Source organism: Nicotiana tabacum, chromosome 17 (assembly GCF_000715075.1).
Source record: "Nicotiana tabacum cultivar K326 chromosome 17, ASM71507v2, whole genome shotgun sequence".
NCBI classification, from domain to species: domain Eukaryota; kingdom Viridiplantae; phylum Streptophyta; class Magnoliopsida; order Solanales; family Solanaceae; genus Nicotiana; species Nicotiana tabacum.
Window position 1 is genome coordinate 90,849,790 of NC_134096.1, and position 72,089 is coordinate 90,921,878.

The 72,089-nt window shown below is 37.4% G+C and overlaps 4 protein-coding genes across 4 annotated transcripts; 2 read left to right on the forward strand and 2 right to left on the reverse strand.

Annotated features, from left to right (window-relative positions):
• Positions 1–14,814: 14,814 nt before the first annotated feature.
• Positions 14,815–15,652, reverse strand: LOC107814730 (uncharacterized). Its single transcript, XM_075235703.1, has 2 exons — positions 15,350–15,652; positions 14,815–15,159 (listed from the first exon to the last, which is right to left on the reverse strand). The coding sequence occupies exons 1-2, from the start codon at positions 15,650–15,652 to the stop codon at positions 14,815–14,817; spliced, it is 648 nt and encodes a 215-aa protein (XP_075091804.1).
• Positions 15,653–21,428: 5,776 nt separating this feature from the next.
• LOC142171970 (uncharacterized) lies at positions 21,429–24,539 on the forward strand. Its single transcript, XM_075235704.1, has 7 exons — positions 21,429–22,034; positions 22,210–22,463; positions 22,707–22,842; positions 23,504–23,638; positions 23,699–23,819; positions 23,953–24,204; positions 24,307–24,539. Exons 1-7 carry the CDS (start codon positions 21,429–21,431, stop codon positions 24,537–24,539), a joined length of 1,737 nt encoding a protein of 578 aa, XP_075091805.1.
• A 5,404-nt stretch (positions 24,540–29,943) lies between these two features.
• On the forward strand, positions 29,944–32,147 carry LOC107814732 (putative pectate lyase 18). The gene is made up of 4 exons (XM_016640183.2): positions 29,944–30,143; positions 30,225–30,589; positions 30,680–31,200; positions 31,585–32,147. The coding sequence occupies exons 1-4, from the start codon at positions 30,037–30,039 to the stop codon at positions 31,807–31,809; spliced, it is 1,218 nt and encodes a 405-aa protein (XP_016495669.1). The 5' UTR covers positions 29,944–30,036; the 3' UTR covers positions 31,810–32,147.
• Positions 32,148–53,069: 20,922 nt separating this feature from the next.
• LOC107781351 (uncharacterized) lies at positions 53,070–54,102 on the reverse strand. The gene has a single exon (XM_016602045.2). The coding sequence runs from the start codon at positions 53,932–53,934 to the stop codon at positions 53,362–53,364; it is 573 nt and encodes a 190-aa protein (XP_016457531.1). The 5' UTR covers positions 53,935–54,102; the 3' UTR covers positions 53,070–53,361.
• Positions 54,103–72,089: the final 17,987 nt, after the last annotated feature.

The following is a 72,089-nucleotide window of genomic DNA, read 5'->3' on the forward strand; positions in this document are numbered from 1 at the left end:
ATTTTGGATCCTTCAGTGCCAACAACATGACGTTTTTGCGGATACGATGCGAGTAGCACGACGATCAGCTCGGTTAATGGATATCGGTGCCATATCACGATGTTTCTGCTTCTGCGGATACGATGCCAATAGCACAATGCTTCTGTCATGACCCAAAATTCCACCACAAGTATCGTGATTGCACTTAGTCTCTAAGACTAAGTAAGCCGATTATAATTACAATTCAAGCCAATTTTGTTTTTTAAATAGATAATCGAAACCAAAAGCGGAAATAAATATAAATACCTCCCAAAACTGGTAATACCGAGTCACGAACTCTAACTGAATATATGGAATGATCTCAAGGATCGAATACTCAATACTCTTAGAATAATAATTAACAATACAATAAAATAGAAAGACTCCAAGGGACTGCGACGACCAAGCAGCTCTACCTTGAATCCTTGCGATCACACTTTAACTCTGTCCGAATCCGATATCTCCAATACCTGGCTCTGCAAAAAAATATGCAGAAGTGTAGTATGAGTACACCACAGTCGGTACCCAGTAAGTATCAAGACTAACCTCAGTGGAGTAGTGACGAGGTACAGTCAAGACACTCACTAGTCTAATAATATGTGTAATATAGTATACAAAAATAATAGGAAAATAAATAACAATAATGGCAACACTAATCAACCAGTCCCAATACATAACACGAACCTGCTCGAGGCCTTAAATCACATCAAACAATATCAAAATCACGAATTGCACCCCAATTCAAGCTTTATGAACTTTAGAAATTCAAACTTCTACATTCGACGCCGAAACCTAACCAATCAAATCCGATTGATCTAGAATTTTGCACACAAATCATAATTGACATTACGGACCTACTCCCACTTCTGAAATCGGAATCTGACTGTGATATCAAAAAGTTCACTCTCGGTTAAACTTCCCAAAAACCTTCAAATTTCCAACTTTTGCCAAATGACCCCGGAATGACCTACAAACTTCCAAATCCACATCCGGATGCTTCCCTAAGAACAGAATCACTATGCGGAGCTATTCCCAGACTCGAAATCCTAAACGAATATCGATAACATCAAAATCCACTTCAACCCAAACTTAGAAAATTCTTAAACTTTAAAAATGCCAACCTTCAATAATAGGCGCCGAAATACTTCCGGGCCACCTGATACTCGACCTGAACATACGCCCAAGTACGAAATCATCATGGACCTATTGAAATTATCAAAATTTCATTCCGGAGTCGTTTGCTCAAAAGTCAAACTCCGATCAACTCTTTTCATTTAAGCTTCAAAAATGAGAATTGTTCTTTCAATTTAAAATTTGAATCTTCACAAAATCAAACGACCGCACACACAAGTCATAATACGTATTACGAGGTTGCTCGAGACTTTAAGTAGCTAAATGAGGCATAGATTCTTAAAATGACAAGTTGGGTCGTTACAGCTTTGATTCGGCATGATAGACATCAGGAGCCTACGATGCTTAGTGCACGAAGCTCTTTGGTGCTCTGGTTGATCTCTATTGAGTTTAGGGGCCTCCCTAGCGTCGTACATCCCTACTGCGGTGTTGCCTGTGAATACTTTGTCGTCATTAAAAAATTAAGTTAGCGGTAATATCAAGCTTATCATGATCGGGCATATGTCCGTGAGGCCTGCTATTCTAAATCACATGGCCCCTCCGTGTAATCAATATGTTTGCGGCATGACTCTTCTCTGTAATCATTGGGCTTGCGGCACGACTCCTCTGTGTAACCAATGCGGTTAAGGATGGCTCATCCATACCTGAGTAACTCACTATTATTTTGTAGTAGAAATCTATAAGAAGAAAAAAAGCATAGTAGTACGTTGCAAAAATTAAGGCAAGAATAGGAAATAAAAAGAAGCAAAGAAAGACCATATATTATGCAAAAAAAAAAATAGATACTTGACTAGAGATTTCGAAGACTGTGATTTTCTTCCCCTAGCTCGTGGTGATCTTGTTCTTCTCATGTATTTTGAGGGCCCAATTCCTGTCTATTTATAGATGCTTAAGGGCGGTGTTCCCACTCTAATTAGAAGTGCATGAGCTGTAAGTTTCTTAAAGTGATAAAATTTTATTTCTTTAAGGAATCAAAATTATCACAATTCTTGAATGCGTCTCAACGTGCATTAATTTTGGGCTTGGAAGCAGGTAAGACAAATCGGATTGGAAGAATATAATATTGACTTTGGATATTTATCTATTTAGTATTACAAGAAATTAAGAGTCAATCTCTTCAAACCACACTTTGAAATAAGTCTCAAGAAAATATTAGATGTGGATTCAAAGGATTGTGTTATTCACCGGTACTTCAAACCTCGTCATCAAGACTCGACAAGTCTACATTGCGACAAGGCTTGAAGTAGGAGGCATCTGTAGACAAGTAAAAATTATTGAATTTAGTCCATACAAAATTTGGATTAAATTCTAAATTACTTTGGGGCGAATAATTAATTTGGACTTTATAAATTAAATAAGTCTATTTTAATATTTTTAAACCCAAGGTCCATTTCATCTTAAAGCCCAAACTCATGCCATGTGTCAAGTGACATGGCATATCCAGTCAAACTCCAGGCCAATAAGGTGACGCCATGTGTTAAAATGATGTGGCAATCTAGACCAATTAAGAGTTTCCAAGTGTCTAAAATGACATGTCTTGACCAATCACAAGCAAGCTTATGACATAGCTTATGTGATAAGTTTGATGACTCACCGGAGCCAATCAAATCAAGTAAGAGAGTTCATATGTAGTTGGATTGTCCAACAACTATAAATAGAGGGTTACATAACTCTCAGGGGAGATTCAGAGAGTTGGCGAAGAGCATTCCGCAATTGGTGAAGGCATCCGCAAACAGAGAGATCAATCATCAAGTGCATAGTTCTTCAACAAAGGAGTGATCAACGGAGTTCTTTCCGGAGATCAACCGAGAAAGACGCTTTTCAAGCCCTCGAATCACGGAGAATTTCATAGATAAGAATCAAGGGATAATATAGAATTGTACTCACAAATATTTATCAATAAAATCTCTTTTTCTTCATATTATTTTTGTTACAGTTTATTTTCCGTACGATGAAAATTTGTTGCGAACAACCCCAATTTTAAAAAAGATAGAATACGGTATTAAGGCAAAATTGATAGTCAGTGGTTCAGCTTTCCAGCCCAAAACTATAGAAACCCATGTGCAATCATTCAGAATTTGTCTATTACATGATCATTTTTTTTTTTCATTTCTCTCGTAAGTTATCATAACTTAGTTATGGATCTTTTAGACCAAGTCTAAAGACCCCGTTTGAGCAAACTCAAAATATTATGAGAAACATTAGACCGCAGTTTGAAATTTTATATGTTATAGCAAATGTTGGCCAATAATCTAATATTTTGTGTGCAAGGTTGAGCAATATTTGAGCAAATAACGTTGTCCGAAAGAGTAATTTTCCAGGGGCTATATTTGCATAATTTTTAAAAATATGGACAAAATTTAAATGATAGCCCGAGCAGAGGGCATCGATTTTGGTTTCAGGCCCATAACATCGTCCAAAAGCTCAAACCTTTCAATTCCAAATTACGTCTTAATGAATAAGAGAAAACTACCCTGTATAGCCCTTCAAAATTTTAATAGCCCATAATTTCCTCTATGGACCCGAAATGTCCCTCCGGCCCAAACATATTATATTTCATAGCACAATCCATAATACGGACCCGAAATGTCCCTCCGGCCCAAACATATTATATTTCATAGCCCAATCCATAATACACTGACTCACCCACACTTTTAAATCACTCACGTTTTTTTCTATTGTACTTGGTTCCCTTCTTTGTACTCGGTTCTCTTTAACACAACTTCACCATTTTAAGTCTTACTCTCAATGTAAGTCAAAATTTCAATATGTTTTTCGATTTTTGTTCATAATCGAGTCTATAATGGAGGAAAAGAAGTCTTTGAAGAAAAATAGAAAGTTTAGGGCATCTCCAAATTCTATAAAATTAGCTGGTAAATTAGTGAAATATAACCCTAGTTTCAGTAGGAATGATGATGACGATTTTGAAGATTTACCAGAATTTGGGTGCAATTTGGGGCATGCAACCCCTAAATCTGTTGAAGCAATACAAAATACCGCTATTGAAGGAATGCAAAGTACCCCTGTTGATAGAAGGACTTGTTCACTGAGCGGGACTGCCAGCGATAGAGTAACGAGGTCACAAACTGCTCAGCGTGTAGTTGTTGAAAAAGGCACAAGTTCAAAAAGAAAGATTAAAATGGTGGGAAAGGATGTTGTGAAGGATAAGGGTAAAGGTTCTAAAAGGAAGGCTAAAAGGGATAGGGATGATGTTCCATCAAAAAAGAGAAAAGTTTACGTTGATCAAAAATGTTCTAGCTCATCTGATTTGAAGGTATTTTCTAAAATCTGACTTGTGTGCGCTTAGTTTATTTTAGTATATAGAAAATTTATCCAATATAGCAGTTATATTCCAGATTTGTATATAAAATATATTATTTTTTTAATAATGTATACAATTTGTATCAAGTCAATAAGTAATGTGCAATTTGTATATAAAGTTTATCATTTATCCACATAGTGTTACTTAATTTTGTAAAGTGCATATTTGTAATTGTTATGAAGCTTATATATATTTATATTTTTGTATTGTCTGCAGCTTTGGGATTACTATGTTCCTTTGGGTGATCATTATAGTACTCGTATCAGTGTGCATACAAACTGCAGTAAAGTGAAAATTTAAAAGATACTTTGGATGATCAGCAGATTGAGATGTTTAGAAGAACATGTTTTGGTTATTTTGTGGATTTTCCTGAATTTTTTATACAAAATCAACTTATCTATTCACTATTGCTTAGGGAAAATGGTGTCACCTAAAGATGATGAGTTATGGATTAAAGTGAATAGCACCAAGTTGCGCTTTGGACTTGCTGAGGTTTGTATTATCACAGTTTTAAAGTATAATGGTGATCCCAATAAGGATTATAAATCTGTCCAGTCGAGTCGGTTGATGGAATTGTACTTTCCAAGCATGTCGAAAGTGTCTATGAAATTGTTAACTGATTGTTTCTTAAAAAAGATGTAGAAATCTGATGAGGACGCATTAAAAATTACAGTATTGTAAATTTTGTACATAATTAGATTAGATTTTGCTCAGTCTTATACTTTCATCACTATACTCTTGTGCCATGTGCTAAATTGACTCATTAATCTCTAATGATATTATCTTTATTTTCTTGAAAAATTCAGACTTACACAAGAGATTTCTCAGTGAAGAACCTGGTTCATCAAGATTACATGGTACATACTCTCCACCCTGCATATTTTAAAATAATTATATTTGGATTATGATCAAAATGAGAGTCCCATTTAATCCTAACCTCCTTGAGTTTATCCGTTACGAAATGAACCGATTTCATCCAAATAGAGTCCCAAAACACAATAAGTTTCTAGATTCTAGGGAGAGTCCTCAATGTCTCTTCAAACTGACTCCCAGTTTGATTAGACTCCTGAGCTTCTGAAAAAGCTGTTGTTACCCAATCAAATTATCCCTTTTTAAATTGATTTGGCCTTAGTCATTTCTTCACTTCAATCTTACAACCGCCAAATAATTCTCTTTATCTTCTCTCATCTTCCACACACACATAATCATTTTCTCTCATCCTCTAACCATCAATGGCTAACACTTCTGAAAATTCCTCATCATCACCCAAAGAATCTACACCTACTCCTCCAACACTTCTGACAATGTCCCATTTAAGATGATTGCTCGAAAAGTAGTTGGTGGAAGAGAACAAATCAAGAAAATCAATGAGCAACTAAAGGCAAGTCAGGCAGATGAACCCCAAAAATATGAAGATTCCTTCAAGTCTGCAACTGAGGGGGAAGAAACCGTTTAATCTGAAACAGAGCAGGTAACATGTGGTCCAAAAATTACATCTCAGACTATCTCTGAGGTTGCTGAAAATCTGAAAAATAGGTTTGTGTTGGTAGGAACCATGGCTGGGGTTGAAACAGTTGAGTCTAGAAAATTGGGTGGTAAAAATAAAAAATAGGGATTGGTAAGGTTGAGGAAGAGGTTCCAAGAACCCGTTCCATCTGTGTAGGAACCCCTCGAAGACCTATTGAAAAGAGTGTCTGACAATTACAATCCAAAAAGGAGAAAAAGTTCAGGAGTTAAAATTCTTGGTACTGCTAGGGCAAACAAGAAAAGAAAGGTTGCCTTTTCTATCCATGTAGCAACTCCTCCTACAAGAGGAAGAGCTACAAGGAGTCAGAAGAACCAGAGTGAGGCTGAACTGGAAAAAGCCCTAGATGAGAATAAAAGAAAAGTTGTTGCAAAGGGAAAGAAGAAAGAAATTGAGCATGTTGAGGCAGTTGAAATCGGGGAGATAGACCTGGTTCTTCATGATGAAGAGGAGGCAGAAGAGTTGGAGGTTGTAACTCCAAAAGCAAAGAAAATCAAGACTTCCAAAAAGAAGTCTTCTTCGAAATCAAAGTCAATAGAATCTTCTACCTTGGCAAAAAGAACCAGGTCTGCCTTGATGTTTAGAAAAGTGAAAGTAGTGGAGGAAGAAGAGAGTGAAGAAGAAGAAGAATCTGATACAGAGAAAGACAAGATGGTTAAGTTTGGAAAAAGAACCATCTTGAAAGATAGACTCCTCAGGGACTTGGAGGAGGAAGGCCATGATGATGCTGCTGAAAAAGTTACAACTGCAGGGTTGGAAGAACATGGTCCTTCAGATGGATGGAAAGCTTGCTAGAACTGAGATTGTGGAGTTCATGGCAAATTGTAAGATAAAAAATGACAGAGTCACTAGTGTGGTAAAGGGGGTGACTGTGAGTTTTGCTGACAAGGAGTTGGGAGAAATTCTGGGAGTATCTGCCGAAGGGTACAATGACTATAAAAAATTAAAATGGCCAAGCCTAGAAAACCTCCCCACATCACTTGCCATTACAAGAAAATTTGCTGACACTGAGTTAGAGCTAGAAGCCAAGATTGTGTATAAAAGTGAGATGAAGCCACCCCACAAAGTGTTGTTTGAATTTGTCAATAAGGTTGTGCTGCCCAGGCAGGAAAGAAGGAACATTGCCACATTTATGGACCTGGTCCTTATGGAATGTTTGGATAGTAAGAGGCAAATCAATTGGCTTGGGTTCATCATCCAGCTTCTTGATAGGGTTCTAACTGGCATCAAAACTCATGCCATATCCTATGGTTTTATTCTCACGGTTGTACTTGCTCACTTCAAGGTACCCCTCAAGAAATGGGAAGTTGGTACAAGTAAGGACCACTTTGGGGCAAACACTTTGACTGCTTGTGACTATGAAGTCCACACTACTCCCAAAGAACCTGGTTCATCCAAAAAGGTATCTGTGAACAGCAAAGTACGAGCCTTGGTGCAAGAGAGTGGGGCTAAGGATGCTGAAATTGAAAGGCTGAAGAAGATGTTGGCAGAAATAGAAACTGAGAGAGATGCTTCTCAGAGTTGAGCTTGCAAAGGAGAAGGAGAAGAATGAAGGTATTCTTCATGATATGTTAAAACTGCTTCAAGCCAAGAACCAAGAACCTGGTCCTTCCCATCCTTAAGATCTTCCTAGCCTAGTTAGACAAACTAGTGACCCGGATGGGATTATTTTTATTTTTTTTGCTCATTATCCAATATCTTTATTTCTCTTTATGCTTTGTGGATGACTAGTATCAATGATAATCAACTATTTTTGTGCTCTAACATTTTTTGTTGATGCTTCTTAGATGGATAATATCATTAGATTGACAAATAGTACTTGACTCCATGATTGCATTTGAAGTAGCCCAGTGGCCATGAGTAATATCTATTAAAATCTGGTTATCTAACATAATTATGCAACTTTTCGATGATGCCAAAATGGGAAAGATAAGTTGTGCTTTTTTACTTTGGACTGTGATATTTATTACCCAATGAACTTGGTCCTTGATGATTAGTGACTTTAAAATGGAAAGTGTTCTAACATTGTGTTGATGTTGACCTGAGTTGAAACAGTGCTTATGCTTATGAAAAACACAGAGTTTGTCATCATTAAAAATGGGAAATTTGTTTGCCCAAGTGAAGTTTGTTTTGATAATTGACAAAGGAACTCAAGCATGAACCAGGTCTATACACAGTGTACATAGACACGGGCAGATTCGAGCACAAAGGATGCACGTAAAGGAGATAAGATTAAGTTGTGATATCTGATATCTTCTGATCGAAAAGGTTGCATAAATGATCAGGAGAAAGACTCCTTAATCAATAGAACTCTATCCTAGATAAGGAAGGAGTTAGAAGTTGAAGATAACTAGAACTTTTCCACCAAGGAAGAGTATAGCGTAGTAACTCTAGTTAATTTCATACTGCTAACTTATAAATATATGTTTGTTCTCTTCTACAGGTAATACACAAATGCTGAAGTTAAACGTGAGTTGAGAGCAAAATAGCATGGCATTTTGCAAGCAATTCGCGCGTGATTCAAGTGTGCAAACCTGAAGCTACATGAACCAGATAGAAGAACCAGTTCCAAGTGTCTGTCTTTTATTCTAGTTTCATTGTAGTAGGGATTTTAAATTGTACTTTTCAGCTTTATCTAGAAGCAATTGTACTAGGTACTCTGAATATTGTATTGAAGTTAGAGTTAACTTGAAGCTGTCGCAACAATTAGAGGTTGGTTGACACAAAGAGATTAGAAGTAATCCTTAGGTTTACAAAGAGTTTTGTAAATGATGTTTTGGCTCAGTGATTTAGTGAGCCGGGTGTTTTTCATGTAAAAATACTTGTGTTCTTTACTTTCCGTATTTATTATTTCCGCAACAGTAGTATAAGTAACACATAGAAGAACCGGTCCTTCTATAATCTATGTTGGCATTGAATTATAAAACATCATACATGTTTTTTGTAAGCTTGTCGTCTTTCATTAGACATTAGTTGTGCGTTTCTTACTTTATGCTATTGTTCAACAGAGTTTCTCAGTGGAAAAATTGACTGGAAAGAAATGCTACTTTTTAGGTGCAAGGGATCTTAATATTGCATTGGGGGTGATACACCAAGCTATTGGAAATGGACTTCACTACCAGAGTCCAGGTTTGCCATTTTCAGCGGATATCTACTATCCTTTTCTTGAAACAGTGAGTATATGGATTAATGACAATTGTTTGTCTAATCAGGTTTCCAGAGGTGGCTGAGTTCATACTTGTTTGTTGGCTTGAAATTTGGGGCACAATAAGAGCTGGGATTCTGTCACCACAGACTTCCTACGTTGCTTACCTTGTGTACGAGGTGAAGGACTGTGTATCTCACAAAGAAGGGCTTATTGTTGAAGGAATTGAGATAAGGCCAAGAATGGGTTAAATATCACATTTTTTAGAAAATATTTTTGCCATACAGCTACCATGTATTCCGAATAGAACATGCTTCTTTTTGGAGCATTCCTCCATTTCAAGTATGTTTTGGTGCTATGGTAACTGGCTTTGTTGTGTATAAAGTATAAAGTATAAACCCATACTAGACTTTATTGTTTCAGAACCATAATCATATAAACAGGTTAACAAACTAGGCTTGCAATTTCCATTTCATAAAACTGCCAATTATTAGTGAAATGCTCAGTGAATTAAATGACATGTTTGACCAATTAAATACATGACTAAATACCCCCGAAGTATAAAACACACCATGTAGTAAAAAAGCATAAGTGCAGAAAAAATATGAACTTCAGTTTAAACAATTATAAGCATAAGATGCAGAAAGACAAGTTATTTTTCAAGAATCATCCTTGTTTTACTGTTGAGAAGTTCACAGTTGATAATAAGTAGCAATACCATGTCGTGTATAGCATAATGATACAAAATTTTTATTATGGGGGATTGAGTCATAGTTGCTTGGTTGATTGTTCATGTTGTATTGAGAGAATAATTTACATAAGAATCTGAAGAACTGTACATGTATGTAGTCTTGTGTTAAAACAAAGTGACCATTTTCCATGCTTCGCTCCCGTGGAAAATTGAAATATTATAGTGATTAATCAGGAACAGTTTTCTATTTTCTATTACGAATGATGATTTCATAACAAAAAATGATTTTCTGTTGGTTGAATCTGGTGATTTTGAGACTTTGCCTTGGGGAAATGTGGGTTTCAAAGCTACGTTGGAGTCAATGAAAGATAGGGTTTGTAGTAGGAGAGAGATGTACTGATATGGTTGTTTGCCTTTGGCATTCCAGTATTGGTTTTATGAATGATGCCCATATACTCGCAAAAACATCGCTTACCGGATTGGAGATCTTGTGCCACGCATACTAAACTGGACTGTAAAGAAGAAGGTGACCTTCAAGAGGTTGAGGAAAGAATTTTTTCTTTTAAGTCGGGAGCAGGTAAAAAATATTTTTGTTTAGTTTATAACATTTTGTAGAAATACATATGAATTTACTTCTGATACATAAATTATATACTTCTGAAACATAAATTATACATTTCTGATACATAAATTATACAGTTCTGATACATAATTTATACCTTTAATATACATAATATCAATTAACTGTATGATGTGTAGTTTCTACAAGTAATATATTGGTTATCTTTTATTATTTTATTTAAATTTCATGATTGCTAAGTTTTTTTTTATTTGTAGTTGGTGTTTGGTAACATTGCCCCAACAAATGTTGAACAAACAAGGCTTGAATTGCATGATTTTGTCCCGGTGTATGAAGATGAAAATGAGATGTATATCGAATCTAGAGTCGTAGCTGGAGTTAATCCAAGAGAAGATGTTGATGATTTCAACACTCGACCTAAAAAATGCTAAGAAGTACCCCAAAAATAAGATGGAATCACAACCTATAAATAGTGAGAATGCGGATCCACAGCCCCGTAACTTGACTTCAAGAGAGAATGAGCTGAAACTTCTGAGAAGTGAAATCAACAAGGTCAGTTCTATTTTGGCTTTGAGCAGTTCTGACTTAATTTATATTCGGTTTCACTTTTTCTTTTATAGGTAAAAGACAAGGTTTCGTCTTTGGAGCAGTTAATGATTTTCTCATTTGAAAAAGTTTTTAAAGCTTTAGATGAACGCGGCGCTTCAAATGTATTCTCATGACTATGCTTATTTGTTATTTTTTCCTGTTATTATAAGCTTTACAACTTTTTGTATATTTTTTCTAAACAGGGTAATAGAAAAGATGATGACCATCATGATAGTCATGGCCATCATGATGCTGGTGATATTCATAATGATTATTTTGGCGATATGGAAGTTGCAGAGAATAATTTTGGTAGAGAGGAAGTTATGGAGAAAAATATTGGCAGTGAGGAAGCTGTAAAGAAAAAAGTTGGCACTGAGGTAAGTCTAGAGCAAACTGTTGATGTTATGGAAGGTGTGGTGAAGGATTCTATAGAAGCTGGTAAAAGTAGTGAGGAGTTGGTGATGACGAAGCCATGATTGAGGATGCCGAGCCTGGAATCACTGAAATTACCCAGAAGTGTTGTGACAAAAATGATGTAGATGGTGATAGTGTACTTAATATTATAGAAGTTAAGAAAAATACTGCTAATATGGGGGGTTTGGTGGAGGATTCTGTACAAGTTGTTGGTAAATATAGTTGTGAGGAAGTTGGTGAGGACAATGGGTGGACTAGTGATGCTGAGGCTCAAATAACTGCAATCACCCAAAAGTATTTTGATCAAAATATTATATATGGTGATTGTTTAGGAGTGTAGAAAAATATTGCTACTATGTAGGAAGATCGTATAGTTGTTGTTGATCATGACACACCTGAATTGATCCCTAGAGAAAGGAAATCAACAGGGGTCATGAGCTCACCATTCAGGAACATATTTGACTCTTGTGGCACCATCCAAGTTGCTCAAAATAAGCCAACTAAGTCAAAGAAGCCCATCTTGACAAATAAGTCAAATAAGTCCATCTTCACTATAAAGTATCCTTTTCAGGAAAATATTAACAATCCTGTTGATTTCAGAATATTGTGTAAGTGGAACACTTTCATCAATAGAGGCGTAAGGACTAATGCACCGCAAGTTTTATGTTTCAATTTTTTCTTTTTCTTTTTTTTCCTTATTTATTTTTCGTATTTCGTGTAATGAACCATATCTCTTTATCATGATTTATCAGAGGCGGTGTTTATAGAGAGTTTAGCAATAAGCTAAATAAAATCTTTGAATTTGGAGTTGATGATATTGGAGAAAAAAAATGGTTCTTCACATTTGCATATCCCGGCCTACCCCAGTGTGATTCAGTAAGTCAACATTATAATGGTTCTTCATATTTTCAGCATATTGATGTTAATTTGTTATCATAAATGGCCTTTCTTTTCTTTTATCCATGTTGTAATTATTTATAGATTCTATCTGTAATAAAATGAGAAATGAGACTCGGCAACCCTTGGATAGTAGCCAGAAGAAAGGACTAAAACAATAATGGCAATAGAAACCATAGTATCAACTTGGATAGTATCTTTTATGTATATTTGCAGTATCTTCTGTAAAATATATAATCGGTTTATGCATAAAATATACATTGTAATTTTTTCATAATGTAATTTTCTGACTATGTGTGTTTATTCTTCATATTTCAGCATATTGATGTTATTTTTTACTATTTGAGAAAGAAAGGGAAGTACGGTGTTGATGTTCTAGTAAGATTCACAACTACAGACTGTTGGTTTAACTGCTTGATTTCGAATTTGTACAAGGATTTTTTGGAAAAAAACAGAGACATGAATTTGATTACTGAAACAAATCCAATTGTTAAGTATGTACTTGGATATTTTTTAAGATGTAATGTTCATTGGTGTATTGTTGATGAAGTCATTTTTCCTTTAAATCTGTCTGATAAGTGGAATTGGATATTGGCGAGACTGTCATTCAAAGATATGCGCATTTATGTATACGATTCCATGAGTGGCGCGCGGCAAAATAGTGCAGTGCAGAGATCAATTAAGCCATACTCAGTGTTGCTCCCATATTTCCTTCATCGTATTGGTTTTTGGGATACAAAGGAGAATCATATGGAAATTCCCGCCATTGATCCTTTTGAGATTCATGTCGTTGATGGGTTGCCAACGCAAGATAACACATAAATTATATTTCTGATTCTTAATTCATTTTTGTACATGAGTTCCTATTATACTAACTTATTCAACGTTTATGTGCGACCTTGTATGTAGTGAGTGTGGTATTTATGTTGCTGCCTTTGTTGAATTCATCATTCAAGGCAACAGTATTCCTAAAGCTATTGATATTGATGTGATACGGAACCGATATGGTATATTGCTATGGGATTATAGAGTGAAGAAACAAAGAGCACATGCTGTTAGTAATGACGAGTCTACTGGTAGATTGAAGGATCTGACAGAAAAGGATAACAAGAAAAATGGCAAGTCGCATGCCGTTGGTAATGACAAGGCTTTGAAGGATAACAAGAAAAAGGGCAAGACACATACCGTTGGTAATGACAAGACTTTGAAGGATATCAAGAAAAAGGGCAAGTTGAAGGGCAAGATGAAGTAGGTTGGGATAGTTTAGAGGAAAATTGACATGTAGTTTTAAGATGAAGTAGTTTGGTTCTGATATTGTTTTATGATTGGATACAGTTGCATACCTATATCACGCTTTATGCTTTTTATTTGGGATATTTTTGAACAATATGTTTGAAATGCTAATGTTGAATATTACTTTTAATTGCAACTTGTTTGTTTTCAGTTAATAGTGAAATTTTGAAAGTTTCAGATTTTGTGTAGTTTTGACTTTTCTACAGTTTTAGTTTTGTAATTTATACAGTTTTAATCTGTTTCGATAGGTTTTGCAAATTTAGCTGGTGTTGCTAAGTTGTTATAGGAAGTTTTGGGGGCAGCTAAACTGTATATTTACTGTATAGCGAGAGTCTATTTTATGTAATTTTTGTATAGTATCTCTCTTTTTATATATATATATATATATATATATATATATATATATATATATATATATATATATATATATTTTGTATAGTGACATCTGTTTGTATAGTCACAGTCGTTTTTGTATATATTTTGTATAGTGACAGTCGTTTTTGTATATATTTTGTATAGTGACATCTATTTTGTATATATTTTGTATAGTGACAGTCTTTTTTGTATATATTTTGTATAGTGATAGTGACGATCTATTTTTGTTTTTTTTTGTATAAATATACAAATTTTATTTTGTATATTTTTTTTATAGTGACATATACTTTATATATTTTTTGTATAGTCACAGTTTATTTTGTATATTTTTATATAGTGACAATCTATTGTATATAAATTGTATAGTGACAGTCTATTTTGTATAGTTTTTATATAATTTTTTTATAGTGAGTTTTTTTGTATATATTTTGTATATTGACATCTATATAGTGGCATCCATAATAGTCTATTGTATGTAAATTGTATATACAATAGTGACGGTCTATTTTTCTTTTGTATAAATATACAAATCCTATTTTGTATATTTTTTATATAGTGACAGTCTTATATATAAATTGTATAGTGACAGTCTATTTTGTATAGTTTATAGTGACAGTCTTTTTTTGTATATATTTTGTATATTGACATCTATATAGTGACATCCATAATAGTATTTGGAATAAAACTTCTACTAATACTTTCATTACGACAAAAAGTAGTATCTTTATACATCAGAGAGAATTTGATTGCAAATCTCATTATTTTTCCAATATTCTAATTGTAACATTCACAAGGAAAAGAGTTACAAAATGCTAAATCATTGTAGCAATATCTACTAGTTGTCTCGAGCATTCCTACATGTTCTTTTGTTGTGTCCTTGTTTTCCATACAGTGCACAGGTAGCTGTTTCAGTATACAAATATTCATAAAGTCCCTTGCGTCGCGACTTCATCAGTCTTCCTGATTTGCCCTTCACTATCGGTGGTAGGACCACATTATCTAACACCTCTGTTGGAAGGTCCCATGTAGTTTCATCTGGAAGTAGATTAACTGACACTTCATATGTCTTCTTGAAGTATTCCTTGGTGTAATAGGCAGAATAATATTTGGGTGCTTCTATGTGTGTGTAGTCTAATACTGCCATAGCATGTGGATAAGGAATCTCATCCACTTGAAATCCCTTTTTTGCATGCAGACTATGTTCCACCTTTGTTCAGCATCCGTTACTACATATACATAATCGGTTGAAGGCCTCACCTAAATTTAAATAGATATCATTAGTAAAATAAGGATATGATAAGTATTAATGCACTTTTATTAAAGTATGTTATTTAGGCGTATGAAGTAATACATGATAAAGAAATATTTACCGTCATCTTCTGCAACAAACTGCTATTTTCCTTCAGTACTTCGTTATATTTTTTTCCTAGGCCAGTAACTGTACTCATTGCAGTCATTCTATTTATATTATTCCATTCCATAACCAAATTCATCATGTAATCTAGCAAACTCATGATTGGTAGCTCTCTTGCCTCTTTGTTTCTTGCATTGAGTGACTCGTCAATATTTGAAGTCATCACCATGGATATATTAACAGTGGAATGCACTATGGACCACTTTTCATAACCAACTTGGAACAAGTAACCCCTTACCCTCTTGTCAATCCTGTCCATCTCTTGCATAAGGCAATTAAAATCTTCAATTTTGTATGCTCTGGACATTGCAAAAAATACTTCCCTCAGCCGGTCATGGTTCTTCTTGAACTGCTTTTTATGTTACTCCAAAGATGGAAGATGCATACACAGTGAGATACCTCCGGATACACAATCGAAGCACCCCTCAATATGCTTGCATGACGATCGGATATGATGCACATCCTTTCCCTTTCCCCAAAAGCCTGTCTAAACATTTCAAAAAACCATTCCTAGGAAGCATTATTTTTAGAATCGACAACAACATATGCTAGTGAAAAAGTTTTATCTGGTTAAGCAAATAAGAAAGTATTCACATGTTATTTTTGTTATACACGAATAACAACTATCTATACCATATATAATTATTATACGAGACTGCGACATATTCACCTGCCGCATCTTGTGCGCTAGCTGTTAACATTGTCCCCCTGTGTGATGATTTAAGGAATGTCCCGTCAACCACTACAATAGGGTAGCAGTATTTCCATCCTATGATTGATGCATTTAGTGCGACAAAAACATACATGAAGCGTCCGTCATTTGATTTATGTAACATTGTGACAGAACCAGGATTTGTCATATACAAGTGACCCAGCAGTTTACTATAAGATTTGCGTAGTATCCCTCTTAGCAGTTCAAGCGCCTTTTCTTTTGTTCTATAAGCTTTTACATAACTCATATTAATCCCATATTATTTTTTCATGTCGCTCATGATGTCTGCCGGAGTGTATATTATTTTTGGATTGGCATATTTGTTGCAAATCATCTTTGCAATGGCTGATGAAGTAGCATGACGTTGTGAAAATAGTCTACTCGTCTTTGGGAAAGTGTGAACATCATTGAACTGTCTAACCTTGAAGACATTTGATTTGTGTAGACTTGAAGATCTAAGACTTCATTTGCAACTTTTATCCACGCATATAAGACAATACCTATTTAAAATATAGTGTTATGATAATGCACTTTTTCAGATATACAATACCTATTTTTACACTTGTGTCTCAAATAAACAAGCAGTATACATATGCAATCTCATTATACAATAATTATATATTTTTTATACAAGCAGTATACACAAACTTACAGAGAAGTGCAATCTCATACATAGAAATCATACCTTGTTGTAGATGATCTATCCACTATAAATTGACATTTTTCTCGTATTGCGTTGTGCTTTATTACACTAATGAGTGCATCTTTGTCCCAATATAACTGACCTTCTGCAATTTTTTCATGTTATGGATTGTCTATTATACAATTTCCCTTTATTATCTCAATTTTGTCTTCTTTTCCATGGTTATTCATCATCTCAACAATATCAGTTCTGTGTACTTCTTCTACGTTCTAATATTGTAAACCAGCTGAAGTTGTTCCGAGTAAGTTACCACCCAAGTATGAACTTGAATATGAGCATTCGGCATTTGAACACACCGTTTTCAACGTTATGCATAATGGATATTCAGTGATATCGAAGTTTTTCTTTTTCATCTCCATATACAAGCACACACTCATATCATTGTATATTGGAATTGCTACATAGCCATCCTTCATTGTATATTTTATCTCCATCGCACTTGTAATTGAATCTCTACCCAATTGCTTGTATATCTCATCAACAAAATACTCATAGCTACAGTCCGAATTGATCAACACGCCATTAACAAGAAAATTAATAAATTTACTCTCACTTACCCACTCACCACTGTGTTGAAGTAAAATCGAAATCAAAATTAGAATAGTAGTTCCAACATTCACAATCTCCATAGACATTAATTGAGTTTGTCGATTTTGTATCAATTTCTAATCTCAATTCTATTAAGCTGATTGTAGGCCGCAATTGTGCAAAAATTGAGAATTTCAGCATGACATTTTTGGAGCTCTGCTCTAGGTTTACTCTTCCGAACCCCTAGAATTTAATTGACAATGTGAATAATTAGGCGACTTTTATACTTCTTGGGGGTTGAAGATTCCATAATTAAGGCATGAATTTAGGATACAAAATCGATTAGGAGTGATTTCCTTTTGATTTGCGTTGAGCGTATGGTTTCAAAACTTTCAGTTGCTAGCCTTTGTTATTGATTTTAGGCTATGACTTGTATGGGTTATTTTGTGGCTATCAGGTGATAAAAATTTGGCCCTAGTGGCTACAAATGAACTTCTCTCAATGAACAAGAACAACAACAACCCAGTATAATCCCACTAGTGAGGTTAGGGGAGGGTAGTGTGTACGCAGACCTTACCCCTACCCTGAACACTATCTTACAAATCTGTGCTGTATAATCTAAGTTGCAATTACTTGTCCAAGTCAACTTTTACCCCGTGGCCTGTGGGAGAAAATGAAGACTCTACACTCATATTTTAGAGTATTAGAGTATATAAATAAGTACAACTAATAGATTTTAGATTCTATAAATGAAATGGCATGTGATAGAATCCTAAAATTAAACTCATAATATATAAATCATGTATTCGCCTCTGTCGTTCTACTACCGATCAAGGATAGTTACCACCGTCTTCCTTCTCGTCCACAATCTACTAGGAAAAATTTAGATGGAACTTAATCCCTTTCGTCTAGGACCTTCTACTTTCAAGATTCATGACATTGGTCCAGAGTACCATTAGTGGCATTAAATTTAGTACATAAAAGTATAATTTTCAACTCCTTCAAGTTTAGGCGGATTGGATTTGGAAATGGCTAATTCCTAATTATATGGGCCAATTTGAATACTCTAAATTGTCTAAATTCACTTATCTCAATAGACTTTGTCAAAAAAAATAAATAGAGAAATTTATTTTTATTAGTGAAAGGATATGTGGGCCATAAGCATTACAATTGGTGCATGTCAACCAACCGATTATTTTGACTTACGGTCTTACTTTTTGTTTAAACGCTAGTAACAATCATACTGCCCGTATTTTAGATAACAAAAAACTCCCTTTTTTAACCTTTGGACATAACCCTCTAATTCCAGGAAAATTGGGGAAAAGGTCACCAAAACTTATCATGTTGTCGTTAATGTTGACTATAGTGAATTTAGTTTTGTTTTTATGCGGGACTATTTGGTGCTTAAAACTTGAAAGACAATAGTGTTTTCTAATTATAATCACTATAGTTCATTAAATTATACCTAATTAACTACTCCAAAAAACTAACTAAAGTGCAAAAATGGTTGCACGAGTGGAAAAACAAAAACAGCAAAAATAAAGCAGTCAATATTCACACAAAGAAGTTTTAGTTTTGTCGTGAGTTTGGTTTTATATCACTAGCATCAACCTTAATTGATGGAAGAAATGCCTCTTATTTCGGCTCGTGTGACAAAATGTTACCCCGCTCAATTCTCGATAAACTATATATGCACTTCTTAACATTTATCCATGGTTAAATAATACTTCATCTATCCATGGTTAAATAATACTTCATCTATTTTAATTTAGATGACATAAGTTTTTTAATTTAGATGACATATTTCACTTATCGAGAATCAAATTGTATGAAGTTTGATCAACATTTAAAAATTTTATTTATCGTATTGACATGAGAAAAATTACAACTTACAATACTTTTAGTATAGTTTTTGAATATTTATATTTTAATTTTAAAATACTGAGTTAAACTAATCAAATTTAGCTTCAAAATTTTGTCAAATTGACTCTCAATAAGCAAAATGTGTCATCTAGATTTAAGTATATTTTTCCACTTTAATTAATTTACTAGTTCTTAAGATTAACCGTTTATTAGCTGTAAATACTCAGGATAGGTAAGTGTTAGCCCCTAATGTTGAGACATGACGAATGTCGGGCAGAACCAATGTCAAGGGCTTGTACATTGTCCCTTGGCATGGGTTCGTGTGGGCGTTGGCAAGCAATGTGCGGAGCTGGGAGCGTGCTTAAGTTAGTGCATGGACTTGGCAGGTCAACTGGACAAGGTGCCTTGAGTGATGACAAGACAACCTTGGTTGTGGGCGACGACTATGGCAAATGAAGGCAGACGCATGGCACTTGGCTAAGGAAAGCGTGCGGATCAGTGGGACGGCAAGGCTGTGACAAGAACATTGTCATGAGCTATATGTGTGAGGCATGGTCCAAAAGACAAAGCAAGGCAAGCTAAGACAAAGTTTGGGCGAAGCTGTGGAACAAGTGTGCGAAACATGTGACTGCAAAGAAGTGTGTTGTGCATGTGCTGTGGAAGTTAAGCCATGTGCAGTGCACATATGACAGTTGGCTTGAAGTGCTGAAGATGGGCTCATTTCGTGGGAAGTGCGTCAGATAGTGGCTAAGTGTTTTGTGCTTGTTTATAGGCTTGGCACATGCCAGGCACACCCATGTAACTACCCTTTTGTAACCGCTCCCCTTGTAACCTACTATTGGTAGTCCCTTTATATGTTTTGTATTTCGTTGGCTAAGGAAGAAAGCATGTGTGAGCCGTCCAATTGAATTCCTTTGTATATTCTGCGAGAGTAATAAAAGGTTGGGTGTTTACCCGTAATTGTGTGTGTTGCTTTCGTTTTACAAGTCTGAAAATATTCTAAGTCCTAAACTATGAGAAAAAAGGTAAGGCTGAGTGACTTGAGTGTCAGGCTACTGCTGTGCAGTATCGTCTACAAAGAATTAGCCCTGTAACAACTGATATCAGAACTTTGCTCGTGATTTGGGACCATGGCCGGAGGAAATTCCACTTCAAACTTGTGTGATCGTGGGAAGAAGTTGGAGGCGCTGATTGATGTGATTGACGATCCTTTGGATTTGAAAGATCTAATTACTGAGATCTATCGTCTAAAGGCAGGGTTGAATCAGTTTCGTGAAACTATTCAACAAATGTGTGAGGCCACGAATGTTCAGGTTGAAGATTTGAAAAAGGAAATGAAACTCTTAACCTAGAAATTGTTGTTCTTCGAAGGACTTTGGTTGCTTCTGGCTAGGGCAGTGAAGAACGTTCCAAGGTTAAGATCCCGGAACCGAAGGCATTTGGTGGAACGCAAAATGCTAAAGAATTGGAGAACTCTCTATGTGATATGGAGCAATATTTTGTTGTTGCCAAGATTCCGATCGGGGAGAAAGTAACCATAACAAGCATATACCTGATGGGAGATGCAAAATTATGGTGGAGAACTCGCATGGCTGATGAAGAAAGTGCGAGCAGACCCAAGATTGATATGTAGGAGAAACTCCGGAAGGAAATGAAAGACCAATTCTTGCCTAACAACACATCTTGGCTTGCTAAGGATCACTTGAAATGCTTGTGGCAGACCAGAACAGTTCGTGACTACATTAAGGAATTCACTTCGTTAATGCTGGACATAAACCTAAGAAAAAGGTAGAGAAGAAAGGGGAGTAGAAGAAAGAAGTTCGAAAAGAAATTGTGGAAAAGGGCAAGGTTGTTGTTGACGGATCTGCTAGAAACAAAGGCAACACTAACAAAAAGGACGATGGTTGCTAGACTTGCGGTGGACCTCATATTGCCAAAATCTACCCAAACCAGAAACTAGTTAATTCTTTGCTTGCTATAGAAAACAATCGGGAAGGAGAATGTAAAGAAGTTGCTACCTTAGTGAACCCTTTGCAATTATTGAATGTCATTTCATTACTTAATGGTACAAGTGACAAAACCAACCCTCATTCTTTACTGATGCACATTGAAATAAAAATTAGAGAGAAGGGTGTGATAGCAACGGTAGATACGGGAGCTACTCACACCTTTGTCTCGGTAAGGTTGGCGCATAAATATGGGTTGAATGTGAGCAAGTGTCCCTCTTACATGAAGAGTGTGAATGCTAAAACTCAAGCTTTTGTGGGTATGATTTACAATGTTCCTATGTCTGTTGGGAACTGGAAGAGGAAAGTTAACTTGATGGTGATTCCACCAGAGGACTTTGAGGTAATCCTTGGAATCGACTTTATGCAGAAAAATCGCTTTGTTCTAATGCCCCACTTGGACGGAGTGATGATCATACATGAAATAGCTCCTGGTTTTGTGAAAGTTGTTCATCCTTATGGGAAAGAAGAAACTCAACGGATGGCTTCATTAGTTTCTGCCATGATGGTTGAAAAAGGTCTAAAAAGGGGAGATGATACTTTCCTTGCTGATATAGTTGAGGTAAAGCCTGATGTGAAGGTTGAAGTGTCGGACTGTGTCGCTCCAATATTGAGTGACTTTTCTGATGTGATGCCACCTAAATTGCCTAAGAATTTACCACCACGGAGGGCTATTGATCACAAGATAGAGTTGTCATCGGGTTCTATGCCCCCTGCTCAACCTCCTTCTCAGATGGCGACAAAAGAGTTGGCTGAATTGCGAAAACAATTGAATGAGTTGCTTGATGCGGAACTAATTCAGCCATCAAAAGTTCCATTTGGTGCACCTGTTTTATTTTAAAAAAAAACATGATGGGACGCTTCGTATGTGTGTTGATTATAGGGCATTGAATAAAGTGATTGTAAATAACAAATATTCATTTTCGTTGGTACAAGACTTGATGGACAAATTGAGCAAGGCTTGTTGGTTCACAAAGCTTGACTTAACGCCTGGTTATTGGCAGGTATGGATAGCTGAAGGTGATGAGTCTAAAACTACATGTGTTACAGGGTATGGCTCATATGAATTTCTTGTTATGCCGTTCGGGTTGACAAATGCCCCTGCTACTTTTTGCAACATGATGAATGATGTGTTGTATGAATACTTGGATGACTTTGTCGTTGTCTACTTAGACGACATCATCATCTATAGTCGGACTTTGGATGAACATATCTCACACTTAATTAAGGTGATGTCTCGTTTGATGGAGTACCAACTGTATGTGAAAATGGAGAAGTGTAACTTTTCTAGATAAGAGATCAAATTTCTTGGGCACTTGGTGAACCAGAATCAAGTGCGAATGGACCCGAAAAAGGTGCAGGTCATTGTGGAGTGGCACGCGCCTAATTATGTGAAAGAGTTGAGATCTTACCTTAGGTTAGAAAATTATTATCGGAAGTTCATTGCTAGCTATTCAAAGAAAGCTACTCCTTTAACTGATTTGTTGAAGAAAAATGCTAGGTGGGCGTGGTCTGAAAAATGTAGTGGCACATTTGACATGCTGAAAGAAGTTATTGCCTCAGAAACTACTTGCGGCTTCCAGATTTTGAACTGCCCTTTGAAATTCATACTGATGCTTCCGACAAGGCTGTTGGAGGTGTGTTGGTACAAGAAGGCCACCCAGTGGCGTTTGAAAGTAGAAAGTCGAATAAAGCGGAGCAAAGATATTTGGCTTATGAAAAAAAATCGTTGATGTAATCCACTGCTTGCAGATTTGGCGGGTGTACTTGATGGGAACTAAATTCGTCGTGAGTACGGATAGTCTGGCTAATACATTTTTCAAGACACAGAAAAATCTAAGTCCGAAGCAAGCACGTTAGCAAGAATTCTTGGCAGAATATGATTTTATTTGGGAGCATAAGCCGGGAAGACACAACCAAGTTACCTATGCATTGAGTCGGAAAGAGGTATTTGCTGCTGTTTATTCCATTACTCGACTTGAATATGATTTTCTTGATAAAATCAAGTCGTGTGCTGCTAATGATCCATTGTACATCAAAATAATGAATCATGTGAGGGAAGGGACGGTAAGGCAGTACTGGATCGAGGACGATCTCCTCTATGTTGGGGGGGAGGGGGGAATCGTAGTGCCACTTGGTGATGGGTTGCATCACGAACTGTTGAAGGAGACGCATGATACTCTATGGGCTAGTCAGGCAGGAACTAGAAGGATGATGGCCCTACTGTCCCGATACTACTTTTGGCCCAAGATGGAGCATGATGCGGAAGCTTATGTTAAGAGTTGCCTTGTGTGTCAGATTGATAAAACTGAGCAAAAGGATGTAGGTTTGCTACAACCTCTGCCTATTATAGAAGAACCATGGAAATCTATTTCAATGGACATTATCAGCGGGTTCCCTAAGGCTAATGGTTTGTCGTCGATCATTGTTGTGGTTGACAGGTTTTCTAAATATGTTATTTTTATTGCTGCCCCTACATAATGTCCTTCAAAGGTTCTTGCTGAATTGTTCATCAAGAATGTGGTTAAACTTTTCGGAATGCCAAAGGATGTTATTAGTGACAGGGATGCTCGATTTACAGGCCGGTTCAGGACTTATTTGTTCAACTTTATGGGTACGAACTTGACGTTATCAATGGCGAATCATCCCCAAACTGATGGCCAAATCGAGAAAATTAACTATTTGTTAGAGGAATACTGGAGGCACTTTGGGATTACTAGTCAACGCAACTTGACAAATTTTGCTAGATTGTGCACAATTCTTCTATAATTTGCACAAGTCTTCAGGAGCAGAGATGAGTCCGTTTGAGATTGTTTTGGAGAAGCATCCTGCACAACCAACAGCGATTGCACAACAAAAGACTGGGGGTAAACGTCCAGTTGCCTACCACTATGGATGGGATAAGCAAGCTATGATCAAGGAAGCAACAGATAGCTTGACAAAGGCCCAGAAACGAATGAAGAAATATGCTGATAGGAACATGCCCCTTGGAGTTCAAAGTGGGTGATACGATGCTGTTAAAACTCTGCAGATTTGGAAAAAGATTGACATTCGAGTTATACATAGAGCCTTGGTTTCAAGGTTTGATGGTCCTTTTGAAGTTGCTGCAAAAGTTGGTGAAGTTGCTTACCGATTGAAGCTACCTGAAAGAATGAAGATACATCCGACTTTCCATGTGAGTTTTATAAGGCCTTACGTTGAAGATCCTGAAGATCCGGACATACACAAAATAAAGAGAGCTCCTCCTAAGATGCCCACTCAGCTTGAGAAAGAAATTGATAAGATTCTTGACCATCGAATTCTTGGGATGCATAAGAAGAATAGGCGGACATAATTACTGATTCAATGGAAAGGAAAGCCCTAGGCATATGCAACTTGGGAAAAGGGTACTTCATTGTGGCAATATGAACAACAAATAGAGGACTACTTGAAGTCAGCCTCGATGAGGATGTCGAGTTCAACTAGTGGGGGTGGTTTGTTAGCCCTTAATGTTGAGACGTGACGGATGTCGGGTAGAACCAATACCAAGGACTTATACATTATCCCTTGACATGGGTTCGTGCGGACGTTTGCAAGCAATGTGCGGAGCTGGGAGTGTGCCTAAGTTAGTGCATGGTCTTGGGTAGTTTAGTTGAACGAGGTGCCTTGAGTGATGGCAATGCAGCCTTGGTTTTGGGCGACGACTATGGCAAATAAAGGCAGGCGCATGGCACTTGGCTAAGGCATGCGTGCAGATCAGTAGGAAGGCAAGGCTATGACAATAATATTGTCATGATCTATATGTATGAGGCATGGTACAAAAGACAATCAAGGCAGGCTAAGACAAAGTGTGGCCAAAGCTATGGAACAAGTGTGCGAAACATGTGACTGCAAAGAAGTGTGTTGTGCATGTGCTGCGGAAGTTAAGCCATGTGCAGTATACATGTGGCAGTTGGCTTGAAGTGTTGAAGATGGGCTCATTTCGTGGAAAGTGCTTTAGATAGTGGCTAAGTGTTTTGTGTTTGTTTATAGGCCTGGCATGTGAGAGGCACACCCATATAACTGCCCCTTTGCAACTGCTCCCCTTGTAACCTGCCATTGGCAGCCTCTTTATATATTTTGTATTTCGTTAGCTAAGGAAGAAAGCATATGTGAGCCTTGCAACTGAGTTCCTTTGTATATTCTGTGAGAATAATAAAAGGTTGAGTGTTTACCCGTATTGTATTTGTTGCTTTCGTTTTACAAGTCTGAAAATATTCTAAGTCCTAAACTGTGAGTGAAAAAATAAGGCTGAGTGGCTTGAGTGTCAGACTGCTGCCGTGCAGTGCCGTTTGCGAACAATTGGCCCTGTAACAGTAAGTATCCCTTCAGTTGCTTCTTGTTTAGTAGTTTACATATTTAGGGGTTGTTTGGTAGGACATATAATAATAGTACTGAATATGATATATTAATAATATTGGGATTAATAATGTTAGGAGAAGTTAGCTAGGATTAGTTATACTGTAATTTTTTATAATCGACTGTTTGATTTGATGTATTAAAAATTACATGTATTGCATATTTATTTTTTAAAATTATTTCTTTATAAAATACCCTCCATATTCTTTCGAAAGGATTTGGAACTAGTCCTGAAAGGGTAGTTCTATCTTTATACATGCTTATCTATGTATTAAAAATTATGGTATTTCTAATGTCATGGTTTGCTATGTATAAGAGTAGTACTGAATAGGATGTATAATTAATATAGGTATTAGTTATACATAGGTTGAAAAACACTACTAAAAAGTCAAAACACTTGGTGAAGAAGAGCTTAATTATGAACAAAAGGGGAGGATGAAGTCACAGGAGATTCTTTTTGGGAGATCAGGTCGAAAGGAGCGAATACATATAGTATTATTTTTCCTAATACATTCTATCAAACAACACATTATAGTTTTATTTAGAGTACATGTTGTTTTCGTGAGGAAAATATATTGTGGATTAAAATGTGGAAACATATTTGGACACAGTTCTGAAATCACTTTATCACCTACTCCCCCGTTCACTTTTACTTGTCCAGTATTATAAAAATAGATTTTCACTTTTACTTGTCACTTTTAGCATATCAAGAGAAGACAATATTTATTTTCCTGTTATACCCATAATATTAATTACTCATCTCAAATTATTTTTTTCAAATTCATTAAAAATATACATCAATTAATATGGGTATCATGGTAAATTATGCATTTCATTTATTATTTTTTAAGAGGTGTATAAAGTTCATAGTGGACAAGTAAAAATAAACGGAGGGAGTAGTAATTAATGTCACAAAGAGAAATGATTTGCCGTCCATATATAACAGCATGGCAGCTGACTTTATTAGCATTTATTTTTCCCTCGTGATTTAAAGAATATTTATGGCAAAAATGTTATCCCCTTCGACGATCTTATCCTAGGAAAGTGGCATGCACTCGTATGCCATGTGGGTTTTCCTGTTCATGTGGTATTTTTTGAAAAATAAAATATATTTTATACCTTTTTAAGTGTGTTACATTTTTAGATAATCTTTTTCGAATAATATTTATAATAAAACATGGCTACAACTACATTATTTAGGCTAATTTTTTTTATTTGGCTAAAAATAATAAAGTTTTAGTTATTGTTTCTTAAATTTGACCTGAAATAAAGATTTATACAGTTGAAATAAATAGTCAAGACATCTAAAAAGATATAAAAAAATACATAGTTTGATTTTTATTATTTTGGCTATAATTTTTTATATAGCTCTAAATTATGGAGCTCTAAAATATATGTTTTTACAGATATTACTGGAAAAAGTAAAATACACAGTTGAAATAAATAGTCATCGCATCAAAAGAAGAAATAAAAATAGTGTACAATTGCAAGTTCATTATTTTGGCTATACCTTTTTATTTGGTAAAAAATAATGGAGTTGTCGCCATTTTGTTTACTGATTTGACTCGAAAATAAAAATACACAATTAAAATAAATAGACATTATATATAAAGAAAAAAATAACAGAAAATACACAACTAGTACTCCATTATTTTTCCTAAAAGTTCTCTATTTAGCTAAAATGATGGAGTTCCAACCAAACTTTTACAAATTCGGCCCAAAAAAAAGAAGAAATATGCAGTTGGAACAAATAGACATTATATCTATAGAAGAAATTAAAAAGAGTAAAAGTTAGACTAAAGTCCACATTATATGTTAAGATGAAGCAAGAAGAAATACATAGTTGTAACAAATAAATCATTATATATGATTATATGACAATTAAAAGTTAAAAAATAACCTACTTGGAAGCTGATTTTTCAATTTTTCTTCACTCCCACGCACTTAAAAGAGAGTGTACCCATACTCTTCGCCACATCAGCGTCCATGGAGGTAATTTCTCTCAAAAGGCCAAGTTCAGTGGGGTAATTAAGAGCACGAATAGTTTAGGAGTGTAACTAATAATTCGTGTCAAGTTTAAGGTGATTTTTAGGTTATTCGGCCAATATTTATTCAATCACATCATTTGAAACCACCTAGAGGTAAGTGTCTACATTAATTATACACTAGTAATCTAAAAGAGTGTAAAACACTTTTATTGTATCATAGATAATGTGTTAACGTTAATTATTAAGTAAATAAAAACGTGTTATTTCTAATAACCCCTTTATGATGTTGCATTCTTCTAAAGGAATAAATCATTTTTTTTGTTTGAAAAAAAAAACAACCATAGGACACCTTATTAATCTAGCTCAATATAAAAACTAGATTGCTGGCAAATTTTCAGTCACCTGTAGCTGCTGTTGAGTATAAAATATTGAAATGCTGAAAATAATTGTTGTTATTTAAATCCCCCACGAGTTTAGAATTCAGAAGCAGACGCAGCATAATCAAATTCTTCGTTTACCAATTACCATTATGGTCGCCGTAATCACATGCAATGTCAGTTTCTACTTTATACTAATCTCTACTAAAGATGGGTCATGTGCTTGTATCTTTTTTTTCAACGGGGTGGGAAGGCAAACATTGAATACTGGAATGCTAAATACAATAGGCTTTTGAATACAGAGGATAAGAAAGAGAAAAGGGAGTATTTTTTTCTATTTTGTATTTTTTAATAGGAATTAGTATAAATTATCCTACAAATAAGGATGGTGTTTGAGTGGTAAGTATTCTATCATCTTAACCTGAATTATAACGAGGTTGTCTTTGTTAGAAAGCACATTATCCCCCAATGTGGGATTTTCAAATGCGAACATAAATTTAACGGAAAAGGGTCAAAATTATCCTCGAACTATCGAAAATAGCTCAAATATACCATCCGTTTGTTTTTTGTACCAAATTTGTCCTCGACGTCTAAAAATTAGACCATTATTGCCTTAAAAACTAACGGCTGCCACATCAGCTTTTGGACATATTTAAATATTACGAAAAAATGGTCAAAATTGACCTCGAACTATCGAAAATAGCTCAATTATATCCTCCGTTTGTGTTTGGTACCAAATATGTCATTGACGTCTAAGAATTGGACCATTACTGCCCTAAAAACTAACGGCCGACACATGAGTTCATGTGAACAACACAAGTCTATCTCCAACAGACGATCCTCCATCTTGACAAAAGCCCCCACGAATAAATTTTCTTTCTCCATTTTCATTCGTTGACTCATCTAAGTGTTGCTCCTTCCAAATAATTAAAGCTACACCAATCTTATTATGAGAAGTATAGTTGGGCTATTCTTAAGATTCACAAATCTGTAAAAAAAATCCAATATACTATACAAAAAATAAAATACCAACTTTTTTCACTTAAAATCAGAAATCTTATCACAAAAATAGTGGAGAACAACAAAAGCTGCATATTGCAATACTCCCATGGCTAGCTATCCAAGCTCATAGCTCAAAAATGTCACAAATTAGTTGCAGAGATATATCCTCTTAAAAACAACTCTTATAAAGAACTCGAAAACTATTAGAATGAGACCATCCTCTAAAATACTATACCCTTCCACTTCCGGCCGTCATCAATAGAAAAGAAAAGAAGACCGACGGCAAATAAGACCTAGACCCAAAATCTCATAAAAAGATACACTTTTTAGACACCACCTAATCTTTCCCCTCCTCACTAGCCTAGCTAGCAGGCCACCTGAAGTGCTTCACTGCGCCTTCACGGGAAATGCAGCAACCCCTCGCAAAACATGAGTTCTTGCGGGTGGAGAAGTTTTTTTTTTGGGTCATGTTGTACTGGCATGTCAACATGATTATAATATTTAAATAGGTCCAAAAGCTTATATGACAGCCGTTAGATTTTAAGGCAAGGACATATTTGGTATCAAACACAAACGGAGGATAAAATTGAGCTATTTTCGATAGTTTGAGGGCAGTTTTGACCCTTTTTTCGTAATATTTAAGTATGTCCAAAAGATGATGTGACGGCCGTTAGTTTTTAGGGCAATAATGGTCTAATTTTTAGACGACGAGGATAAATTTGGTACCAAAAACAAACGAAGGGTATATTTGAGCTATTTTCGATAGTTCGAGGACAATTTTAACCTTTTTCCTTAAATTTAATAGAACCGAATACGAATACCATATGCGATGGGAAACTAGGGGAAAAAAAATAACTAACCTAACGATCAAAAACTACCAAGTGGGAATCGAAGCAAAACATCATCTGAAATTATGATCAAGTGTGGCCCACCTCTAGTTTAATCACGCCATTCTTCCCGGCTTTCCCCTGCTTTATAAGCCCTGCCCCATCTCTTCGTCTTTTACTCATCTCAACACCAATAAACAAAAAACACTTTAGTACTTATCTTAGTATAGGGCTCTCCTTTATAGTTTAGCCCCATTAAAATGTCAAGCCTTCTCTTCATATTTGTTCTTTTTGTCACACTACTTCTAACCCCACTACTTGTTTCTTCAATCCAAGATCCAGAGCTTGTGGTACAAGAAGTTCATAGGTAAAACAAATGTCACTAGTGACCTAAATTTTTATGTTCATAGTATTATTTTTGCTTACTAATTCTTGTTGTTTTGAGCAGGAGCATCAATGCTTCATTGACAAGGAGGAACTTGGGCTATTTGTCGTGTGGAACAGGAAATCCGATTGATGATTGTTGGCGTTGTGACCCCAATTGGGAGAAAAATCGCCAGCGTTTAGCTGATTGTGCCATTGGCTTTGGAAAGAATGCTATTGGAGGAAGAAATGGAAGAATTTACGTGGTCACTGACTCAGGAAACGATGACCCAGTCAACCCCAGGCCCGGAACCCTTAGACATGCGGTTATACAAGATGAGCCTTTGTGGATCATTTTCAAAAGAGACATGGTCATTCAGCTCAAGCAAGAACTTGTCATGAACTCTTTCAAGACCATAGACGGTCGAGGCACCAGCGTTCACATATCAGGTCAGAAGCAGATCCAGAATTTAAAATTTGACGAGTTTAACCTTTTTAATTCTTATAATGACTGAATACGTTACTCCACGACTATTTCAGGTGGTCCTTGCATTACAATCCATTACAGCACGAACATTATTATACACGGGATTAATATACACGACTGCAAGCAGAGTGGTAACGGCAACATTAGGGACTCACCGCACCATTCCGGATGGTGGGATGTTTCCGACGGAGACGGCATTTCAATTTTCGGAGGAAAGAATATTTGGGTAGATCATTGCTCCTTGTCAAATTGCCACGACGGTCTAATTGATGCAATTCATGGATCCACAGCAATTACCATTTCTAACAACTACTTTACTCATCATGATAAGGTCATGTTATTGGGGCATAGTGATTCTTTTACGCAGGACAAAGGCATGCAAGTTACAGTTGCCTTTAATCATTTTGGTGAAGGGTTGGTGCAGAGAATGCCGAGGTGTAGACATGGTTATTTCCATGTGGTGAACAATGACTACACCCACTGGGAAATGTATGCCATTGGTGGTAGTGCTGCCCCTACTATTAATAGTCAAGGCAACAGGTTTCTTGCTCCCAATCAGAAATTCAACAAAGAGGTACTCCATATGTTTCACTTTATGTGATAATTTTACTGTTTAATAATTTTTCTTTTATCTCGATTTTTGAAATATATTAAAAATATGCTGAATTACTAACTTTTATTCTCTAAACCACGTCACATAAAATGAAACAGAAAGAATATATACTTATATAAGTAGGAGAAGAGAAAATTTACGTACTACAGTACTACCAGGCATATGGTATAGTAATGTTGTTCCATTACCTAATATAAGTGATTTTTTATCTATTTTAATTTTCAAGGGCTCCCACCTTTTCTTTTGAACGGTTACATGTAATTGTCTTTTTTTTTAGTGACATGATAGTTTAAAAATCCTTTCTAAACTCCGCGAGATTACACTAAATAGTTGAAAATTTAACAGGTGACAAAGCATGAGGATGCACCAGAAAGTGAGTGGAGAAGCTGGAACTGGAGGTCAGAAGGTGACTTGATGTTAAATGGTGCCTATTTCAGGCAAACAGGTGCAGGTGCATCATCTTCTACTTATGCTAGGGCATCAAGCTTAAGTGCAAGGCCTTCTACCTTGGTTGGATCCATGACCACAAGCGCCGGTCCTCTCAACTGCAAAATAAGTTCTCGCTGCTAGTCAGAGACGGAACTAAAATTTTCAAAATATTTGGCCAAGCTGCCACTACAATTATTTTAAAAGAGGGAGTCGTAATTACTAGATGATGATAGTGAAAGTAGTGGTATTACTAAGCTGAAAGTGGTACGGAGTGTCAAAATATGGAGTACCCTTTTGCAAACTATATTTCATCGTTTTTTTTTATCATGAATTTTCCAAGGACAAACTATTAAGTATTAACCTATGTAAGTTTGTTCTTGATAACTCTACCAATAGAGTGGTTATCTTTGTTTCCCCCTAATATGTTAGTTGAAACAGCAACTAAGTGTTCACTCGTAATATCACGAATTTTTGCATGCTTAACGACTTTTTAAACCAGATCTTTGGTGCCCCAATTTCGTGATTTTAGAAAAAAGTCTTCACAAATATATACTCTCCTGCAAATGCATGGTAAAAAAGAAGTGAATTCAGAATTCATATTTAAAGAATTTATGTTTACACCGAATTTTTTTTAATTCGGTTAAACTTTTGCTCCTCAACCTACGGGGTATTAGCAACTATTTTCCGCTGTTGTTCCCCTCCCAAGAGCAGGTTCGTACAGATTCGTACGCGTTACTCACCCGTCCGCCACCGGAAACACCACTTCCCTCCGACTTGAATCGGTTAACGCTTAGCCTGTGTGGATCATCAGTGACGCCTAATGTGACGCATGGGTATTTTTGGGGTATCATCCGATGTTAAATGAGAACATGCATGGGATTTCTACGACTGCAGTGGTCAATTTAGGCACAGTGACCAAAAAGTGTGGCAAATTAAAAGAAATTGATTGGTCCGTTCAGCACTGGCAAGTCATAAGTCTACACTGCAACAGTGAGCAAAATTTACTCCCACCTTATTTATCAACCCTTGCAATACTTTTTCCTTTTTCCTTCCTCTCTTAGCTTTTTTCCGTCAATCATGGAAATGGCCATTTGCTACAAAAGGAATGAACGATCACTTTCGACATTATTATTGATAATTCAACGTTTTGACAACATGAATCACTTGTGGATTAAGAACCACCTGCTATGCTAGAAGTGAAGGCATCAAAATATTTAATTAGTAAGCTAAATGAACTGCTACATATGTATTTCTATTGCTTTCTTATTGCCCAAACTTATTCAACCCGTCTAATCTGTTCAATGTTGGGCCGCTCAGACCCTTCTACTATTGAACTCGGTCGATCTTGACCCAACCCAATTTTAATCCATATAAAGTTAGGTTGATTTTCAGCCCAAATTGATACACAGACAACTTTGTTAAATATCTTAAAAATAATTTTTTTGTTTGATATGTTATATATGACCCTAACAAAAGAAAAGAAGTCTTATTTAGTAATTAAGCAATTCGTAAGAAAATAATACACTTTAATTAAAGTTTGGTAAGAATTGCGCGTGTTGGGCTATGAACCAAATTTTAGTCCATCTTGACCTAGCTTATCTCAGCCCAAGTAACTTTTGGGTGGGTCAATGACCAACTCATTTATTGACTCGGCCCATTTTGACCTGCCCAAAATCAGCACAACCCTTCACACCCTTATATGTTTGTTAAGTTAAGTAAATTGATCTAGCTCCTACTCATTGAATTTTTTTTTCTTAAAAAAAAAAAAAGAAATTTCACGAGTACATGTTTGAATGAGTGGCATTTGTTATATTTAAATTTCAAAGGTCTAGATTAAATTATATTAACAAGCATAATAGTCATAGATAGATTCTGGAAGAAAAACTCTGGTGTAAGAAAAAGCTCTATCTTCCAAAAATTATGGCTTAATTAATATGATCATTTTCATTTTCTTTTTATAATTTTTTCCTGATATGCGAAGAGAAGGCGCAAAGAGAGGACCCAGTAAACTTCAGTTCATCCTCCAGCTAGGCAAATATTTGAATATTTTATATTTGAAGTTGGATTATAGGTATTTTCCGCTTGTCATTGGTATATAAACCGTGAACTTGGTGGTGTCGTTAGATTCTTGAAATTCTTTTTTTAATTTATAATAATCTGGTATTTGAAATTCGAATATATAATTTAGATTCAGGCTACTTAGGTCCCATTGACGAGGAAGCATTCTCTACTAGAGTTTCTAGTTAAGTTTAAAAGGGCTCTTGTCCCCATAGACTGTCAAACCTCCTTTTTCCCGCGGGGACAGGGGATAAGGGAGTTTTTCCAATTAAAGTGACAATATTCGAAATAGGATTATTTATTAAATCAGAGTCGCCACTTGGGATAATTTATGGTGTCCCAAGTCACCGGTTTATTTTAAATCCCAAATCGAGGAAATTTAACTCTATTTATGGTCCGCGAACATAGAAGACCGGGTAAGGAATTCTGTTAACCCGGGAGAAGGTGTGAGGCACTCCCGAGTTTCGTGATTTTAGCACGGTCGCTTAACAATTAATACTTGGCCTAATTATCTGATTTATTACACATTTAAAGCCTATTGTGCATTTTTACTTTTTAACCGCTTTTAATTATTTATGGAATTATTTCTGGAACAAGTCACGATGTCGTACACTTATCGTTTTGGTACATATTGCAAACCGCGTCACATGAAATGCACCCGCGATTCACGACATGTTTATTTTAGTTATTGTTTGAAGTTATGATCGGGCCACATGAAATGCACACCCGAATTGGGGATTACGTATCATGACTATGCCATGGGAACCGTACCCATAGTCACGATGATTTATTTATTAATCACGCCTAAGGCAAGTTACGATGTTCATGAGTTTAAATATTTTCCTAAGGCTTTGAGATTAATGAACTCTAGGCAAAACGGGTGAACAAAACATAAACAATTCACATAGTTTCTGCCTAAATTTGGCCTAACAGATAAGAGTAACACATACTTAACAATATTAATCACTGAATGCACTATCTTAATAATTGTGACCCACGAGTGTTGTTAATCATCATTCGACTTAGCAGGAAGTAGAATGAACATATATCTTGATCAATGAGTTAGAAAGGCTTCAAACCAAATCAACCAAATAAAATAAAATGTAATCCATGAAAAATCACTTTAAATCCCAAAAAAATTAGTTAACTGAAGTGTTGTATTGACTTCAAAATCAAAGTGTGGACTCAATCTAAGCATAAATGGAAATAGTTTTTCAGAAGAAGCATAGTAGTTGCATTGGTGGATTTCAACGGTGATATGTAAGCCTCAAATAAAAATCTTGTTCAATTTCTTTTGAAAACGCTATCTGAGAAGAAACAAAAGAAACTTCCCCACACAGAGATCCAGAAATTAATTTCAAACTAGGAAACTTCAAATAACAAACTGAATCCAAAACGAAACTTGAAACTATCTATTTTTGCCGAAGGACTTAATTAAAGCGATAAATTAGCGAACGTGATATTTTAATTCTACTTCTTTCGAATCCGAACACTAGTCTGCACTATCAACTTGTGATCTAAACTAATTAAACTATGGCACAGGGAAATCAATAACAAACAGATTTACTAAGCGAAGAGGACATGCCGATTGCTGCAATTTTCAACCAAGAGCAATTGATCTGAACTCAAGAGATCCAACACAGGAAGCATAGATGAGACTAAACTATGTTAAGGTGAAATAACATCAGCTCACACGATCAACTCGACAAAAAATTCACAAGCATGTAAGCTCACGAAAATAGAAGAGAAGGATGTCAAAAAATGCACCTGAGATGTGCTTTCTTTAAACGAGTGAAATAGTGAGTACAAATATATGCTCGGACCAATTGTATGCACGAAACAGTGACGAAATTCAAACCAAACAGCTATGGAGATGACACGAGAGTTCAGACCGGCAAAACTCGACCTCGGCCGAATACCTTGAACGGAAACTCAAGTCGGCTTCAATCCTCAACGTAATCACTCAACTTCAACCATTTTTTGGAAACGAAAATTCAAATAGAAGAAACTGAAAATATATTTTTTTGTATTTTTGGTTTTCTGGAATTTTTTGCTAGCCTAAAAGAATCTGGAAAAAATTGAAAACAAGAAACCTAGAATCCCCTTTTCTCTCTGCCCGAATTCCTCTATGTTTCTCGTCTCTCCTCTATTCTCTGTGTTTTCAGATCTCTCCTCTTTTTGTATTGGGTGAGTGAAAAATATATAGGTCTAGGTATAGGGATTAATTAGTGGCCAAGAAAAAGAGCGTGTATGGGCATGTACATTTTTTGAGAGAGCATGTGAGTTTGTTACAAAAGATAAGGAAGAATCTTGCCACATGGAAATGACTCATTGACTCTTGCTTTAATTAATATATATTTTTTAAGAGTGTAAAATAAAAATACTAGCTAAATATTTTAAAATCAAGAACATATAATTTTTGTGATTTTTAATTTTCTTAAATAAAACCTACTAAAAATGAAGTTAAGGTTAAAATATGTAGATTAAACTTAAAATTATTTACATACTAAAAAGTGTTGAAAAATCACAAGTATGGTAAAAAATTAGGTGCTCACAGCTGCCCCTCTTTGCTTGGGAACATGAAGAGTTTTCAGGCAAAGACAAAAGTGAGCCATGTGACTAATGTTTTACCAAATCTTTATTCAAAAGGGAAAATAAACAAAGGAAAGGGTGCAACCGAGTCCTGGTTCTGGACAGCCTATATATCCCGGGTCATAAGGGAATCAGATTGCGTGTAGTTCAAGGGGAGTGATGGAATGATGGGTTGAGGAGTCGAGTGAGATACCGTTCCGTCGAGGTTCCGGTCTGCGGTCCTGTTATTACATCAAAAATAAAAAAAAAATGAAAAAGACTAACTAAGCCTGTCAGCTATGAGTTACAAGATTCCTATCTATAAGTCTTCTGAAGCTTGATCTTGAGGCTTGAATGGTTCTTCATGCAGACTTTTGATTTGAACCTTGCTGCTTGCTAACCGCAGGTGCTGATTCATTCTTCTACAGCTTCTTCGGATCAAGACCGGACATGCAGTGCTCGTATATTTAGCCATGTCTTGAGCAGTTCATGTCTTTCATCGGCTTACGCTCTTTTTTCCTTTTTTTTTTTTTCTTTTATTCTGGATCGAGACTTCTTCCTTTGGTCATCTCGGACTGTCAGCTCGCATTCTTGAGGTGAGCTTCTGCTACTTCTAACTTGAATTGAATCCTCAAATGGCTTCCCTCGTTCTCCAGGTGGGCGCCTGATGACTTAAAACTCGAAATAAATTCCCTCATTCTTCAGGTGGGCGCCTGTGCTGACTTAAAATAGAAATGAATTCCCTCATTTTCCAGGTGGGCGCCTGATGACTTAAAAACTTGAAATAAATTCCTTCGTTCTCCAGGTGGGCGCCTGATAATGACTTGAAAATTAAAACAAATTCCCTCATTCTCCAGGTGGGTGCCTGCTTACTTAAAAATTTGAAATATATTCCCTCATTCTCCAGGTGGGCGCCTGTGCTAACTTAAAACAGAAATAAATTTCCTCATTTTCCAGGTGGGTGCCTGATGACTTAGAACTTGAATAAATTCCCTCATTCTCCAGGTGGGCGCCTGATCACTTAAAACTGAAAATAAATTCCCTCGTTCTCCAGGTGGGCGCCTGATGACTTGAAACTTAAAATAAATTCCCTCGTTCTCCAGGTGGGAGCCTGATGTTGACTTAAAACCTAAAATGAATTCCCTCGTTCTCCAGGTGGGCGCCTGATTACTTAAAGCTGAAATGAATTCCCTCGTTCTCCAGGTGGGCGCCTGATGACTTAAAATAGAAATGAATTCCCTCGTTTTCCAGGTAGGCGCCTGATGACTTAAAAACTTGAAATAAATTCCCTCATTCCCCAGGTGGGCGCCTGATGACTTAAAGCCTGAAATGAATTCCCTCGTTTTCTAGGTGGGCGCCTGCGGTTGACTTAAACTTGAAATGAATTCCCTCGTTTTCCAGGTGGGTGCCTGCAATCTGACAACATAGACAAAACGGAGAAAATTTTCTGCCCCAGTTTGTACCAGGAACATTCATTGATTGTTAGTTGCATCCCATTATCCAGGAGGGTCCTGACACTTAAAAATTAGATCCCATTATCCAGGAGGGTCCCGAAAACTTAAGACTGAACTTATCTGGAACATACTTTCCTCATGGGGGATTCCTAGCAAAGCAAACAAGATTTCTTTCCCCTGTTTAAAACAAAGAAAAATTTGGTTAGTTTGAAACTGTGGCGGTTAGTTTGCGGCATCCTTGCTGAAGGTGTCTGCTTCTGTCACTATCTTCCTTTATTCTGATTAGCTTCTTCGGGCTACGAAGAATTGTTTAACCTTTCAATCGGACCTCGATCACAAAACCTCTGAATAACTTGAATCCCTTACACTCAACTCGTCGTATAACACTTTCATTCTGACAACTGTGGGACCTTTGCATTTCCTACAAACTCACGAATCACTTGACCACCTGAACTTCAGTTACCATCGCATTGCTCATTCTAAACCATGTCACTTGGAATGTGCCTGGCCAAATCGCTTGGTGCAAATAAAAAGCCGGTAATGAGCTTTGAAGTCCTTTCTTGCTTGCTTAACAAAAGACTAATTTGACAGAGACTTAGACAAATAGACCCAAAAAGAAACGAAGCGAAGTGACTTCGAGAATTAGGAATAAAAAGAAAGACTGAGATGACTATTTGAAGAAAAATTGAAAAGAGACTTATCTGAATGAATCAGCTGGCTCTACAGATCATGACATGCATTTCGGATTGATCAGACTAGTCCATCCAACTAATCACATTTCTATTCATGTCATGTCTTCATACTTCAAAACCCGGGCTTTCAACGATCCAACTTTTCCGTAAAGTCACCAACCTCTTTTGACTTGTAGTGCCCCAAAGGGTTTTCACCAACAAGCCTCTCTCATTTGTTCATCTCTCAACTCACCGCCGCCTTACGGTGCCCGTGAGGGTTTTCACCAATAAGACTCTCTCATTTTAAATTTTTCCTCAGCTCACCATTGCCTTACGGTGCCCGTGAGGGTTTTCACCAATAAGACTCTCTCATTTTATTTATTTTTCTTGTACCCAATGAACAAAGTGTTACCCATAATGGAGATCATACCTCTATCTCACTCGACTTGGCATCCTCAAAGATTGATCGGAAGGTCTTTCTTTGGACTGTAGTATAGGCTTTTGGAAAGGGTTAGAAAGAAAAGGTAGTATAAGGCTCAACATGACTTAAGATGAAAGGGTTCAAAATTACAACTTTTGGAATCAAACCTATTGCAAAACTAAAACTTCTGCCCCAGTTTTTGAATATGGGGAATTTTGAATTTTATTTGATGGGACTGAACCTCAGAGTAAGGCTGCCTACGTATCCTTAAAAGGAATCAAGTCTAACGTAGTTCCAACATAAGAGTTTTGTTTTCGTTACTTTGCTTTTCTTTTTCTCCTTTCTTTTCTCTTTTCTTTCTTTGCTTTTCTCTTTTCCTTCTCTTCTTTTTTTTTTTTTTAAAAAAAAAAATTTCTAACTCTGCTTCTGATTCCAAAAGAGGGGTATGAAAGAAAATAAAAGGCTCAAAAGGGGTAACAAATGATAAAAGTGTTTGGGATAGCAGAATAAAATGCCTTCGTCATTCCAACTTTGAACATGCCTAGTACAAAATGCGATTGAAGATAAGCAAAGAAATCATACATAATATCTCTTGACTGCATCAGAATTGATAGCCATATCCACACATTTACCTTCTATGTCTGTTAAATACAAAGCACCATTGGGCAACACCTTTGTCATAATGAACGGCCCCTTCCAGTTTGGGGCGAACTTGCCTTTAGCTTCAGCCTGATGTGGAAGGATGCGTTTCAATACCAGCTGACCCACCTCAAATTTTCGGGGACGCACCTTCTTGTTGTATGCTCTTGCCATTCTTCTCTGATACAGTTGACCATGGCATACTGACGCCAATCTTTTTTCATCAATCAAACTCAATTGCTCTAGCCGGGTTTTGACCCACTCATCATCATCAATTTCAGCTTCAACAACAATCCGCAGGGATGGAATCTCAACTTCCGCAGGTATAACTGCCTCGGTTCCATATACCAAAAAATAGGGAGTTGCGCCTATTGAAGTGCGAACAGTAGTGCGATAACCCAGTAAAGCAAAAGGTAACTTTTCATGCCATTGCCTAGAACCTTGCGCCATCTTACGAAGTATCTTCTTTATGTTCTTGTTAGCAGCCTCAACAGCTCCGTTTGCCTTAGGATGATACAGAGTGGAGTTTCGATGCATAATCTTGAACTGTTGGCATACCTCTTTCATCAAATGACTGTTGAGGTTAGCAGCATTATCTGTGATGATTATCTTGGGAATTCCGAACCGGCAAATGATGTTTGAATGAACAAAATCTACCACTGCCTTCTTGGTCACGGACTTGAAGGTTACAGCTTCGACCCACTTGGTAAAGTAATCAATGGCCACCAAAATAAACCTATGTCCATTTGATGCTGCCGGCTCAATCGGTCCAATGACATCCATGCCCCAAGCAACAAAGGGCCAAGGTGCCGACATTGTGTGCAGCTCAGATGGCGGGGAACGAATCAAATCACCGTGCACCTGGCATTGATGACATTTGCGAACAAAGCTGATGCAATCACGTTCCATGGTGAGCCAATAATAACCTGCTCGAAAAATCCTCTTCGCCAAGACATACCCACTCATATGTGGCCCGCAAACCCCGGAATGTACTTCGGCCATGATAGTCGAGGCTTGTTTAGCATCTATACACCTTAGTAATCCTAGATCTGGAGTTCTCTTGTACAATATTCCTCCACTTAAGAAGAATCCGCTAGCCAGACGTCGAATGGTTCTCTTTTGATCGCCTGTGGCATGTACTGGATATACCCCCGATTTGATGTATTCCTTGACATCATGGAACCAAGGCTCTCCATCAAGTTCCTCCTCAACCACATTGCAATAGGCATGCTGATCACGGATTTAGATTTGCAGAGGGTCGACGTAAGTCTTATCTGGATGGTGTAACATTGATGCCAGAGTAGCCAAGGCGTCGGCAATCTCGTTATGAATCCTGGGAATATGCCTGAATTCTACCGACCTGAATCGTTGACAAAGATCATGCAGACATTGTCGATACGGTATGAGCTTCAAATCCCGAGTCTCCCATTCTCCCTGAATCTGGTGAACCAACAAATCTGAATCTCCCAAAACCAATATTTCTTGAACTCCCATGTCTATAGCTAGCCTCAAACCCAGAATGCATGACTCGTATTCAGCCATGTTGTTAGTGCAATAAAATCGAAGTTGAGCTGTTACGGGGTAGTGATGCCTTGTTTCAGAAATGAGTACAGCCCCTATTCCGACACCTCTCATATTAGCAGCCCCATCGAAAAAAAGTTTCCAACCTGGCTTTTCATCATGATCAGCCTCGTCAACACACATCACTTCTTCATCAGGAAAATAAGTCTTCAGTGGCTCATATACTTCATCCACCGGATTCTCGGCCAAGTGATCGGCTAGGGCTTGGGCTTTCATCGCGGTCCGAGTCACATAGATGATGTCAAATTCTGTGAGTAAAATCTGCCACTTTGCTAACCTCCCTGTGGGCATAGGCTTCTGAAAGATATACCTTAGAGGATCCATGCGAGAAATGAGGTAAGTGGTGTAGGATGACAGATAATGCTTCAACTTTTGCGCCACCCAAGTCAGGGCGCAACATGTCCTTTCAAGAAGAGTATACTTAACCTCATAGGGAGTGAACTTCTTGCTGAGGTAATAAATGGCTTGCTCTTTCTTGCCCGTGATGTCGTGTTGACCCAACACACAACCAAAAGAATTATCCATGACCGTCAAATAGAGAATTAAAGGTCTCCCAGGTTCTGGCGGGACCAACACAGGGGGGTTTAACAGGTAATTCTTGATCTTATCAAATGCTTCCTAACACTCATCAGTCCACTTAACCGCAGCATTCTTCTTCAGCAACTTAAAGATGGGCTCACAAGTTGTCGTGAGTTGAGCAATAAACCTGCTGATGTAGTTTAACCTTCCGAGAAGGCTCATTACCTCGGTTTTGTTCTTTGGCGGTGGTAATTCTTGGATGGCTTTGATCTTTGATGGGTCCAACTCAATACCGTGTCGACTGACTATGAATCCCAACAGTTTCCCGGACGGGACACCAAATGCACATTTTTCCGGATTGAGCTTGAGGTTGTACCTGTGGAGCCTTTGGAAAAACTTTCTCAAGTCTCCAACATGGTCGGACTGCTTCTTTGACTTTATGATCACATCATCTACATAAACCTCAATTTTCTTGTGTATCATGTCATGAAATATGGTAGTCATTGTCCTCATGTAAGTTGCCCCAGCATTCTTTAAACCGAATGGCATTACCCGGTAGCAATACGTCCCCCAAGGCGTAATGAATGCTGTCTTTTCTGCGTCTTCCTCGTCCATCAGGATCTGATGATATCCCGCATAACAATCCACGAAAGACCCGATCTCATGCTTGGCACAATTATCAATCAGAATGTGGATGTTCGGCAATGGAAAGTTATCCTTTGGACTTGCCTTGTTGAGATCACGATAATCAACACACACCCTCGTCTTATCATCCTTCTTTGGAACTGGTACCACATTAGCTAACCAAGTGGGATACTGAGTGACCCGAATGACCTTTGCCTCCAGTTGCTTTGTGATTTCTTCTTTAATCTTCACACTCATATCAGTCTTGAACTTTCTTAACTTTTGCTTGACAGGAGGGAATGTAGGGTCGGTTGGCAATTTATGAGCTACCAAATCAGTGCTCAAGCCCGGCATGTCGTCATACGACCATGCAAAGACATCTTTGTATGCAAATAGTGTTTTGATTATTTCTTCCTTGATTTGCGGTTCTAGATGCACACTTATCTTGGTTTCTCTGACATTATTTTGATCCCCTAAATTGATTGCTTCGGTTTCATTCAAATTAGGCTTGGGTTTTTCTTCGAAGTATTTTAGTTCTCTACTGACTTCCTCAAATGCCGCCTCTTCATCGTATTCTGTTTCATCATCACCCTCTACTTCTTGGATCGTTATTTCAGAATTAGATTGGCTTTTAAGATTTGGAAAATTCCTCATGCATGTCATGTCATTGAAACCAGCATAAAAAGAACTGTATAGAAAGAAAAGCAAAAACAAAAATGAAACGCTATCAGGATTAATGGAAAACGAAAAATTGTATTTCATTGAAAATAAAAGGATAGAAGGGTTTGTACATCGAAACAAGCAAAAACTAAGAAAAATCTGGATTACAACCCTGAAATAACCCAGATAACAGAAAGGAAAACAAAGCAAACTACCAAAACTCCTTCCGGATGGGGAGAGGAGTAGCTTTCCAATTGCTAAGCTTCACATTTGGCCCAACAGGCTGCACATCGGCATTACTGGAACCTTCCCCGATTTCGACCATATTAACCTCATCAAACAGACTCTGGAACCTCTTGATCAGATCTTCATCAAAGTCGACCACAGGTTTTGGGACCACTGATATTGGGCGTTTGGCGACCCCTGACTTGACGAAAGACTTGGAGATATGTGGAACAGGTTTAGGGAGTGACCATGCCTTTCCTTTCAAACTTTTTAGCCCTTCTCACGTCCTTCCCTGTGAGTGTGAATCCCAAACCAAATGTACCGAAACTTTCACGTGGAAACACCGGATGCATAATGCCCTACAGAGATGAACCTAGACCTTTGCCCGGCAGAAAACCATTCTTCAACATTTCATTTGCTACCATGACGGACACGAATGGTATCTTCGGACCTGGAGTGCATTCTCCTTCGGGAATTTTCTCGACAGACACTGTTTCGAACATTTGGTAAACCCAAGGCCCTTTATCATCTTCGACTTCAATAAATGGAACGATTGTGTCATTGTAAGCAGATAAGTTCTCATCACTGTGCACAACTATTTCCTGCCTGTCCCATTCGAACTTTACCATTTGATGTAGAGAAGACGGGATTGCCTTGGCAGCATGGATCCAGGGCCTGCCCAACAACAAGTTATAAGAGACAGCCACATCTAGCACTTGGAACTCCATAGTGAACTCAACTGGCCCTATTGACAAATTGAGCATTATATCACTGACAGAATCTTTCCCTCCTCCATCGAAGCCTCGAACGCATACATTATTAATGTGGATCCTTTCAGTGCCAGTCTTCAACTTTTGCAAAGTGGACAGAGGGCAAATATTTGCACTAGAACCGTTATCCACCAGTACCCTTGAGACAGCAGAATCCTCGCACTTCACTGTGAGATAAAGAGCTCGATTATGTTCTGTACCCTATATAGGGAGTTCATCATCCGAGAAAGTGATCCTGTTTGCTTCGAAAATCTTGTTAGCAATCTTTTCCAAGTGGTTCACCGTGATCTTATCAGGAACATGAGCCTCGTTCAAAATCTTCATCAGGGCTTTGCGGTGTTCATCGGAATGTATCAGCAACGACAGAAGAGAGATCTGAGCTGGTGTTTTCCTCAACTGTTCTACAATGGAATAGTCTTGCATTTTCATCTTTTTCAGGAATTCCTCAGCCTCTTCTTCGGTGACCGGCTTTTTTACTGGGATGTGGCCATCCTTGGATGGCTTGGTTTTCCTCAGTTCTTCTGGGTAAAACATCTCCCGGAACGAGTCAGCCCTCCGGTTCCATTGACTTCTTCCTCTACTTCTTTCCCTTTGTACGTTACTATCACCTGTTTGTAATTCCACGGGACGGCCTTTGTGTCAACCATTGGCAACTGGGTCACTGGCTTAATAATAACGGGGGTAACACGAGCCCCTTCCACGATTATGACAGGCTTGCCCGGGGCCCCTGGCACGACCACCTTTTGCCTCTCCTGGTTCGCTTCAACATCAACCGGAGGCCCTTTCACAACCAATACAGAAGGCTTCACGTTGAGCGCGCTTGGCTTCTCCGACACCCCTTTAATCGCCAAGGACATTGCTTTTGCAGAATCTAGAGCTTTGATTGGATTACTTTCCCTAGCCCGGATCATCATGACAGACTTGGAAAAGTTTTTGGGCTCCCCATCTTTATGAACTATCTTGATCATATGTGTCTCTGCATGGGCCGGCAAAGGATTTTGGTTGATGTTTGGCGCCTCCGGGCTCTGGACCATAATTTGATTTTTATCAATAAGCTCTTGGATCGCCCTCTTCAAATGCCAGCACTTCTCCGTGTCGTGCCCTGGGGCATCAGAACAATATGTGCATCTAAGGGAGTAATCAAGGTTCCTTGGAGGCGGATTTGGTATCTTGGGCTCAATCGGCCTCAAAACGTCCAACTGCCTCAACCTCTGAAACAAACTGGTATAGGACTCTCCAAGAGGGGTGAAGGTTTCTTTCCGCTGTTGCCTCTCTTTTCTGTAATCTGGCCTTGGTCGAAAACTTAGACCAGTAGGGTTTTGGTATGGTTGTGGGGGTGTATAAATATTTTGTGGAGTTGGAGCACGCCATTGCGGGTAAGGAGGGGGTTGAGCATATGACTGTGCGTGGTGAACATGGTATTGGGGTAGCTCGACAGAATATCTAGGTTCTTGTGGCGGGAGATAGTGCTGAGATGGATTATATGGAGCTTGGGTGTAGGCTTGAGGTTGGGGTCGAGTTTGGGTGTACTGGTGAGGCGGACCCCTTGGGCCACGCCACGATCCAGAGACAAACATAGCGACATCTTCTTTCTTCTTTTTGCCTAACAGGCTTCCGGTGCCACTTTGAATTGCCTGTGTGGTCGCTTTTATGGCAGAGTAGCTCATGATCTTACTTGACTTGAGTCCCTCTTCCACCATTCCTCCCATCTTTACCACATCGTTGAAGGACTTACCTATGGCTGAGATCAAATGGCCAAAGTAAGTGGGCTCTAGGGCTTGAAGAAAGTACTCGACCATCTCATCTTCCTCCATTGGAGGGTAGACTCGTGCAGCTTGTTCTCTCCATCTGAAACCATATTTCCTAAAGCTTTCATTGGGCCTCTTCTCTACCTTGGTCAAAGATAGGCGATCCGGGACAATGTCTATATTGTACTGAAAGTGCCGAGCAAAGGCCTGAGCCAAGTCATCCCATGTGTACCACCTGCTAGTGTCTTGGCGGGTGTACCACTCTAAAGCTGCCCCACTCAGACTCTGACTGAAATATGCCATTAATAATTCATCTTTCCCACCGGCGCCTCTCATATTGCTGCAGAAGCCTCTCAAATGGGCCACGGGATCTCCATGTCCATCGTACGGGTCAAACTTGGGCATCTTGAACCTAGCGGGCAGTTGAACATCCGGAAATAAGCATAAATCCTTGTAAGCCACACTTACTTGGCTTCCTATCCCTTGCATGTTCTTCAAAGATTGCTCTAGGATCTTTACTTTCCTGAACATCTCGTCCTGCTCCACATTCCGGGATGGTTTCTCAGTTTCGACAAGAGGTTCAAAGTGAGGGGCATGGGAATAAGGATCCGCGACTTTGAAAGTTGGTTCCAGAACATAATATTGGGTATCTGGAGCTCGGAACGTGGGTTCACTAGAAGATCTGTGAAGGGTAGCTTGCGGAGGGGCTACGAAAACAGGAGCGGATGTCGGAGCAGGGTATGCAGTTGTTTTGGTTGGTGGAGCATGAAAGGTTTGGGACGAGGTGCCAGGGTAGTGGCGATAAGGGGTAAAGCCCGGTGCGTGCTGAGGGGAAAGATCAATGGTAATGGGATCTTGGGCTTGTGACAGTGGTGGGATGAAAGTGGGATTTTCTGGGTAGTTAGCGGGGAATGAAGGTGGAGGATGCCCCCTGACCCAGGCTTGATACATTTCTTCCATTTGATGCTTCAACCTGTAAACCTCCTCTTTCAATTCAGACTCCGATTCTACAGTCTCCCTTGGCGGGTCGACAACACCCGTGTCCAATTCTTTGCTAGTCATGACTGCCTTGCACTTTGATCTGGTGTTATAAGGGTGACTTGCCAGGATGCCAACAAACTAACCACCTAAAACAAAACCTGTCTATGTGCACCCAAAAACTTGGTCAGTTTTAAAAGCAATTTACAGATAGTTAATCGCACATTGGGTATGCAATGCACCTGAGCAGTTAACATTCCTAAATGCTTTGCGACGGCTCGTATGTTTCATCCCGGTTTTTCCAAATTCTCCAAATCCTGACTTTTCCCTTTCACCTCCTGCTGTGTTTCGCTCTTTCAATTCTTATTCTTTCCCCTTCTTTTTTTTTAGTTTGGCCCCTCTTTTCTTTCTTCCTCTCTCTTCTTTTTCCCTCTCTTCTTTTAAGAATATGATCGAATCCTATGGGGATTGCCTACGTATCATGACGCCGCATGAATCAGATCATTACGTAGTTCAGATAAATAGATACGAAATAATTTATTTCATTAATAAAAGACATCTTTTTAGATTTTCTATTACAAGGACTAAAGTAGCGATGACTGCAAAAGGAAAATCTACAGACTCGAAATAAAGTAATAGACAACCTTGACAAAGACGAACAAGACTCAGAGAAAGTAAAATACAGACTACTAAAGGAAATCAAAAATACATAAGAGCCTCCACTGGTACTCCGGAGGCTTGCGGGACATCAGCCGGTCTCCGCACAGGCCTGCGGGCAATATCTTCTTGAAGGCGGTCTAGGTCAACCATCACTTGTTGGACGAATGTCATTATAGAAGCAAAAAACATAGACTTGGTCATGTCTTCACATTCATGGCATTTCATTGCAACATAATCAGCTATCTCTTTAATCCACATTTTGATGACACCCTTTTCTTGAAGCAAACGTCCAATCTGCTGGGCCCGAGCCTCCAACACTTGTGCATCTGCATTGTTTTGGTCTTGTAACTGCTGCATGCTTTCTTGTAATTGATAAATCAATGTATAGCAATGCTCTCTTTCTGCCTTGAAATCCTTTGTTTGCTTGACCATTTCATTCTCAAGGGCAACCATCCTTTTCTGTAAAACTGCTGCTTCTTTGTTATATTTCTGCTTCAACTGGTGGACTAATCTAGCTTGTTCCTCCGCACCTTTGGCCAACTTTGCTTGAGCATTTAACAAGTCTCTTTCGGCCTTTGTCAATTCAAAACCGTAATCATGCACTTTCCGCCTCAGGTTGGTTATAATTTTCTCATCTCTCTCACTTCTTGCTGGTGTCTCGGCGGCTATTTTCATTCTCTGGATTTGGGCTCGAAGGGATTCATTTTCCTTGGCCAACCTCTTCTTTTCCCCTTCATCTTCAGCTGCCTGCAAACTACTATCAAATTTGATTTTTTCGATTTGTTCTTCTAGCTTGCTTATGGTGGTCCGGTACTCCCTTTCTTTAGCTAACCAAGCCCACTGCTCCTGCGATGCGTCAACAAATTCTTGGATATGAGGTCTTTTAGTTGGTCGTTCAGATTCACCATTCATCGCGAATCTCTTTCCATACCAGGCAACATAACTAGGTAAGACTTCACCCCTAGACAAATCATGTACTCGGGTGTTTGCCCCCAAATACTGGCATTCGCTCCAAATTTGGTGAACCGCTTCTTCGGGAAATTGGGTATCAGAGCGGATTTCGACCACATAAGTGCTAAGATCTTCATCTCTAGGAACTGTCTGGCATCTTCCAAGCTGTCTTAAAACCCGGTACGGAGCATAGGGTTGGATGCTTCGAAGACCCATTAGCAAGAAGTAGGGACCAGTGGCGGGCATATAAACAATCTCATCAACGGGAAGCCAACCCAATGTCCACTCTATCTGATCTGCGGTCGTAGATCGAAGGCGGGTAATCCAATCTTTGATCCCTTTCGGCATTTCGAATCCTGTTACTCGCGTACCAAACTCCTCAATGCAGTTTTTCCCCGTAGACCCATAGTTCATGTATCGAGGACGACGACAAAGGTGTTCGATCATCCACATTTGCAACAGCAGGTTGCATCCCTCGAAAAAACTGACTCCGGCCTTACAGAATGTGAGGGCTCGGAATATATCTGATACGATCATGGGTGCGAGAGTACTCTTGGCCTGAGTAGTCAGAACGTGGACAACCCCGGCTACCCATAAATCAATATGCCCATCTTCCCTTGGAAACACCAAAAGGCCTAAAAATGCCACCATGAAGGCAAAACATCTATGGGTCTCCCATTTTGATCGGTTTCCTTTACTGCAGAGTCCATTTTCCGGGTCTTCGAATCCCCTTAAATGCCCGTATCGCTGATATAGAAAATGAAAAGTGGAAGTTCCCCCTGCTAGACTTCCAGTCTTGATTTGTCTGCTTATCTTTAGTAAGTCCAGAAACTTGTGGGGAGTAACAGTCCTTGGAGATACCGGGTACTTGTGTCTCAATCCCTCTGTGCTCCCAGTATAACCCGCCATTTCTTCCAAAGTAGGCGTAAGCTCAAAATCTGAGAAGTGCAAAACATTATGAGCTGGGTCCCAGAATGCCACTAATGCCTCTATCAGGTCCCTTCTAGGTTGAATTTTCAATAGTCCAGTGAGCGCCCCCAGGTATTGGTTGACCATGTCTCGTCCTTGTTTTCCCAAATCCTCCCACCATATGTGGAGTGCCAGTAGAATCTGATCCATAACCTTCACAGGTAAGTTCTGAACGGTGCTCATTCTGCACATTTTAAATTAGGGTGACCAGATTAAAATTTTGTACAAAACTGACCATGAAAAAACAAATCACGGCCACTTTTGCAAATTAATTTTTTTTTTAAAAAAAAGAAAAGAAAAAGAAAGACTTATAAAAAGAAAGAAAATATTTTTTTGGATTTTAATTTCATTTGTTTTCTTTTTCTAATGAAAGACTCCTATAAATAAAATATTATTTTTTAATCTTTTATTTGTTTGAGATTTTTCTAAAAAAAAAAGACTCCTAAAAGAAGGAATTAAAGGAAATATTTTTGGATTTTTAAAATGGGGTCTCAAAGAAAGGCTTTCTAAACAAGGAAATAAAGGAAAATATTTTTAGATTTTTTGAAAATTGAGGTCTAAAAGAAGGACTTTCTAAAGTGGAGATAAAGGAAAATATTTTTTTGGATTTTTTTTTTGACAATTGTGGGCCGGAACCGATGAGGTTTGCCTACGTATCTCACATCCGGTGAGAATCAGACCCGCGTAGTTCTGCCATTTTGATGCACAGAAAAATGTGATTTGTTTTGAAATAATTCTCTCTTTGTTTTTGAAATTTCGACAGAGTAACGGAATTTTTGAATACCGGAATTATCAAAACCAGGTGTTTTTCTATCTTACCTCACTCTTGGTTTTTCTCTTCTTATTTTTATTTTTTTTTTTTGGATTTTTTTTTTCTTAGTCACGAAGCCGGTCAACATACAAGCCAAGTAAATTAATGCACAAGTAGCACGTAAAGAATGCGTCAAGATGGTCCTTTAATTTTGGGTACACCTGTCCTAGACGGACCCAACCCCTGTGTTGAGTCCCCTAAGTCAAATGCACATGATGCAAGCAAACGTACCTACTAGGGATCCGGCATGAGGCTATGTTATTCTAAGTTTAAATCTTGGGTGTATTGTTCTAGACCTGGCTTACCCGAGCGGACAACTCGAGCCGAGGGGGGCAACGTACCGGTAACCAAAAGGCCATCCGGCTTTGTAACTGATCCGATCATCGTTCTAAATTAGGAAATGACATTAACAGAAAAGAAGTCACGCCAGCGTGCACTTCCCAGAAGATTTAGAAGACTCAGAGAGAAGAAGGGTTTCGTGACAGTTTATATACAATCAAAACAATATCAAAGCGGTAAAAAGAAGCATTTAGCACATTAGGCTAAAACACGTAAAAATCAGATAATAAGTAAAAGCCAAGTATAAAGTCATCTTAGCTCGAATTCTGAACCCTGAACCAGAGATTCTGGGTTCGTTCCCCAGCAGAGTCGCCAGAGCTGTCACACCTCATTTTTTCCGCGGCGACAGGGAATAAGGGAGTTTTTCCAATTAAAGTGACAATGTTCGAAATAGGATTATTTATTAAATCAGAGTCGCCACTTGGGATAATTTATGGTATCCCAAGTCACCGGTTTATTTTAAATCCCAAATCGAGGAAATTTGACTCTATTTATGGTCCGCGAACACAGAAGACCGGGTAAGAAATTCTGTTAACCCGAGAGAAGGTGTGAGGCACTCCCGAGTTCCGTGGTTTTAGCACGGTCGCTTAACAATTAATACTTGGCCTAATTATCTGATTTATTACACATTTAAAGCCTATTGTGCATTTTTACTTTTTAACCGCTTTTAATTATTTATGGAATTATTTCTGGAACAAGTCACGATGTCGTACACTTGTCGTTTTGGTACATATTGCAAATCGCGTCACATGAAATGCACCCGCGATTCACGACATGTTTATTTTAGTTATTGTTTGAAGTTATGATCGGGCCACATGAAATGCACACCCGAATTGGGGATTACGTATCATGACTATGCCACGGGAACCGTACCCATAGTCACGATGATTTATTTATTAATCACGCCTAAGGCAAGTTACGATGTTCATGAGTTTAAATATTTTCCTAAGGCTTTGAGATTAATGAACTCTAGGCAAAACGGGTGAACAAAACATAAACAATTCACATAGTTTCTGCCTAAATTTGGCCTAACAGATAAGAGTAACACATACTTAACAATATTAATCACTGAATGCACTATCTTAATAATTGTGACCCACGAGTGTTGTTAATCATCATTCGACTTAGCAGGAAGTAGAATGAACATATATCTTGATCAATGAGTTAGAAAGGCTTCAAACCAAATCAACCAAATAAAATAAAATGTAATCCATGAAAAATCACTTTAAATCCCAAAAAAATTAGTTAACTGAAGTGTTGTATTGACTTCAAAATCAAAGTGTGGACTCAATCTAAGCATAAATGGAAATAGTTTTTCAGAAGAAGCATAGTAGTTGCATTGGTGGATTTCAACGGTGATATGTAAGCCTCAAATAAAAATCTTGTTCAATTTCTTTTGAAAACGCTATCTGAGAAGAAACAAAAGAAACTTCCCCACACAGAGATCCAGAAACTAATTTCAAACTAGGAAACTTCAAATAACAAACTGAATCCAAAACGAAACTTGAAACTATCTATTTTTGCCGAAGGACTTAATTAAAGCGATAAATTAGCGAACGTGATATTTTAATTCTACTTCTTTCGAATCCGAACACTGTTCTGCACTATCAACTTGTGATCTAAACTAATTAAACTATGGCACAGGGAAATCAATAACAAACAGATTTACTAAGCGAAGAGGACATGCCGATTGCTGCAATTTTCAACCAAGAGCAATTGATCTGAACTCAAGAGATCCTACACAGGAAGCATAGATGAGACTAAACTATGTTAAGGTGAAATAACATCAGCTCACACGATTAACTCGACAAAAAATTCACAAGCATGTAAGCTCACGAAAATAGAAGAGAAGGATGTCAAAAAATGCACCTGAGATGTGCTTTCTTTAAACGAGTGAAATAGTGAGTACAAATATATGCTCGGACCAATTGTATGCACGAAACAGTGACGAAATTCAAACCAAACAGCTATGGAGATGACACGAGAGCTCAGACCGGCAAAACTTGACCTCGGCCGAATACCTTGAACGGAAACTCAAGTCGGCTTCAATCCTCAACGTAATCACTCAACTTCAACCATTTTTGGAAACGAAAATTCAAATAGAAGAAACTGAAAATATATTTTTTTGTATTTTTGGTTTTTTGGAATTTTTTGCTAGCCTAAAAGAATCCGGAAAAAATTGAAAACAAGAAACCTAGAATCCCCTTTTCTCTCTGCCCGAATTCCTCTATGTTTCTCGTCTCTCCTCTGTTCTCTGTGTTTTCAGATCTCTCCTCTTTTTATATTGGGTGAGTGAAAAATATATAGGTCTAGGTATAGGGATTAATTAGTGGCCAAGAAAAAGAGCGTGTATGAGCATGTACATTTTTTGAGAGAGCATGTGAGTTTGTTACAAAAGATAAGGAAGAATCTTGCCACATGGAAATGACTCATTGACTCTTGCTTTAATTAATATATATTTTTTAAGAGTGTAAAATAAAAATACTAGCTAAATATTTTAAAATCAAGAACATATAATTTTTGTGATTTTTAATTTTCTTAAATAAAACCTACTAAAAATGAAGTTAAGGTTAAAATATGTAGATTAAACTTAAAATTATTTACATACTAAAAAGTGTTGAAAAATCACAAATATGATAAAAAATTAGGTGCTCACATAGACCACATCTGCATTCGTTTTTCAAATACTCAGAACTGGTGGTTCAAGACTGCTATATATGAGCAGAACATAATTTGACGTTGGAAAAAAGGGTAGCTAATGCAAATGAATTTATTCAAAGACACAGATGTACATTTGATGGTATTATTTAAGCTAAAAACATAAAATACACATGATCGACACCTTACAACATGTCACTAAATCAAAGAATTTTCCACAGGTACGTAACAGAGCTAAGTCACTACATAAAATTAGAGGAATCACCAATATCTGGCTCCTCTCTCTTTGTCTTCCGCGAAAATTTTACAATTCACAGAAGAATTAACTAATCACTCTACTCTGTAACGTCAGATGAGTAACGAATCGCGTAATAATTAAACAAATCTTAGAAAAATAATCCAGCGAAAGCTGCAATCCCAAAAACATAGGAGACCTTTAAAGTATTGGCGGCGCTAGGCGGAGTGGGTGCTTCAGCAGGAGTTGAACTGTCAGCAGTGGGACCCGCAGCAGTAGTGGGGGTGGGTGGGGAAGAAGAGTCGCTGTCGGGGGAAGGTGGAGATGAGGGTTCATCATCAGCAGGGGAATTTGAAGTTGGAACAGAATCAGAATCAGAAGAGGAGGAATTAGATGGAGATGATGACGATGATGATGATGATGGTGATACTGACGATGATGGTGTACTTGCTTTAGGGGAAGAGGCAGGGGTAGGGGATGATTTGGGGGTGGCAGCAGTGGGGGCATTAGCACTGCTCTTTGGCGCAGCTGCAGCTGACGGAGTAGAGGCAGAAGGAGATGATGATGGGGTTGATGACGATGATGATGATGTGGATGATGATGGAGATGATGATGGCGATGACGATGGGGATGAAGAAGGGGAGCTGCTAGGGGAATTAGCGGCCGAAGCTAATCCAGCAATGGCAACAAAGAGGAGAGCCAAAACAATAACTTGACGTGCCATTTTTTTTATATTATCTTTTTGTATATAAATATTTTTTTTGGTTTATTGATGGGGAATGGAAATGTAGAGATTTGATAGAGAGAATGATCCTTTAAGATTTGCAGTAGTTTTTGTTTTTGGAGAAATACTGCGCAACTTAAGGATCGAGGACAATGAAGGAGTTATAGGGGAGTGGTTTTTATAGGGTGGTTAAAGGACAAAGGTCAGAGTTCACAAGTGTTAGGCCAAATTAATTACCAAAATCATTGGCAGATTGAAAAAGAAAAAATTGAAGGTAAACCTTAAACGGGGAAGGAAGGACAGGATTTTCTTCTGTTTATTGACTAATTATTCGTGGGTGTATTTATGTGTTCCTCCGTTCTGAATGGCGAGTCATGAATTCATTGTTTGAGTGGCTTTTTTTGGGCCTCTTTTCATCATTAATGATATATGGCATCTTTACACAAATAACTGATATGATTCACCGTTTACTTTTTCTAATCAGTATACATAAATTTATTTTATTTGTCACGTCCATTTAAACTTAAAAATCCAATACAACCAAAAACCAAAAAACATTGCAGAAATATGAGAATTTTTGAGTTTAACTTTTGACTCCCGCTTGCCCATAGACAGAATCTTTAAGGTTAAAAATTAAAAGTGTTGCGCATGGAACAAGTTAGAGGCAACATTTATTAATCTCGAAATTATGCCAATAGAGTAAGTGGGCATAAAAATTCAAGACCATCCACTTTGAGGCTAAACTAGATCTTTTTCCTAGCTTTGCTAAAATAATTGTTTTAAAACATGATAAAATGTGAGTTTAGTTTTAACACTTGCATCTCGACTCAAATAGGAGTAATTGATGTAAATTATAATGAGCAAACTTCATTTGTAGCCATTCTGGGAAAAACTAATGATAATAGATAGCCACAAAATAAACTATACAATTAATAGTCCAAAATCAATTACAAGGGCTAGTCCAAAATCACTGCCACTCTTCCCCTTCAAATTTCTCACTTTTGAACAAGTGACCTACTTTAATCCATACCTTCCCCTTACTCTGCCACATATTCAAACAATAATCTTTTATATTTTTAATAGAAGCGAGTCCATAAATAATGAACTGAAGGACGTTTCACGCTGTAACCAAGAAGTTGCATGTCTTTTTTTTTTTTTAATTAGTTAATGGGTTAAGCTGGCGTTATACATGGAGAAGGACCGTTTGTCTATTAATCCACAATTAAATTATTACATTTATTTCTCGGTGGGTGTTTAATTATTTTAATTTTATAGATAGTCTTTACGTCAAGAGATCATCCAACAAACCCCACTTATGACTCACGAGTTCAATTCATTTTTATTGGCCAATAAAATGATGACATAAGATAGACTTAACAACATTTGATTACTACTCCTTTTATAAATAATGAGTTTCCTTCTTTGAAGGAGTCTTCCCTCCTTGGTATATTGCTTCAGGTGCAATTCTGCAAATCTCCCAAGTTTTATCTTTCTTCACTTTATCCATTTTCGATGCTCTCCAGTTTCGCTCACCTCTAGGTACGCAAATGTGTTGTGTAGGGGAGGAAGAAAGGAATGCTACCATACTCACGGAGTTTGAACTTTTTATTTCAATTGTAAAAAATAAAAATGCACCAAGTAAGCTAGCGTTCAACCCGACCTAACAAGTAGTTGGGGCATGGGGAGGCCTAGAATTTGGAAGAGAACAGTGGTAAAGCAGACTTGGGCTTCTGAGTATCTGATTACACATTATTTAGCTTATATATACTCTAAAAAATATACTAAATAGACTGTCACTATACAATTTATATATAATAGACTGTCACTATACAACATATATATAAAATAAACTGTCACTATACAAAATATATATAAAATAGACTGTCACTATACAAAATAGACTGTCACTATACAAAATATATACTAAATAGACTGTCACTATACAAAAATATACAGACTAGACTGTCACTATACAAAAAATATACAAAAGACTGCTACTATACAAAAAATATACAAAATAGACTAACACTATATAAAAATATACTAAATAGACTGTCACTATATAAAAAATATACAAAATAGACTGTCACTACACAAAATATATACAAAATAGACTGTCACTATACAAAAAATATACAAAATAGATATTTCGGGCTATTAGATATAATATATTTGGACCGGAGGGCTATTTCATGTTAATGGGAAAAAACATAAACTATTAAAATTTTGAGGGGCCGTAGAGGATAGTTTTCTAAATTATAATGCATGCTCATAATATGAGTTCCGTCTTATGCCATTTAAATTATGATGCTCATAAAAGGTAGAATCTTTATTTTGGAGGATGGTGTTGGTGATACTGATGGGAAATAGGTATAAACAGCTGAAGCAAATAGCTAGGATCACTTGCAGGTAATATAGACAACACATAATCACAGATTTTAATCACACATAAAATTAATACTTATCTCTTGAAGTGTGATCGCGATCACGAAAAGAGCCTTCAAGTAAGAGCGAAAACCGTCCACGAGATTATCCTCCAGTTCCACAGTCTTCTGCTGTGTGACCCGAATAATGCCCGAAATTAGCGACATTCGTGTGAGCGAATTTCTCCTAAGAAGACCATATAGTAAAAACCATAACTTTCTTATGAAATAAGACCCATTTATATAGCCACATGTTTTAGGGTTTTAAAACTTTTTCCTAAACCTGTTGGGTCTTTATTTTCTACCAAGAAATAGAATTTTATTTAATTTCTAATTATTGGGGCACAACATGGACCTCAGTATTTAATTAACGAGGCTTCCTATTATGGGCTTAATTTGAAATATCCGAATTGATACTACCATAATAAATTACGAATTATTCCACTAAAAATTCGTAATTGCACTCCTCAATTTAATTTCAAAATTCTTCCATTAAACCTTATTTAACTTCCCATGTTAAGATTCAGATACGAATCAAATAAATTAAATTACTGACAGTTTAATTCATTGATTATTTCCTTTAGACTTTCGCTTAACTTATTTCATGTGACGGATACAAAATCCACCTGCAGGGTTTACACATGAAAACTGATAAGCTTTCATAAAGGTGTATCATCAATCTCTAGACCGAGACATGGATTTCATCAACTAACTATTACTTTGCCAATGTATATCATTATTGTCCAATTCATCAGGCATATTGACATACGAAAGGATCTTGTCTTTTAATAAATCAAAACAATAATAATATACACAGCTAAAAATAATTATATCAAGATTAAGAGTATAAGTACATTTAATGGCTAGAGACTTTATTTTATTAAGTTAGTATAAAATACTTATCTCTACTTGGTCCGTTCAATACATACAAAATGTACTAGCACAAGAAGTTGGAATTAAACCATTCCCATAATCAAGATAAATTATATTTAATCTTGTGCTACAATCATTCCTGATGATTTGTCCAATTCCATCATTAGATTGTGAACATGATCTTTATACTTATAAGAACCGATGATTTAATCTTCTGTGTATAAGCTAAACTCTATACACTAAATCATCTACTGCATAAGTAAAGGACACAGACGAATATATAATCTATTTAAAATATTATTAAAATTGAATAAACAAATTTTTCATAATAAATACTATATCCAAACCAAAATCCATGGTTAATAGTAGGCCAAATACCTATACGACCCCTTAAACTTGGCTTCAGTTTCTATTTAGACACTTCAACTAAGGCCAGTACCTATTGTACACTTTAACCTAATAGAATAAGTACCTATTAAAGACCTTTCACTCACCCGGTTTAAAAAGTTAAGTGTGTGTTGTTCACTTTCGGATGACATGGTGAAACATCGAATTAAAGAGTGACATGTGGCTGTTCCCATTTTTCTTTTTCTTTATTTAAGTCTAAATAATCTAAATTGAAAAAGAATTACAAAATAAATTTAAAACTCTACTCCTCCCCCCTCCCCTCCCACAACAAACTCACCTTTTCCAGACGACCATCTTTTTTCCCCTCTCTTTTTCTCAAGCTATCATCTTCTTCCCTGCCCATTTATGTTTTCATCTCTCTCTAGCCATGTCTAAACAAAAAGCATATTGTATACTTGGTTGGAAATTTTTCATATTTGTAGATGTGCAGCTTGGCCGTAAAATTTCACATCTGGACGGAAAATGTTGATGCAGAAGAAATAGTTTGGTTAATCTCCATGTTTGCAGCTGCAAAATCAAGTCAAAATTATTTGTTTTTTATGTCTGAAACTGCTGGATTTTTCTTGTTGGATGATATTTCTATATAAAATCGGATTGATATTACAGGGTTGATGTTTGAAATTGCTGCATCTTTTCTTGTTGGGTTTATCTTTGTAAAATCGAGTATTAAAAAATCTATTCGAGTTTTCTTGATTATTTTCTGAAATTGCTGCGTTTTTTGTTGTTGCGTTCTCTCTGCAAAATGGGTTTGACTTGTAAAAAATTTAAATTTGAAGTGAATTCTAAGGTGTATCTTTAAAATGAAAAGGTAATTCAAATATAAAGTTTAACATTACTGCAAATTCGAGTTTGAATTTCAAGATTTATCCCAGCCTCTTTTAATATATTATTTTTGGGTTTTACTCTTTCTTTGACGTGTACGAAATTCTTTACAGTGAATTGATAAGTTAATCAATATTGGAAGTAAGATGAATCTTTAAAACGACTCAGGAAAAAATTGGGAGGAAGAGAATCTTGTGGTAAATGGAGGTAGCGATGGAGAAGATGAAAGAGAAAGAAGAATAAAAAAATTATTTGAAGAAGAAAACAGAAAAAAATACAGGCCAAACATTTCTTCTTCACACGCCTAATTTTGGGTATAAATCACACATCATGCCACCAGTCATGAGGTATTTAATAGGTACATATTATAATAAGTTAAAGTATACAATAGGTATTGGCCTTAGCTGAAGTGTCTAAATGGAAACTGGTCCAAGTTTAAGGGGTTGTATAGGTATTTAGCCTTAATAGTATATATCCAAATAATCTACCACTTAGACTTTTAACTATGATAATTATTAGAATATACTATATATAAATATATGATTAATAGTATATGCCCTAACAATCTCCCACTTAGACTCATAACCATGCATTATAACTTTCACAGATATCCTTTTGCACGACTATTAAAAGTCTTTGCCAATAAACTTTTGCTAAAAGGAACTTGCCAAGTTATTTTCAAATATAATCTTTGTGTAGTAGTGCTTTGTCGTAGCTATCTAGTTTTGTATTAAGCTCTTCAGGGATCTTGTTATGAAACTCTCCCAAGAGTACATACCAAACTATGATTTCCTTACTATTCTCCCACTACGACGAAGTACTACTAATATTATCTTCATTACCTTACAGTATTGAAATATTAATAACTTCTTCATGTAGTGTTCTTTGCTCAACATCACTCCCACTACTTGGAGGTAGCAAATTTCTTTTTGTCTATTAACATTTCTCCCACTACTTAAATGCAATGGAACATCAATTCTGACATATAGAGTTGTATGTTCTTGAGCATTTGAATTTCAGATGATTCATTTGTTATTTCTTTGCTAAGTTCCTGTAAAACTAGTTTACTTCTAGGAACATAGTTTATTAAATAATCCTATTATAGATAACTGGTATTTGTGCCAACAATTACCTTCTTTTCTTTAGGAAAATAAAATAGACCTCATTTCCCTTGGATATACAATAAACGCGCAAAAATTCATCCTTGATTTTATCTTATACATTTTCCCTTTTATATATATATATATCTATTTTTCCTTTCAGTATATATATATATTGGACAATTCCATATCCGAACTTGCCGCAGACCGGACTTACGTTAAGTCCACAATTCTATGGGTTTCTGTAATAACCCGACCGATCGTTTTGAGTGTATTAGCCTTGATCCCCTATTTACTATTTTTTCCGTATCTGTTTCTACTTATGTGACTTGTCGGGAGGTCTTGTTTTTGGTTTCGGAGTGATTTGGGGCACTTAGTCCCTAAAATAGAAGCTTAAGTCTTAGGATTTTGACTGTAGTTAAAATTGTGTGAAGACGACTCCGGAATGGAGCTCTGTAGGTTTTGTTAGCTCCGTTGGATAATTTTGGACTTAGGAGCGTGTCCGGACTGTGAATTTGATGTCTATAGCTAATTTAGGCTTGAAATGGTGAAAGTCGAACTTTTGGGGAGATTGGCCGGGGGGTTGACTTTTTGATATCGGGGTCGGATTCCGATTTCGAAAGTTGGAGTAGGTCCATAATGCTAAATATTACTTATATGCAAAATTTGAGGTCAATCGGACATGGTTTGGTATGATTCAGCATCGTTTGTAGAATTTGGAAATTTTGAAGTTCATTAAGTTTGGATTGGAGAGTGATTCGTATTTTTGATGTTATTTGAGGTGGTTTGAGGATTCGACTAAGTTCATATAGTATTTTGGGACTTTATGGTATGTTTGGTTGAGGTCCCTGGGGCCTCGGGTGAGTTTCGGGTGGTTAACAGATCATTTTTGGACTTTGGTTGATGGTTGATATCTGTTGGTGTATATTTTCTAGTTTCCTTTTACGCGTTTGCGAGAGGAGCCTCGCGTTCGTGAAAGGGTTAATGTGAGCTGGGCAGATTTTTGTTCTTCGCGTTCCCGAAGAAGAGGACGCAAACGCGAAGGTGTGGTCTGCGTGTGCACCGCGAACACGTGAGTGGTGTCGCGTTCGCGAAGTGAAGTGAGGCAGCTGGGGACCCTAGGTGTTTGGTCTACACGTTCGCAAGGTATGGGCCGCGTTCGTGATGTGTTGATGTAAAGCTTCACGTTCGCGAAGCGTTGATCGCGTTCGCGATGCGTTGATCACGTTCGTGAAGAGTAAACTGGGAGGTAGTCTGAGTTGGCCTATGCGAACGCGAGAGGACGGTCGCGTTCGCGAAGAAGGAAATCTGGGCAGGCAGTATTAATTTCAAAACGAGGGTTTGAACTCATTTTACATATTTTGAGCTAGAGAACACGGAATTGGGCGATTCTTGAAGGGATTTTTGTGGAGTTGATTGGGATAAGTGATTCCTACTTGGTTTTGGTTAAATCCCATGATTTCATCTTTAATTTTATCATCTAATTTGTGATTTGGGGTGAGAAATTTGGGAAAAAGAGGAAGAACTCTTGAGTTAGAATTTTGATGTTTTGAATGGGATTTTGTTATCGGATTTGAGTAATTTTGGTATGGTTAGGCTCGTGAGTGAATGGGCTTTTGGGTTTTGTGACTTTTATCGGATTTCGAGACGTGGTCCCGGGGGGCGGTTTGAGTATATTTCGGATTTTGGCTTATAATTTTGTATTTTTCTTGTGGAATTGATTCTTTTAGCCTATGTTAATTATATCGTACTGCTTGTGGCTATATTCGAGGCGTTTGGAGATTGATTCGAGGGGCAAAGGCATTGCGGAGTAGGATTTTGCGCGGTTCGAGGTAAGTAACAGTTTTAAATCTGTTCCTGAAAGTATGAAATCCCAGATTATTGTATTATGTGAGTATTTTGGAGGTGACACACATTCTAGGTGACGGGTGTGTGAGCGTGCACCGTGAGAATTGGGACCTGGTCCATTTCGTGAAACTGGAAAGTTGAATAAGCTTGTTGTTAGTTATGTGCCCTTTCTGTGCTATAGAAATTTGACAGTGAATCATGTTAGAAATCATGCTTAGGCTATGTGTTGGTGCTGTAAAGACCCCCAACGGTCATGATACCTGTTGAACATTCCTTCTTATTGTTACTTGTACTCAATCACAGTTTACTTATTTATTTTATCTCAGTCTCTATTGTTCATTATTGATGTATCATATCATTGTTGTTTGGGCTTATTTTATGCTTATTGAGAGCCCGAGAGACTAGAGAGATTTATAACTGAGTGAGGTTGAGGGCCTTATTGTGGGCTATTATATTATAGCACGTGAGTTATCCGTGCATCACGTGAGTTGTCCGTGCGGATCCAGATATTGATATTATAGCACATGAGTTATCCGTGCGGATTATAGCGCTTGGGCTGTAGGAGCCCCTTTGGAGTCTGCACACCCTCAGTGAGCGTAGGTACCTATTGAGTGTGAGTACTAAGGGCTGAGAGCTGAGTGATTGAGCTGTTGTGACGAGTTGAGTGACTGTTGCCCTAAGAGGCTGTACTTGCCTTTTCATTTGTTGATGCACTTAGTTTCTATCTGTCATTGTCATAAAATTTCTGAAAGACTCTATATCCGGATTTACCTGCACTGTAACTGTGTAAAACTGATTTGATTTGAACTGCCGAATTTGAAAGCATGTCTATTCTTTGCTGGAAATATTGAAAATGAATTGTATTTGTATAGCTTGTCACTACCTTCTCAGTTCCTTATTTAGTTCTGTTACTTGCTGAGTTGGTTGTACTCATGCTACACCCTGCACTTCATGTGCAGATCCATCTGTGTTTGATCATGGAGGTCATTGAGTTCATGCGCGATCGAGTACCGGAGACTACGAGGTAGCTGCCGGCGACCGCAGACCTTGTCTCTCCTTCTATGTTTTCTTTCTTTCCTGTATTGATACTTAGACACTATTTTTATTAGACTGGATACCTAGATGCTTGTGACTTGGTGACACCCCGATGTCTGGGCTGTCTTTTCGCATTTTATTTTGAATTCAACTCCGGCTTTGAAGAACATTATCTCTTATAAGGTAGACTAATATTGTTCAGTTCAAGAAAGACATTAACAATAACAAGGTCATGTATCCATATACCACAAGAGATAAAATATTTATCAAGCTCAATAGTACAAGAGTTATTCAAAAATAAACTAGATATTCATCTCTTATTTTGCCTAAAAAAACGGAATTAAATTCCATATTGCAAAAAGTACATATAATACATCCTTTAAATTAATGTTTTATCATGACCAAAGAAAAATAATTTTGATAAGTGATACGACAAACTACATGAAGTCATTGTGGAGTTGAGATATACAACATTAAATAGATCATAATAAGTCAATTAACACTGAATAATAAAATTCAGACTACATTCAATATATATATGTACATGCATCTCGAATAGCAAAATTCGATGGGAAAAGAGTCATTCATGCAAAGTATATTATATAATACAAGAATTATACAATCCAAAAAGAAATAGAACTAATTCAGATGGAGTGCAAACTGTTATTTTTAGTCAATTGTATATAACCATTTAATATGAAAATTTCAAATTTTGATGGAAAAAGAACTACTCATGCAATATATACATGTAATGATAGATTATTCACTCCAATAAATTAAAACAGACCCAACTCAGATGGAAAGTATACCGTTAATTTAAGTCAAGTGAATATCATAACTAATAGCTCTAGTTTCGTTGATCCAACATGTATACTCAAATGAAGAGTAATTACTTGATATCAATAATTAGTATTTCACCTAGTGCGCTTGCAATAATTTTATCCGATATGGAGGAAGACCTAAAGTCAACGCATAAGTTTATACTCATTTAAAATTAATAGTGGGAGACCATAGAAATATATTCCTATCACCACTTAATCATGGTTGCATTATAATTACAAAATTGATTCAACATGTAAACTCAGATGGAGAGTCAATACATGTTATCAATAACTAGTAATTATACTCTGTAATTTCATAATAAATTTATCCGATAAGGAGAAAGACCTAAAGTCGACGCATAAATTTATTATCTCACTATAAATAGATAGTGGAGATCATAGATGTTAATTAATATCACCATTTAATCACAACCACGAAGTTTTCTCTGAGGATTAAGTTCCAAAATTTACAAAACAAATTATCGTTTAAGCATTTTTAATTTAAAATATAACATACATTCCAACCATATATCAATTCATGTTAAATAAACATGCGTCATCATGTTTCAGATTTAACAAAAATAAGGCTGACATAAAAGGAATGACTTTTCATATCCAAATTACATTTTTAATACCGCAAACCGCCAAAAAACCTATCTAAACGATCCCAACCTACCGAAATACGACGTTATTTCACTACAACGCAGTGGGTATTTCTTATCAGGTCATTTTTTATGGACCCACCAAATTTCAGGTCAATTAGAGATCATGAAATTCATGATGAGCAAAACTAGACCAAATTCGAATTAATTGCTTCAGGCAAATTTAGAGATTAAATCAATGTGATTTGCATTCTTTACATATATCATATCAAGCTAAATCATATCGTGTAATCATATTCCAGATTCAACACAAAATAAAACTGATATATAAAGAATAATTTTTTATATTTAAGCTCATTTAATCCGATAAACTGCTTAAAACCCCATCTAAACGACCTCGAAACATCCAAAAATAACGTGATTCACCGCATAGCAATGAGTGTTTCTCACCAAATCATTTTCGATGGACCTACCAAATTTCAAGTCAATTGGAGTTCATCAAAATCATGACCTCCAAATCTATGACCAAATCCGGAGAATATCCGTTTTAGGCATTTTTATGGATTAAAATAATATGATCATGCTTTCTATTATTCTTATAATTAATTCATGAACACAAGACATAGATTATGCCCTTCCTTTTTCGTAAGGTACATAAAACCGCCTCTTACATCAAATTGTCTTCTCATTTTATACACATGAAAATCTAAGATATTATTTTTCATCATAATTGGTGAAAACCTTAATGTCTTTTCTCATGAATTAGTTTTACGTCACTAGTATCAAGAGGTAAACCTCTTTGGGGTAGATGAAAACTCCACCACTAGCGTAAACTTGTCAAGGACAATCTTCCACATGGTACACTGAGTATATTTTTTCATAGCTCAAATAGATAGACCACTTTTGTGGATTCTATTTATTAACTACAACTCCAATCCATGTGTTGATATAATCGTACATGTATAAAATCATTAAGAATTTTTAATAATTTTAAATAAATAAACTATTTTGGTTGTCACTATTTATTAATCATAAATTCTTAATCCATATATGATAACATCTCACATGTATAAAGTATTAATGATTTCAAATAAATAAATTGTCACGACCCGCATTTTTCACCTTCGGGACCGTGATGGCGCCTAGCATTTCACTTGCTAGGCAAGCCAACGTTAGAATATAATTAGCCAATTTTAACAAAATTTTGAATTAATTAATAATAAGAAAATAAATGCGAAAATAAAGTTTGAAATAAAGTGAGTATTCCATAATAATCGTGATATCTAAATACCATCCCAGAACTAGAGTCACAAGTACACGAGCTTCTAGAATAATACAAATAAAGGTTTGAATAAGATTCAAGCTATTTGAAATAAAATACACAGATGAGATAATATAGAAGGGGACTTCAGAGCTACGAACGTCGTGCAGCTATACCTCAAGTCTCCACTGGTAGCTGAATCCGAGCAAATCTATGGTACGCCGCCGGGACCAACTCCGAAATCTGCACAAGAAGTGCAGAGTGTAGTATCAGTACAACCGACCCCATGTACTGGTAAGTGCCGAGGCTAACCTCAACGAAGTAGTGACGAGGCTAAGGCGGGTCGCTTACATTAACCTGTACGCAATAATAGTAATAATAATGGGAATAGTAGTAAAACCAGTAAATAGTATTAATAATTGAAATCAATTCAGCAGTCACAATCCCTCAACTTTTTTCCATTGCGGCATGTAACCTGTTCCCCCAATATAAACTTTAAATAAGTCTGTTGCGACGTGCAACCCATTTCCCCATATAAACTTTAAATAAATCTGTTGCGGCATGCAACCCTATCCCCCATGTAATAGAAATACTTCAATAAATATCACGTTCAATAAAAAACTATTAAGCATCAAGGCATACAATAATTATAATTTATTTATGAAACAAACAATGACAAGTAACAATTAATTGTGGAAATCAGGGAGAAAATATGTAGTTGAATATTTAATATGCTAAATATCGAATAGAAATTAAGACACATAAGTCAAATAAGCATGTAACAATTATTGCAGGAATTCAAAAATTTATATTTGACAAGGAATATGAGTGAAACAATTATTATAACGATTAATTCGTGTCTTAAAACAATTTAATGTAACGACCCGACCGGTCGTTTTGAGCTCTAGCGCGTCGTTCAGCAGTTTGAGGCCATGACCAACTTCACTTCAGGTTTTATGACTTGTACGCATGGTCAAAATTAAGATTTCGGAAGTTCAGAGTTGATTTAAAAAGAAAATTCTCATTTCGGAAGCTTTAAGTTGCAAGAATTGACTAAGGTAGGATTTTTGAGTAAACGATCTCGGAATAGGGATTTGAAGATTCCAACAGGTTCATATGATGAATTCGGACTTGGGCGTATGTCCGAATCGGGTTTTGGATGACCCGGGAACATTTCGGCGCATATTGTGGAAGTTGGCATTTTGGAAGAATTTTATAAATTTGGGTTGAAGTGCATTTCAATGTTATCAATGTCCGTTTGGAATTTTGAGTCTGAGAATAGCTCCGTATTGTAATTCTGGTATTGGGAGCGCGTCCGGAAGTGGACTCGGAGGTCCGTAGGTCATTTTGGAGTTATTTGGCTAAAGCTAGAAATTTGAAGGTTTTTGAGAAGTTTGACCGAAAGTGGACTTTTTGATATCTGGGTTGGAATCTGATTCTGGAAGTTGGAGTAGGTCCGTAATGTCAATTATGACTTGTGTGCAATATTTGAGGACAATCGGACGTGATTTGATAGGTTTCGACATCGATTGTAGAAATTAAAGTTTCAAAGTTCATTAAGTTTGAATTGGGGTGCTATTCATGATTCCGATATTGTTTGATGTGATTTGAAGGCTCGACTAAGTTCGTAATGTGTTTTGGAACGTGTTGGTATAATTGGTTGAGGTCCCGAGGGCCTCGGGTGTGTCTCGGATCGAGTTCGGACGGATATTGGACTTTGAGGAATTGCTCGTTTCTAGGCATCTGGTTTCCTCTTTCGCGATCGCAAAGAAAGGGCCGCGATCACGAAGGGTTAAGTGGACTGGTGGGATTTTTACTCTACGCAATCGCGTATAATAGTTCGCGTTCGCGGAGGGGCCATTGCGAACGCATTGTGTTAATGGGGTTGGCCCGTTTGGTGAAGGTTGTTCTATGCGATCGCATAGTGGGGTTCGTGATCGCGAAAGAGGAAGGGGCTGAGCAGTGCGATCGCGTTCTGGACATTGCGTTCGCGAAAGAGAAGCTTTTAGGTAGCTGTTGATTGGTCTTCGCGATCGCGAGTGGATTTCCGCGATCGCGAAGGGGAAAGACCTGGGCAGTGTTCTTTTAAAATCGAGGTTTTGGCTCATTTGCACTTCATTTCCTCTGTGGGAGCCGGTCTTGGAGCGATTTTGGAGCTCCATCTTCATCATCTATGACAACTTTTGGAGCGTTGGGCTTCGGTTTGAGTAGTTAGAGTGGTGTTGGAGCCGGTTATTGAATTTCGGAGTGAGGTAAGTCTCCTTTCTAACCTTGTAAGAGGGAATTAACCCCATAGGTGAAAAAAATTATTGTGTGCTTCTATTTGTGGGGGCTACGTACGCATGAGGTGACGAGAGTCCGTGCGTAGCTACTAGCTATGCCTATGTCCGGTAGTTTTAGGCTCACATCATGCCTTTTTGATATTGTTATTGATTTATGTTTAATTGTTTGCCTCGAGAGGGAGCGAGATTGAGTTTGCTTATTAAATATTTTGAAAGGAGTTGAAATTGAAGAACTTAAGATTTAAAAGTTTTCATTTGAACTTCGTAATTTCGAGAAGGATTGAGTAATGTTATAATCGCTTAAGAAATCTATGTGTAACCACGTCACATGTATGTTTCACGAGCGGGTAATTTCCTTAAAAGGCTACAAGCTGAATTTCCTTTAATTTGAAAAGAATCAAGAAAGAGATATCATCTTAATGTTAAATTTATATTTGACCGCATTGCAAGTATGATCTGCGAGCAAGGAGATTCCTTAAATTTATATTTGACCGCGTCGCACGTATGATTCGCGAGCGGGGTATTTTCTTCTACCACTCTTATGGGGTCGGGCCGTTAGCCTCGGCAGAATTTATGTACCACACTCTCTTGGGAGCGGGCCATTCGCCTTGGCAGGTTAATAGATGCATCTATGGTTCGCGTCGTTCGACCTTCGACAGTGCACAATTTACTTTTATGTTGGATCGGACCGTACGCCTCGACATTTCCTCTATATATATATATATATATATATATATATATATATATATATATATATATACACACACACATTATGTATGTTATATACAAAAATTTTGGCAAGAAGCTAATGTATCTGAGGGTTTTTCCCTGATTTGGATTATGACAACCTCTTTGATGAAATCCACTATATATATACATATGCTCCGGTTACTGAGGGAACTTGCTAGTTGAGAGCTTGAGTAAATTGTAAAAAGAAAAATTGTACTACGTATTTTATACTTGTTTGTTTCATATATTTACTCTGTCTCATATTCACTCATTTCTTTACTGTACATGATATTATTGGACTACTAGTAAATGTCGAAATCGACCCCTCATCACTACTTCTTCGGGGTTAGGCGGGATACTTACTGGGTATGCGTTGATTTACGTACTCATACTACACTTGCTGCACATTTTTGTGCAGGTACACATATGTTTAGCGGCCTTGTGGGCGCAGAGGCGCGATTATGGCAGGGAGTTAGGTGAGCTACATTCTATACGACGCACCACAACCAGCAGAGTCTCCTTCAGAGTATTGTATTTTCTTTCCTGTCCAAGTTGTATTCCGGACAGTTATTGTATTTTATTTTAAATTTCTAGAAAAGGCTCATGCACTTGTGACACCGGGTTATGGGATGATTATGGGATATTCACTATTGGAATTGGAAAATATTGTTATTTATTCTGTAAATTCATCTTTTACTAGATAAATTGAAGTAAATTAACGATTTCAAAAATATTAAAATGAGGATTTAATTAAGTATTTATTGTTGGCTTGCCTGACAGTGGAGTCCGGCGTCATCACGACCTTTATGGATTTTAGGTCGTGACAACGTGGTATCAGAGCACTAGGTTCACTTAGGTCTCACGAGTTATGAGCGAGTCTAGTAGAGTCTTGCGGATCGGTACGGAGACGTCTGTACTTATCTTCGAGAGGCTACAGGGCTGTTAGGAGCACTCCCCTTCTTGATTCCTCATCGTGCGATTTGATTCCTTTGAGGCTTATGCCTTTATTTCCTTCCCATTCAATCTTATGCGACATGAAGCGCTTTCTATCGATCGAGAATTGAGGAATTTTAATGGTACTACAGATATGGTGCAGGATGTTCCTCCTTGCGTAGTTGATTGTGCTATTGTCGTCGCCTTGTGGAAGGATATTCTGTCATTTCAGCTCAGTAGTTGTACTTCTGGGAGCTTTGAGACTATGCACAGGTTGTTATGATGCTCATGTGTTGTAATCGCACGGTATTGATGTGATGGTAGGATGCTTGCCTATGTGTCGGGGCAGTGAATGACTTGGAATGAGGTTTACTCAGTGCATGGTTCCGAGATTCAGTATCTCATTCCCGGCGGAGGAAAAACTATTAGCCTATGAATGTCCAGATTTGGGTTGATGGAGTAACGAGGCTTGGTATTTTCGAGCGTAGTAGAGTTCTCAAACTGTGAAATAGTGCTTGATATGCGATTGTCAGAGATAACGGAGTGTAGCGGTTTCAGAATCGAATTGGTACTTCTAGTATTGATGGCTCAAGGAAGATGATCTTCGAAAAGGTTAAAGTCGGTAGCGATCGATGGGTTCAAGTGCTAGAGAGGTAGATTTGGATTTAAGGCAACAACTGGACAGCAAAGGATGAGGTAGAACGTGTGGGAAGTGTCTTGTCGCGGTTAAGTTTCTAGAAGGCCAAGTGTGAGAAGCAGAAATTGGGAAGTTGCTTAAGGGAGAGGGTTTGACCAAAGTGGGAGAGTGGCAGAGTAGCATATGGGTTACTGATTTTATAGTAATTGTACCCAGTGCAGCGGCATTGGATGATGTCGGCATGGAGTTTCCACAAGCGGGTTATCTCTTGTGAGCAGGTTAGCGGTCGCGTGGTGTTGACGAAGCTCCTACGGATAATTTCTACTGACTATCCAGGAATAGGTCGAATATGTGCATATGGCTAGTGATTTAGAGTGTTCGTGAATTGTTTAACAGAAAGGTTTCGAGGAATTTGGCGGGTTGGTTGTGCAAGATTAGGTCAACGATGGCGAAAGAATCTTGGTGGGTTCCAGAGTTATGTAATAAGTGACTTTAAGCTAAGTGGGAGAGTCCCATCACCTACGGTTGGATTGCATGGTCATCCATTTGTGAGATTTCTGGTGATCGACTTATTGGTGGGTTATTACAACTAAGAGAAGAGAATATTAGTGGTAATCCGAGCAAAGGACTTGAGGAATGTGTGCTATATTTGGGCCTTATCGATTCATGTTCAGTTTTGGGAAGACTGAGAATTTCTGCTTCTAGTAGGAGTAATGTACAAGGGAAAAGAATTCAGTCGGGTGCTTTTCGGATAGGGTGTTCACGTGCTAGCAGAGGCACTAGAGTTTGGCTTATATTCAGGGCCAAGTCAGAGTGGGTGACTCTCAACAGTGGTCCTAGTGGGTTCAAGAGTTTGAGTGCAGTGCCTAAGGACTTGGAATGTTCTATGTTATCATTGGGTATGCGGCGCAGTATTGGAGGAAGGGAAGAAGTAGCTTCGGATCTATCAAGGAATTTCCAAAATGGGTGTACCAGTTGAAGATGCGAATATGTGCATAAGGAGGGTATGAGATGGTTCGTAGGTTTGGGACAACATGGTCTCGTGAAATAAGGTCACTCAGGATGAGTGCGGATTTAGGTTCGTGATGTAATGAATGGAGCTATTATTATTATTATTTCTAAGGCAAGTTAAGGATAAATTGGGAAAAGATGGGTTGTCTAACGATGGTTGAATTGGCATGATAGTGGCAATGATCAGTTCCTTCAGCTCATTGAGTTATGCATATGATTTGTGGCGGTACGTGCGAGGCTTGACGGCCGCCGTAATTGATTTTATTTGGAGGAATTCAAGTATTATGGCATGTTATGTGTAGATGGATCCCAGAAGAGTTATGGTGGTTTAGACCACTACTTGAGATTGGTATTTTCTACGGATATGAGAATTCAGTAACGTGTTGCAATGGTTCTCTTGAAACAAGTTAAGTAAAAGGTTTCTTTGTGATAAAGTGTTTACCTTATTAGTAGTTCGGAATCTAAGATGAAATTCTTGTACTCTTGCGCATTGGCATGACTAAGTGCAGTGATCGGCATGGGATTCGGAAGTTGAGGATCAAGGTTACAGTTTGGTGTCGACAAGAATGTCAAGAGCTCGGATGAGCGGGAAAGGATTCAGATGGTTAGAGTAAGCTGGTATTGTCTTTAGCGTCACCTGAGATCGGTGTCCTGTGTAAGAGGATTTGAGTAATGAATTCGGATTTTAATTTGCTTTACAGCATTTGTGCGGCCGGTGGTATGGATGTGCAAACTTGTTATCTGGTGCGGCAGGTCATGGGAGCACGTCCTACGGGGAGATTGTATAAGTGTGACATGTAGTCACTTGATTGATCGAAGATTGGAGCCAAATATGGGGATTGCGGTACTATTGTTCATGTGAGAATTTATGCCTGGAGGGCGCTCGGTTCATTTGGTTGTGGACTGTGGAAGTTTGTTCCGGTTATGATGGCTATTCTCGTATGTTATGGGAAAAAGGGTTATTATGGATCCTTGAAAGGTTATTAGCCTAGTACGGTGCGATCAGAATTGGCTTGAGGTATGTGGATGGATTTAAATGTGAATGTGGTCTCTATGTCAGGCCGGATGTGTTCATTTCAGCATAGCGCTCCTTATGGAGGAGTATTCGGACGTTGGATGTTATTTCGTCGTCGACTATTTCATGTAATACTATATTGTGCCGTGTGAGTTCTGAAACGGCTTGATAAATTCCCTATGTGTTGAGGTTCTGCGTAGCGATGGTGTTATGTGAGCGGGATAGCTCTCGAGATTCAGATCATATATCGCACCTTAGTTGTGCTTGAGTTTTGTAGTGTATGGCGCTATTTGTCTTCCCATGGATGGGATTATGCACTTAGCGTGCTTGTGGCCGATATTCGGGTATTTTGTAG

Excerpts from the sequence above, each read along its gene's own strand:
- LOC107814730 (XM_075235703.1), bottom strand. The coding sequence starts at position 15,652 with ATGGACAGGATTGACAAGAGGGTAAGGGGTTACTTGTTCCAAGTTGGT. Across the intron at positions 15,160-15,349 it reads GTTTGTTGCAGAAGATGACG|GGATTTCAAGTGGATGAGAT; the intron begins GTAAATATTTCT and ends CATGCAAAAAAG.
- LOC142171970 (XM_075235704.1), top strand. The coding sequence starts at position 21,429 with ATGAAGAGTGTGAATGCTAAAACTCAAGCTTTTGTGGGTATGATTTAC. Across the intron at positions 22,464-22,706 it reads CGTTTGATGGAGTACCAACT|GTGGGCGTGGTCTGAAAAAT; the intron begins GTATGTGAAAAT and ends GAAAAATGCTAG. Across the intron at positions 23,639-23,698 it reads TGTCGTCGATCATTGTTGTG|GTTCTTGCTGAATTGTTCAT; the intron begins GTTGACAGGTTT and ends TGTCCTTCAAAG.
- LOC107814732 (XM_016640183.2), top strand. The coding sequence starts at position 30,037 with ATGTCAAGCCTTCTCTTCATATTTGTTCTTTTTGTCACACTACTTCTA. Across the intron at positions 30,144-30,224 it reads GTGGTACAAGAAGTTCATAG|GAGCATCAATGCTTCATTGA; the intron begins GTAAAACAAATG and ends TGTTTTGAGCAG. Across the intron at positions 31,201-31,584 it reads ATCAGAAATTCAACAAAGAG|GTGACAAAGCATGAGGATGC; the intron begins GTACTCCATATG and ends AAAATTTAACAG.
- LOC107781351 (XM_016602045.2), bottom strand. The coding sequence starts at position 53,934 with ATGGCACGTCAAGTTATTGTTTTGGCTCTCCTCTTTGTTGCCATTGCT.